The sequence below is a fragment of the Ranitomeya variabilis genome, chromosome 5, assembly GCF_051348905.1.
Source record: "Ranitomeya variabilis isolate aRanVar5 chromosome 5, aRanVar5.hap1, whole genome shotgun sequence".
Classification (NCBI taxonomy): domain Eukaryota; kingdom Metazoa; phylum Chordata; class Amphibia; order Anura; family Dendrobatidae; genus Ranitomeya; species Ranitomeya variabilis.
This window is the reverse complement of record NC_135236.1, coordinates 19,473,171-19,545,259: the sequence shown is the minus strand read 5'-3', so window position 1 is coordinate 19,545,259 and position 72,089 is coordinate 19,473,171. Positions and strand designations below refer to the sequence as shown.

Sequence of the window (72,089 nt, the reverse complement as noted above, 5' to 3'; positions counted from 1 at the left end):
GAAGACCACACCGGGTACTACTCCTTTCAGCTAAGAACAGGAAACTGAGGCTACAATTTGCACAAGCTCATCGAAATTGGACAGTAGAAGATTGGAAAAACGTTGCTTGGTCTGATGAGTCTCGATTTCTGCTGCGACATTCGGATGGTAGGGTCAGAATTTGGCGTAAACAACATGAAATCTTTGGGATGTGGTGGAATGGGAGATTCGCATCAGGGATGTGCAGCCGACAAATCTGCGGCAACTGTGTGATGCCATCATGTCAATATGGACCAAAATCTCTGAGGAATGCTTCCAGCACCTTGTTGAATCTATGCCACGAAGAATTGAGGCAGTTCTGAATGCAAAAGGGGTCCAACCCGTTACTAGCATGGTGTACCTAATAAAGTGGCCAGTGAGTGTATGTGCTAAGTACTTTCTTTTTACTGTAGATTTTCCTATCGCAAATTTAGCATTTCCAATTTTTAAAAATTTAACCAATGTTCTATGGCAGTAATGCAGTTACAATTTTCCAGATGTACCACACTAAACAATTCAGAGCCGCTTTATATTTTCTTTGAACTGTTAAGTTAGCTGACACCTATTCACACTAGTTGGCATGTATTGGTCAGTTTTTTTCTGTTTCCAGCTTAGGAGATCGGTTGATCACTGATTAATAACTCTCATGGTAAAGAAACCTTGTCTCCTGAAGATAGCAAATATTGTTTTTCCTACAGGGGGGTTTAAATAGATAGGCTTTTCACCAAGACTACAGTGAAACCACTGACGAAGACCGCCATACACTGTCAAGCTAGCCTACATTGCCAAGCCCTTCATGACCTTTTCACAGTTGTCGACTACTTTGATGATAACGCCATTCAGAATGCAATCCTTTAGTGCAATTTGGATTGGTAAATAGGGATAAAAGAATCTGTCAAAGCTAAAATTCAGCAGTTGATTTGAATTTAGAAAGAACATTTGCAGGGAAGTTATTTGATGTAAACAAAATTGCTTATTATACTTTGGGATCTCAAATCCTAAATTATAATAATCATAACGCGTAAAAAAAAACATAACACCCTCCTCATTGCTCACCTGTCCTGTCACAGCAGGGTATTTTCTGGGCCCCTAACTCATTCAGCCTCTTTTATCGTCTGGTGCCTGACTTCATGATGTATGCCACTTGAGGCATCACTAGTCCTCGGGCAAAGCACGTCGTGGCTTTCTAACATCAAAAGTATAGTAGTCACTGAAAGTCCCACTGCAGAATAAATAGGCAGATGATGATATTATTATTATTATTTCTTTATATATCACCATTGATTCCATGTTGCTGTACATGACAAAGGGTTACATACAAATTATAGATATCACTTACAGTAAGCAAACTAACAATTAAAGACTTATACAGAGGGGTGACAACCCTGCCCTTGCGGGCTTACATTGTACAGCTTTGGTAGTTATGAGGAGGCAGCAGGGTCAGTGCAGGCTGTAGGCTTTCCTGAAGAGGTGGGTTTTCAGGTTCCGTCTGAAGGATCCAAATGTGGTTGATAGTCAGACGTGTTGGGGCAAAGAATTCCAGAGGATGGGGGATATTCTGGAGAAGTCTTGGAGGCAGTTGGGTGAGGAGTGGATAAGTGTGGAGGGGAGAAGGAGGTCTTGGGAGGACCGGAGATTACTTGAGGGAAGATAACGGGAGATTAGTTCAGAGATATATGGAGGAGACAGGTTATGGATGGCTTTGTAGGTCAGTATTAGTAATTTGTATTTGAATTGGATATGCTGAGGGAATGGGAGCCAGTGAAGAGAATGGCAGAGGGAGGAAGCGGAGGAGTATCGCGGGGAGAGATGAATTAGTTGGGCATCAGAGTTAAGGAAGGACTTGAAAGGTGCAAGGGTGTTAGCAGGGAGGCCACCGAAAAGGCTGTTGCAGTAGTCAAGGTGGGAGAAGATGAGGGCATGCACAAGCATTTTAGTAGATTGACGGTTGAGGAAAGGACGGATTCTGGAGATATTTTTGAGCTGGAGGGGATGGGTGGTGGAAAGAGCTTGGAAGTGCGGTTTGAAGGACAGGACTGAGTCAAAGGTTAAAGTCAAAGCGTGATGTCATTAATTGCGATAGATGGGTCATGTATGGAAGATCTATGAGATGGAGGAAAGATGATGAGTTCAGATTTGTCCACATTGAGTTTGAGGAAGCGAGAGGAGAAGAAGGAGGATATGGCTGATAGACACTCCGGGATTCTGGACAGCAGAGAGGTGATGCCTGGGCCAGAAATGTAGATCTGAGTGTCATCAGCATAAAGGTGGTACTGGAATCCATGGAATTTTATGAGTTGTCCCAGGCCAAGTGTATAGATTGAGAAGATTAGGGGTCCTAGAACAGAGCCTTGGGGGACTCCAACAGAGAGAGGATGGGATGAGGAGGTAGTGTGGGAGTGGATGATGCTGAATGTGTGGTTGGAAAGGTATGAGGAGATCCAGGATAGGGCAAGGTCTTTGATGCCAAAGGAGGAGAGGATCTGTAGTAGGAGGCAGTGGTCAACTGTGTCAAAAGCAGAGGACAGATCTAGAAGGAGGAGTACAGAGTATTGTCCGTTCAGCTTTGGCTGTAAGTAGGTCATTAGTGATTTTGGTCAGGGCTGTCTTAGTTGAGTGATGGAGGTGGAAACCAGATTGTAGATTGTCAAAGAGCAAGTTAGATGAGAGGTGGGAGGAAAGTTCAGCGGGGATGTGCTGCTCCAGGATTTTGAAAGCGAATGGAAGCAGCAATATTGGGCAATAGTTGAACATAGCTGTTGGGTCGAGGGTTTGCTTTTTAAGGATAGGTGTGATTGTGGCATGTTTGAAAGCAGAAGGGAAGGTGCCAGAAGTTAGTGTTAGGTTGAAGAGGTGGGTTAGGGATGGGATAAGTGTGGTGGTGAGGTTGAGGAGGAGGTGGAATGAGATGGGGTCAAGCGCACAGGTGGTGAGGTGTGATTTGGAGAGGAGACAATTAAGCCCCCTTCAGTGATCTTGGAGAGGGAGGTTATGGGGTTTGGGCATTGGTCTGGTATACAAAGGGGTTGTGGTGGTTGAACAATGAAGACTTGCTTTGTCTGGTCGATCTTATTTTTAAAGTGTGTGGCAAAGTCCTCAGCAGATATGAGGGAAGTTGGAGGGGGTAGTGGGGGAGGAGGAGGGAGTTAAAGGTTTTGAATAATTGTTTGGGGCTGTAGGCTAGGGTTGTGAAGTAGGCCTGTTTAGCAGAGGTTAGAGCAGATTTAAATCGAGTGTTGCCTGTTTGAACGCAGGAAAGTCGTCTTGCAAATGTGTTTTCTTCCAATGCCACTCTGCAACCCTGGACAGTTGCCAGAGCTTTTTAGTGGTGCTATTGTGCCAGGGTTGTCTATTGATATGTCACACTCTGCCATGAACAAGAGGGGCGACCGTGTCAATAGCTGATGCAAGAGTGGCATTGTAGAAAGCAGTTGTACTGTCTGTGTCATGGAGTGAGGATATGGATGCCAGTGGTAGGATAGAGTCAGAGAGTGTGTGGGAGTCTAGGTGTGCAAGGTTTCTGCGGGGGTGTGCATGTTGCTGGACATGGTTGAACGGTGAGGAGGACAGGGATGAAAAAATGAGCAGATGGTGGTCGGATAGAGGGAGAGGAGAGGTGGTGAAGATAGATAGAGAGCAGAGACGAGTGAAGATTAGGTCTAGGGTTTGTCCGTCTGTGTGGGTGGCTGCGGAGGACCACTGAGTAAGTATAAAAGATGAAGTAAGGGACAGAAGTTTGGAGGCTGTTGACTGAAGGGTATCAGTGGGGATGTTGAAGTCACCCATGATGATGGTGAGAATGTCAATAGAGAGAAAGCGAAGAAGCCAGGTGGAGAATTGGCCAATAAAGGCAGTGGCTGGGCCCGGAGGTCGGTATATGACTGCCGCTTGGAGATTGGAGGGAGAATAGATGCGGACAGAGTGGACTTCAAAAGAAGGGAGGATAAGGGAGGGTAGAAGTGGGATTGGGTTAAAGGTGTAGTTTGACGAAAGGAGAAGACCCACTCCTTCACCATGTTTGTTGCGGGGGCAAGGGGTGTGGCTGAAGTGGAGGCCACGGTAACACAGAGCAGCAGGGGAGGCGGTGTCAGAGTGTGTTAGCCATGTTTCTGTGAGGCCGAGGAGGGCAAAATTGCGAGAGCTGTTGCTCAAAGGAGAAAAAAATAGACTGGACATTGTAGAGGAATGAATGGTGGTCATTGGCAATTGGCAGGACAAGTAGGTGGCAAGGTAAGTATCATTTTTTTTTAATTCCTGATCTCCTGGACAAGGCAGATTGCAAAAAAGAAGCAGATTCCAGAGAATCCAAATTATTCAAAAAATTCAAGGTAAACTCATCTCTAGTGGCTATCTTAAAGGGAATCTGCCCACTCCAGAAAAATAATTTACCTGCATATATATATTTGTAGCATGTGTGGGCAAAGAAGGCTGTCAATCATTGTGCTGGGATGTGATTGCAATGCACTCACTTCTTGGTGAGCGGTGACAGTAATGACTTCCTGCACTGCCCCATTTACTTTAAACTAGCTGGTGAATGGAGAATCAAATTTATTTTTTTACTAGTTTTACTGCTTCCCCAGTAAGCTGCCTAGATAGAATTTCTCTGCTATTTCCACTACATCTACAAGTAAATAGCATATCAAGAGGTGGCAGTTCTCTTTAAAGAATCTATCGAGGTTGTAATGAGAGCAGACTTAGCACATGGATATCAAAGGCAGAACCATTTAAACGAGTAGTTTAAAAACAAAAAAGATTAAGGTCATGGAGTAAAAAAAAGAGAAAATACTAAACTAAATGAGTCCTCCGTGAAAAATAACTCAACACACTTCCTGTGATTGCAATCCTGAAAATCATATTTTGAATTTCAAGAAAAATTTTGTAGTATGATTGTGCCTTATGATTACGTTCTTGCCTCTAGTTATGTATTACACTCTTTAATTTTAATGTCACCACAGATGTCTCTAATAATACACAAATGGCCGTGTTTGTATTGTCTGGACTGACTGATGATGACAAACTAAAAACTGTCATCTTCATATTATTCATTTTCATCTACCTTGTCACTATATTCTCAAACCTTGCCCTGGTGGCTATTTTTTACAATGCCTCTAACCTCCAGAATCCGATGTACTACTTTCTCAGTTATCTTTCAATGGTGGATATCTTCTATTCATCAACCATAACCCCTAAGATGCTTTCCGACCTTGTGTCTTTTAAGAAGACCATCTCCTTTGAAGGATGTGCTCTCCAGTTTTTCTTCTATGCTGGTCTGGCCTCCATAGATGCCCTTATTCTCTGCACTTTGTCCTATGACCGCTATGTTGCCATCTGCCACCCTCTCCATTATGTCTCCATAATGACTAAGAAGAAATGTCTATGTCTTGTTTTACTTTCCATCTCTGTTGGCTTCTTACAGTCCTCCATACAAACTGGCTGTGTTTTCAGTCTTCAATTCAATGGGTCCTACCAAGTTGACCACTTCTACTGTGATGCTCCTCTAATCCTCAGGTTGTCTTACTCAGAAACATCTACCTGTGACATAGTCACTTTCTTTATAGTCAGTGCTTTGGGAATGGGTATATTGATGACTATTATTCTGTCATACTACTTAGTCATTCGCTCAATTTTATGTATACCATCAGCAGAGGGCAGGAAAAAAGCCTTCAGCACTTGTTCGTCACATCTCATATGTGTTGTGATTTACTGTGGAACCATATTTTTCACCTACCTGCATTCTCCTTCCAGTGTCTTATCCATACAAGACAAGGTTGCTTCTATTTTTTACACAGCAGTGATACCAATGCTGAACCCCTTTATATATAGTCTGAGGAACCAAGATGTGAAAAAGACCATCATATCATCAGTTCAGAAGCTGTTAGCAAAGTGTACAAAAAGTTCTTAAAAAAGAAAATTAATTTGTATCAATGTATAAGGAAGTTTGAAGTCTGTTTGGAAGTGATCACTGTGAAACCCAGAGCAAAAGAACTGCGATCGGCACGACAATGGCTCCAACTTTTGAATTTTTTTTTACAGTTTGGCAGCTTAGGACAAGGAACACATTTATAACATCAAAAATCTGTCAATATCAAATATATAGTACTGGAGTAGATTTATCGATGATGTGTTAGTAGTATTATCTGGTACTGATTAACAGTTTAATGATTTCACAAAATAAATCAATTGTAATAATATAAATATGGAATTTCTAGAACAATTTAGGAATAATCTGGTGGAATACTTACATGTCAGAAATGAAATAAAGGATTCAATTATTATTATAAGTGTTTTTAGAAATGCCTACAGTTGTAAATGCTTTGTGTCATGATTCCCAATGGCAGGGACACGGGCAAAAACGGACTAGCTCTAGGAAGATGGTATCTCAGGTAACTGCGATGCTGAACCTAACACGCAAATAAAAGTAGCCAGGGGGTGTGCCTACGTTTTATCCCTAGACACCTCGCGCCAGCCGGAGATCTAGCTACCCCTAGAAGAGGAATTCACAGACCTGGCTTGCCTCCAGGGAAACCCCAAAAGTTATAGTAGCCCCCCACATATAATAACGGTTAGGTAAGAGGAAAACACAAACACAGTATGAATATAGATTCAGCAAAGTGAGGCCCTCTGACTAGATAGATGAAAATACAAAAGAGGACTTTGCGGTTACCTCAAAACCCTAAACAACCATCCTGAAATTACCTTAACTCCGTTATCAACTCATGACACCGGAGTAGTAATTTCAGATCACTAGAGCTTCCAGCAGCACGAGAAATATAAATGCATGCTGGACAAAACAAACACAAAAAAATGCCTAAGATTCAACTTAGCTGAATTGCAGACTTGGAGCAGGTAGCAAGCAACAGAGATGCTCTGGTAACATTGATTGCCGGCACTAGAATGACTGAGAAGCCAGACTAAATAGGAAACTCCCAATTTCCTGATGAAAACAGGTGCACTGGAAACACAAGACAAAAGTCAACCAGTACCACCAGTAGCCACCAGAGGGAGCCCAAAAACAGAATTCACAACAGTACCCCCCCCTTAAGGAGGGGGCACCGAACCCTCATGAGAACCACCAGGGTGATCTGGATGCGCCCTATGAAAGGCGCGAACCAAATCAGAGGCATGAACATCAGAGGCAGTCACCCAAGAATTATCCTCCTAACCGTATCCCTTCCATTTAACCAGATACTGAAGTCTCCATCTGGAAAAGCGAGAGTCCAAAATCTTCTCCACAACATACTCCAATTCACCCTCCACCAGCACAGGAGCAGGAGGCTCAACAGAAGGAACAACCGGTACCTCGTACCTCCGCAACAACGACCTATGGAAGACATTATGAATGGTGAAAGATGCTGGAAGGTCCAAACGAAAAGATACAGGATTAAGAATCTCCAAAATCTTATAAGGACCTATGAACCGAGGTTTGAACTTAGGAGAAGAGACCTTCATAGGGACAAAACGAGAAGACAACCACACCAAGTCTCCAACACGGAGATGATGACCCACACGACGATGACGATTAGCAAACTGCTGAGTCTTCTCCTGAGACAACTTCAAATTGTCCACCACATGACTCCAAATCCGGTGCAGTCTATCCACCACAGAATCCACTCCAGGACAATCCGAAGATTCCACCTGACCAGATGAAAAACGAGGGTGAAACCCTGAATTGCAAAAGAAAGGAGAAACCAGAGTAGCAGAACTGGCCCGATTATTGAGGGCAAACTCTGCCAACGGCAAAAAGGCGACCCAATCATCCTGATCAGCAGACACAAAACACCTCAAATAAGTCTCCAAGGTCTGATTAGTTCGCTCCGTCTGGCCATTAGTCTGAGGATGGAACGCAGATGAAAAAGACAAATCAATGCCCATCCTGGCACAGAACGCTCGCCAGAACCTAGACACAAATTGAGATCCTCTGTCAGACACGATGTTTTCCGGAATACCATGTAAGCGAACCACATTCTGAAAAAATAAAGGAACCAACTCCGATGAAGAAGGCAATTTGGGCAAGGGTACCAAATGAACCATCTTAGAAAAACGGTCACACACCACCCAAATGACGGACATTTTCTGAGAAACCGGGAGATCCGAGATAAAGTCCATAGAGATGTGCGTCCACGGCCTCTTCGGAATAGGCAAGGACAACAACAATCCACTAGCCGAGAACAGCAAGGCTTGGGCCGAGCACAAACATCACAAGACTGTACAAAGTTACGCACATCCCGAGACAGGGAAGGCCACCAGAAGGACCTGGCCACCAAATCTCTGGTACCAAAAATTCCAGGGTGGCCCGCCAACACAGAAGAATGAACCTCTGAGATGACTCTACTGGTCCACTCATCTGGAACAAACAATCTCCCAGGCGGACAACGATCAGGCCTATCAGTCTGAAACTCCTGCAAAGCACGTCGCAAGTCTGGGGAGACAGCAGACAAAATCACTCCATCCTTAAGGATACCCGTAGGCTCAGAATCACCAGAGGAGTCAGGCTCAAAACTCCTAGAAAGAGCATCTGCCTTCACATTTTTCGAGCCCGGCAAGTATGAAACCACAAAATTAAACCGGGAGAAAAACAATGGCCAGCGCGCCTGTCTAGGATTCAGACGCCTGGCAGACTCAAGGTAAATCAGATTCTTGTGATCAGTCAAGACCACCACCTGATGTCTTGCACCCTCAAGCCAATGACGCCACTCCTCAAATGCCCACTTCATAGCCAAGAGCTCCCAATTACCGACATCATAATTTCGCTCGGCGGGCGAAAACTTTCGAGAGAAGAATGCACATGGTCTCATCACTGAGCAATCGGGACTTTTCTGCGACAAAACCGCCCCTGCTCCAATCTCGGAAGCATCAACCTCAACCTGAAAAGGGAGCGAAACATCAGGCTGGCGCAACACAGGGGCAGAAGAAAAGCGGCGCTTAAGCTCCCGAAAGGCCTCCACAGCCGCAGAGGACCAATTGGCAACATCAGCACCCTTCTTAGTCAAATCAGTCAGAGGTTTAGCAACACTTGAAAACCCAGTTATAAATCGACGATAGAAATTAGCAAAGCCCAAGAACTTCTGAAGACTCTTCAGAGAAGTAGGCTGCGTCCAATCACAAATAGCCCAAACCTTGACAGGATCCATCTCAACAGAAGAAGGGGAAAAAATATACCCCAAAAAGGAGATCTTCTGAACCCCAAAGATACACTTTGAACCCTTTACAAACAGAGAATTGGACCGCAAAACCTGAAAAACCTTCCTAACCTGTTGAACATGCGACTCGCAGTCATCCGAAAAAATCAAAATATCATCCAAATACACAATCATAAATTTATCCAGGTATTTACCGAAAATATCGTGCATAAAAGAATGAAAGACTGAAGGAGCATTAGAAAGACCAAAAGGCATTACCAAATACACAAAATGGCCCTCGGGCGTATTAAATGCAGTTTTCCACTCATCTCCCTGCTTAATCCGCACCAAATTATACGCACCCCGAAGATCAACCTTAGAGAACCACTTTGCCCCTTTAATACGAGAAAATAAATCAGGCAATAGTGGCAAAGGATACTGGTATTTGACTGTAATCTTATTCAACAGGCGATAATCAATACAGGGCCTCAGGGAGCCATCTTTTTTACCCACGAAAAAAAAACCTGCTCCTAAAGGGGATGAGGATGGACAGATATGTCCCTTTTCCAAGGACTCCTTAATATACTCTCGCATAGCCGCATGCTCAGGCACAGATAGATTGAACAAACGACTCTTGGGAAACTTGCTGCCCGGAATCAAGTCTATAGCACAATCGCAATCCCTGTGAGGGGGAAGAGAACTAAGTTTAGGCTCCTCAAAAACATCACAATAATCAGACAAAAATGCCGGAATTTCAGAGGGAGTAGATGAAGCAATGGAAACCAAAGGTACTTCCCCATGAGCCCCCTGACATCCCCAACTTAACACAGACATTGTTTTCCAGTCAAGGACTGGATTATGAGTTTGCAACCATGGCAATCCAAGCACTAAGACATCATGCAAGTTATGCAACACAAGGAAGCGAATCACCTCCCGATGGTCAGGAGTCATACACATAGTCACTTGTGTCCAGAATTGTGGTTTATTCCTGGCCAAAGGTGTGGAATCGATACCCTTCAGAGGGATAGGAACTTCCAAAGGCTCTAGGCTAAACCCACAGCATCTGGCAAAGGACCAATCCATAAGACTCAAGGAAGCGCCAGAATCCACATAGGCATCCACAGTAATAGTTGATAATGAACAAATCAAAGTTACAGACAAAATAAACTTAGACTGCAAGATGCCAATTGCAAAAGACTTATCAACCTTTTTTGTGCGTTTAGAGCATGCTGATATAACATGAGCAGAATCACCACAGTAGAAGCACAACCCATTTTTACGCCTATAATTCTGCCGTTCACTTCTGGACAGAATTCTATCACATTGCATAACCTCCGGTGCCTGCTCAGAAGACACCGCCAAATGGTGCACAGGTTTGCGCTCCCGTAAACGCCGATCAATCTGAATAGCCATAGTCATGGATTCATTCAGACCTGTGGGCGTAGGAAACCCCACCATGACATCTTTAACGGCGTCAGAGAGACCTTCCCTGAAATTCGCCGCCAGGGCGCACTCATTCCACTGAGTAAGCACAGACCATTTTCGAAATTTTTGACAATATATTTCAGCTTCATCATGCCCTTGAGAGAGGGCTATCAAGGCCTTTTCAGCCTGAATCTCCAAATTAGGTTCCTCATAGAGCAACCCCAGTGCCAGAAAAAACGCATCCACATTGAGCAGCGCAGGATCCCCTGGTGCCAATGCAAATGCCCAATTCTGGGGGTCACCCCGCAACAAGGAAATAACAATTTTAACCTGCTGAGCAGGGTCTCCAGCGGAGCGAGATCTCAGAGAAAGATACAATTTACAATTATGATTAAAATTCAAAAAACGAGATCTATCTCCAGCAAAGAACTCAGGTATAGGGATCTTGGGTTCAGACATAGGAGCATGTATAACATAGTCTTGGATATTTTGAACCTTAGAAGCAAGAGTATTAAGATTTGCAGCTAAACTCTGGATATCCATTTCTCAACAGCAGAGAACTGAGCCATTCAGGGGTTAAGAGGAGAGAAAAAAAAAACAGCAGATTGCAATTATGGCTAGACAGAACTTCTGAGTAAAAAAAAAAAGTGTCAGGAACTTCTTTTTTCTCTCCTTCTTTAGCCAATACCGTTAATACATTAGGGCCGGCAATACTATCATGATTCCCAATGGCAGGGACACGGGCAAAAACGGACTAGCTCTAGGAAGATGGTATCTCAGGTAACCGCGATGCTGAACCTAACACGCAAATAAAAGTAGCCAGGGGGTGTGCCTACGTTTTATCCCTAGACACCTCGCGCCAGCCGGAGATCTAGCTACCCCTAGAAGAGGAATTCACAGACCTGGCTTGCCTCCAGGGATACCCCAAAAGTTATAGTAGCCCCGCACATATAATAACGGTTAGGTAAGAGGAAAACACAAACGCAGTATGAATATAGATTCAGCAAAGTGAGGCCCTCTGACTAGATAGATGAAAATACAAAAGAGGACTTTGCGGTTACCTCAAAACCCTAAACAACCATCCTGAAATTACCTTAACTCCGTTATCAACTCATGACACCGGAGTAGTAATTTCAGATCACTAGAGCTTCCAGCAGCACGAGAAATATAAATGCATGCTGGACAAAACAAACACAAAAAAATGCCTAAGATTCAACTTAGCTGAATTGCAGACTTGGAGCAGGTAGCAAGCAACAGAGATGCTCTGGTAACATTGATTGCCGGCAATAGAATGACTGAGAAGCCAGACTAAATAGGAAACTCCCAATTTCCTGATGAAAACAGGTGCACTGGAAACACAAGACAAAAGTCAACCAGTACCACCAGCAGCCACCAGAGGGAGCCCAAAAACAGAATTCACAACAGCTTTGTTACATGTTAACAGTTACCATCCAGAATAAATGAAATTATCCCTAAAGTATGACCAGTAGTGTTGAGCGATACCTTCCGATATGCATTGGTATCGGTATCGCATAGTATCGGCCGATACCGGCAAAATATCGGATCTCGCCGATACCGATACCCGATACCAATGCATTTCAATGGGACGCAAAGTATCGGAATGGTTCCCAGGGTCTGAAGGAGAGGAAAGTCTCCTTCAGGCCCTGGGATCCATATTCATGTGTAAAATAAAGAATTAAAATAAAAAATATGGATATACTCACCTCTCCGGCGGCCCCTGGACCTTACCGATGTAACCGGGAGCCTCCGTTCCTAAAAATGAGCACATGAAGGGCCTTCGATGACGTCGCGGCTTCTGATTGGTCGCGTGACTGCTCATGTGACCGCTCACGTGACCAATCACAAGCCGCGACGTCATCGCAGGTCCTTCAAGCGCTCATGCTTAGGAACGGAGGCTCCCGGTTACAGCGGTAAGGTCCAGGGGCCTCCGGAGAGGTGAGTATATCCATATTTTTATTTTAATTCTTTATTTTACACATGAATATGGTTCTGTTACCGATTCCCAATATCACAAAAGTATCGGAACTCGGTATTGGAATTCCGATACCGCAAGTATTGGCCGATACCCGGTACTTGCGGTATCGGAATGCTCAACACTAATGACCAGTTCTCATGACTGAGAAGGGTTAATAGTCCATAAGGGTTCTTCCTGGAAATACTGGAGCTAGCAAATAGGCTAAGTGAAAGGTTATATGATAATGCAATTATGAAAGAGTTTAAAAGAGCTCAGAATCAAGGTCACAGACACATACTGTATTTATAGGAGGACAAAAAAGAAAGAAAATCTAGAGATTAAAATTGTCTTTTGAATATACTCCACTGGCAGCTCAACTTAAAACTGCAAATTATAAGCATTGATGTCTAATAGAAGCAGATTTCATCCCATTATATCCTTCCATAGATATTCGAGCTTGAAAGATGAATGGGTGAGGGGATGTTATCAGACCCCCAGATACAATTGGTTTAAAAACTTTTCTCCTGTAGGAAATGTTAAATGTGAACATTGTTCATTTTATACTCTGATGTATACAGAGAAGAATATTCAAGGTAGGTCCTATTTTATAAAGAGTAAAACAATTAATTACTTGCAGAACAAATAATATAATTATATACACTCACTGGCCACTTTATTAGGTACACCTGTCCAACTTCTTGTTAACACTTAATTTCTAATCAGCCAATCACATGGCGGCAACTCAGTGCATTTAGGCATGTAGACATGGTCAAGACAATCTCCTGCAGTTCAAACCGAGCATCAGTATGGGGAAGAAAGGTGATTTGAGTGCCTTTGAACGTGGCATGGTTGTTGGTGCCAGAAGGGCTGGTCTGAGTATTTCAGAAACTGCTGATCTACTGGGATTTTCACGCACAACCATCTCTAGGGTTTACAGAGAATGGTCCGAAAAAGAAAAAAAATCCAGTGAGCGGCAGTTCTGTGGGCGGAAATGCCTTGTTGATGCCAGAGGTCAGAGGAGAATGGGCAGACTGGTTCGAGCTGATAGAAAGGCAACAGTGACTCAAATCGCCACCCGTTACAACCAAGGTAGGCCTAAGAGCATCTCTGAACGCACAGTGCGTCGAACTTTGAGGCAGATGGGCTACAGCAGCAGAAGACCACACCGGGTACCACTCCTTTCAGCTAAGAACAGGAAACTGAGGCTACAATTTGCACAAGCTCATCGAAATTGGACAGTAGAAGATTGGAAAAACGTTGCTTGGTCTGATGAGTCTCGATTTCTGCTGCGACATTCGGATGGTAGGGTCAGAATTTGGCATAAACAACATGAAATCTTTGGGATGTGGTGGAACGGGAGATTCGCATCAGGGATGTGCAGCCGACAAATCTGCGGCAACTGTGTGATGCCATCATGTCAATATGGACCAAAATCTCTGAGGAATGCTTCCAGCACCTTGTTGAATCTATGCCGCGAAGAATTGAGGCAGTTCTGAAGGCAAAAGTGGTCCAACCCGTTACTAGCGTGGTGTACCTAATAAAGTGGCCGGTGAGTGTATATAGTTTATATAATTTTTTGTCCCGGTTGATTCTTTTATAGGGAAAAATATGTATTTCTTATTTAAATATATTCATGAATAATTAGGGTATTCACATAATGCCGCATGAACCGGTCAACAGTTACTATGTGATACGCCTTTTAAAGGTGGCAGTTAAGGGTGCTTAAACCACAGGCTGTTTTTTAATGGTGCTGAGGAATAAGGGTATAGTGCCCCCGAGAGTCGTAATTTCTCCGGGTCTCGGATACCGGGGGTAACCGAGACCCCAGAGAACATGATTCGGGTCGGTTTTTACTGACCCCATGTTAGGGCTAGCGGAACGCAACAAGTAATAGAGCGATTGATACAAGATGCGTTCGCAGCCCGGGGTCCATCGTGCAGAGATACCTGCTGCAAAGTAATGGCGGATGGACACTGAGCTCACACGTGGGTTAAACTTCACCCGATGTGAAATTCACCCCCCCTTTATGGCCCCTCTTTTTCAAACTCGCCAGGATAATTTGCATAAGAAGAATAGGTCCACACACAGTACAGGCCAACATGACATCTTCAGGGTAGAAAAAGGCAGGCGGGTGACCAGGAATCTCAGAAAATAAAGTCTCTTGGTGCTCAACAGGGTTAGCTTCCACAATGAGCTGGACCACCTCCTCCAGGTTCATAGGTAACAGGGACTTGAATGCTGCTGTCTTAACATCTTCACCAGCTGGACACATGGAAACTGTAAACCTTCTCATAGGGTTCAACTTTTGCCCGACAGGTAGCAGAGAAATTCTTGGATACTGAACACAGGAAAAGTTATTAGAGATGAGTGTGTAGAACAACACCTCCACTGGGTCAGAGAAAAATTGAGGTGAACAAATTTCTGTTTTGAAATCTTCACCAGCCGGCCACAAGGACGCTGAAAGTATCCACATAGGAAGCATCTTCTGCCCATTATCCAGAAGAAATCGTCCAAAAGGCGGGGATGTTGCTAGGAACGGATTACAGGTATAGTCATTGGAGATGTGTGGAGAGATCGTCACCGCTTCCCCATCTTCAGTGACATCAGCACACCTTGCCTCGATGACTAACTGTTAACTGGTATAGTCCCTGGAGATGTGTGGAGACATTGTCACCGGTACCTCATCTTCAGTGATGTCAGCACACCTTGACTCGACGACTAGCAGACCAGCTGAAGAAGAAGATGACACTGCTAACTGTCTTTGACGCATTGGAAACAGACACTTCTCAAGACTGGGTAGATTCAAATGAAGCACTTTACTGGAACTCTTGACCAGAGCAGGTGGTAGAGTCCTTGGCTCAGAATGACCCATGGGTATAACAGACAGCATATGGAAAACAAACTTCTTCATGTATAAGGCTCCAACTTGGAGCTATAGTTGTCCTTGCAGGACTAGACTAGTCTTTAGCAGGGCTCGGCCATTATCAGACAACGCCCACAGCGAGTTCTGGAGCCATAGAAATGAGACCATACACCGACTCCATATGATAGGCGGCTTAAACACATCAAAGCTCCCAGAAGGCAGAGAAACAGTCATTAAGTTAGATGAAGAGGAAGTACGCTCGCCAGGGACAGCCTCTCCTACTGGCCCAGAGTTTTGGAGTACAGGCTTCACAGGGCAGAGACCATCTGAATGTTCTTTACAACCACAGGGATACCATATTTCAATCTCAGCACCAGATTCAGGCTGCAGTTTTGCCATCCCCCTTTTATTAGACCTATTGGATCTTGCTCGGGTGGCTTTGGCAGGTTGTGGAACAGGAGAGTCTTGGACGGTCATGGTACGGAGCGACGGTTTACCCACAGGTTTCTTTCGTCTGGACCATCTCTCTGAGCTTAGAGGGGAAGACTTTTCAGGAGATGCAGTACTAGGCTTATCGAAGGCTTTACAGAAGGCCACCAGGAAGGCCGGAAGATTTGAGATGATGGGGTCCCCTGCTTCCCAGAGGGGGTCGAGCCACATCAAAGCATCTCCTCTTAGGTAGGTCATTAATTAAGAGTGTATGGATGACCCTGCTTCTAATTTTTGGAATGCTGTGCACTTAGTGCATAGCTTAAATGAGTCTAGGAGGACCATTACATAGGAATTTGAACAGAATGTGTATGTATAATTCTGGCTGTGTCTGTGTCTCTGAGTCTATGCTTTTTGGCACTTCTTGCTTCCTTCATAAATTACACTGACAATTCCAATTTTTTAATGCAAATTAAAATTTTTGTTTATTTAAATTATTACTTTTTCAATAGATTTTAAATTTAGTCATAAATACAAGTCATTATATAGTAAAAAAAGTTTTTGTTAACTTTTGAATGTTTTGTTGTCAGTCCTTAAAGTGGAGTAAAAGTTTGAGACCATTGGTCTCAGCAGCAATCTGGGAGTCAGAGATGCTTGTAGTGGCCTTCCGTATGCTGTTCTCCTTCCATTCATCACTTTTTCCATCCATTTCAACATTTTCACTGCACTCAGAACTCTGTGTAGAGTCTGCCAGAAGAATGCTCAGATTTCCTTTTGACTCCCAATATACTTGTTTCTGGAAGCGAGCATCCAAGCAACAGAAATTGCTTGGTTCAAGCTACGAGTATCCAAGTACTTTAGTGCTCGCTCATTCCTACCACTTTGTCAATAATTGTCTAACAAGTGATTGGTTAGGGGAAGATTTATGACCATTTCTTGTGCATTGAGGCCAGAACTACAGGTGTCAAGCACAAACCGGTGTAGTTGTAGTAAATAGCAGAACATTACCAGTAAAAGACGGTTCTGGATGACTACTTTATTTTGTTACTTTTTGGGATCTTTTTAGCAAGAATTTTTTTTCTACTAGACATTTATTTTATTGATAAGCTGTTCTTATTACCTGTAGTTAATGAAAGTTTGGGGTTAAAAGTCTTTGAAATCTTTGTCAAAAACCCAATATTTGGGCTCTGCTTGGAATTATTATTTGACCTTAACTAACACAAAGATCAACTGAGAGAAGTTAATAAATTAATTTAATATTTTCATTATTTATAATAAAGCACACAGGGCTGTGTCTGGGCCACAATAATCAGCTCTGGGACCTCTGCACAGAATCATCCTCCTGGGGTAGATGAGATAATATAAAGAGCTCAGGATTTATATCTTTGTATATTTAAGTCAGACCATACAGATAACAGAGCACGCACTGGGTCTCCTTTTCCTCAGTCATTTCCTAGATCTTTCTAATATTGTCTCTAAATTTCAATACTTTTTTTTTTGAAAGCCTCATAAAAAAAATGTCAATTGATCATGAAATTGATTTTTATTGACTCTGATTTTTTGCCTCCCGAAAAACTCATTTAAAAAAATGAATTAAACTTGGCTGAAATAAAAGAACATTTGATCGTACATTGCACGTAGCAATAACCTTTATGATGTGTTCATGTCTGTAATTCATGATATAATTCAGGAGATAAATTAAGGAATATAATAAGAAAGAATAAATGAAAAACACTCATGATTATAAAGGTAAGGTTGTAAATGTCATGTTTTATTACAACTGTCCTGAAAAGTCCCAGGTACTTATTGATGTTGCAGTTGGGCTCATATACATTGGTCAATCTATGTGCTAAGTACTTTTTTTTTGTACTGTAAATTTTCGTATAGCAAATTTTGCATTTCCAATTTTTCAAAATTTAACCAATGTTCTATGGCAGTAATGCAGTTCCAATTTTGCAGTTGTACCACTCTAAACAATCCAGAGTGCAGCTTTATATTTTCTTTGAATTTTTAAGTTATCTGACACCTATTCACACTAGGGATGTGTTGGTCAGTCTTTTTCTGTTTCCAGCTTAGTAGATCGGTTGATCACTGAATAATAACTCTCATGGTAAAGAAACCTTGTCTCCTGAAGATAGCAAATATTTTTTTGTCCTACAGGTTGAGGATGGCTTTTTAATGGGGTTAACATTGAAAGGCTTTTCACCAAGACTACAGTGAAACCTCTGATGAAGACCACCACTCACTGTCAAGCTAGGCTACATTCCCAAAATAATAATAACCATAAAGTGTAAAAAAAAATAATACCCTCCTCTTTGCTCACCTGTCCATGTCCTAGCAGGGTATTTTCTGGGCCTCTAATTCATCCATCCTCTTCTATCGTCTGGTGCCTGACTTCATGATGTATGCCACTTCAGGCAATCACTAGTCCTCAGGCAAAGCACGTCGTGGCTTTCTAACATCAAGTGTCTATTAGGCACTGAAAGTCCCAGAGCAGAATAAATAGGCAAAAGAGAACATTGCCCAAAGGAGAAAGAAAGAGACTGGACAGAGTAAAGGAGTGAATGGTGGTTATTTGCAATGGCAGGACAAGTCAGTGGCAAGGTAAGTATATATTTATTAATTTGCGACCTACTGGACAAGGCAGGTTGCAAAAAAAACCAAAATCCAAATTATTTGAAAAATTCATGGTAAACTCATCTCTAGTGGTTATCTTACAGGGAATCTGTCCTCTCTAGACAAAGATTATGCCTGCATACAATATATATTGATAGCATGTGTGGGCAAAGAAGGCTGTCAATCATTGCACTCACTTCTTGGTGAGCGGTGAAAGTAATGACTTCCTGCACTGCCCCAATTACTTTAAACTAGCTGCTGAATGGAGAATGAAATTCTATTGTTCACTTGTAGCTGCTGCCCCAGTAAGCTGCCTAGATAGAATGTATCTGCTATTACCACTATATCTACAGGTTAATAGCATATCAAGAGGTGGCAGTTCTCTTTAAAGGGTCTAACGAGGTCGTCAGGAGAACAGAATCAGCACATTGATCTCAAAGGTAGAACCTTATAAGCAACGAGTAGTTTAAAAACAAAAAAGATAAAAGTCATGGAGGAAAAAAGAGAAAATGCAAAACTAAATGAGCCCTCCATGAAAAATAACCTCAGACACTTCCTGTGATTGCAATCCTGAAAATCATATTTTGAATGTCAAGAAAAATGTTCAAGTTTTAGTATGATTGTGCCTTATGATTAGGTTCTTGCCTCTAGTTATGTATTACACTCTTTAATTTTAATGTCACCACAGATGTCTCTAATAATACACAAATGGCCGTGTTTATATTGTCTGGACTGACTGATGATGACAAACTAAAAACTGTCATCTTCATATTATTCATTTTCATCTACCTTGTCACTATATTCTCAAACCTTGCCCTGGTGGCTATTTTTTACAATGCCTCTAACCTCCAGAATCCGATGTACTACTTTCTCAGTTATCTTTCAATGGTGGACATCTTCTATTCATCAACCATAACCCCTAAGATGCTTTCCGACCTTGTGTCTTTTAAGAAGACCATCTCCTTTGAAGGATGTGCTCTCCAGTTTTTCTTCTATGCTGGTCTGGCCTCCATAGATGCCCTTCTTCTCTGCACTTTGTCCTATGACCGCTATGTTGCCATCTGCCACCCTCTCCATTATGTCTCCATAATGACTAAGAAGAAATGTCTATGTCTTGTTTTACTTTCCATCTCTGTTGGCTTCTTACAGTCCTCCATACAAACTGGCTGTGTTTTCAGTCTTCAATTCAATGGGTCCTACCAAATTGACCACTTCTACTGTGATGCTCCTCTAATCCTCCGGTTGTCTTACTCAGAAACATCTACCTGTGACATAGTCACTTTCTTTATAGTCAGTGCTTTGGGAATGGGTATATTGATGACTATTATTCTGTCATACTACTTAGTCATTCGCTCAATTTTATGTATACCATCAGCAGAGGGCAGGAAAAAAGCCTTCAGCACTTGTTCGTCACATCTCATGTGTGTCGTGATGTACTTTGGAACCATATTTTTCACCTACCTGCATTCTCCTTCCAGTGTCTTATCCATACAAGACAAGGTTGCTTCTATTTTTTACACAGCAGTGATACCAATGCTGAACCCCTTTATATATAGTCTGAGGAACCAAGATGTGAAAAAGACCATCATATCATCAGTTCAGAAGCTGTTAGCAAAGTGTACAAAAAGTTCTTAAAAAAGAAAATTAATTTGTATCAATGTATAAGGAAGTTTGAAGTCTGTTTGGAAGTGATCACTGTGAAACCCAGAGCAAAAGAACTGCGATCGGCACGACAATGGCTCCAACTTTTGAATTTTTTTTTACAGTTTGGCATCTTAGGACAAGGAACACATTTATAACATCAAAAATCTGTCAATATCAAATATATAGTACTGGAGTAGATTTATCGATGATGTGTTAGTAGTATTATTTGGTACTGATTAACAGTTTAATGATTTCACAAAATAAATCAATTGTAATAATATAAATATGGAATTTCTAGAACAATTTAGGAATAATCTGGTGGAATACTTACATGTCAGAAATGAAATAAAGGATTCAATTATTATTATAAGTGTTTTTAGAAATGCCTACAGATGTAAATGCTTTGTTACATGTTAACAGTTACCATCCAGAATAAATGAAATGATCCCTAAAGTATGACCAGTAGTGTTGAGCGATACCTTCCGATATGCATTGGTATCGGTATCGCATAGTATCGGCCAATACCGGCAAAATATCGGATCTCGCCGATACCGATACCCGATACCAATGCATTTCAATGGGACGCAAAGTATCGGAATGGTTCCCAGGGTCTGAAGGAGAGGAAACTCTCCTTCAGGCCCTGGGATCCATATTCATGTGTAAAATAAAGAATTAAAATAAAAAATATGGATATACTCACCTCTCCGGCGGCCCCTGGACCTAACCGATGTAACCGGGAGCCTCCGTTCCTAAAAATGAGCACGTGAAGGGCCTTCGATGACGTCGCGGCTTCTTATTGGTCGCGTGACTGCTCATGTGACCGCTCACGTGACCAATCACAAGCCACGACGTCATCGCAGGTCCTTCAAGCGCTCATTCTTAGGAATGGAGGCTCCCGGTTACAGCGGTAAGGTCCAGGGGCCGCCGGAGAGGTGAGTATATCCATTTTTTTATTTTAATTCTTTATTTTACACATGAATATGGTTCTGTTACCGATTCCCAATATCACAAAAGTATCGGAACTCGGTATTGGAATTCCGATACCGCAAGTATCGGCCGATACCCGGTACTTGCGGTATCGGAATGCTCAACACTAATGACCAGTTCTCATGACTGAGAAGGGTTAATAGTCCATAAGGGTTCTTCCTGGAAATACTGGAGCTAGCAAATAGGCTAAGTGAAAGGTAATATGATAATGCAATTATGAAAGAGTTTAAAAGAGCTCAGAATCAAGATCATAGACACATACTGTATTTATAGGAGGACAAAAAAGAAAGAAAATCTAGAGATTAAAATTGTCTTTTGAATATACTCCACTGGCAGCTCAACTTAAAACTGCAAATTATAAGCATTGATGTCTAATAGAAGCAGATTTCATCCCATTATATCCTTCCATAGATATTCGAGCTTGAAAGATGAATGGGTGAGGGGATGTTATCAGACCCCCAGATACAATTGGTTTAAAAACTTTTCTCCTGTAGGAAATGTTAAATGTGAACATTGTTCATTTTATACTCTGATGTATACAGAGAAGAATATTCAATGTAGGTCCTATTTTATAAAGAGTAAAACAATTAATTACTTGCAGAACAAATAATATAATTATATATATAGTTTACATAATTTTTTGTCCCGGTTGATTCTTTTATAGGGAAAATATGTATTTCTTATTTAAATATATTCATGAATAATTAGGGTATTCACATAATGCCGCATGAACCGGTCAACAGTTAGTATGTGATACGCCTTTGAAAGGTGGCAGTTAAGGGTGCTTAAACCACAGGCTGTTTTTTAATGGTGCTGAGGAATAAGGGTATAGTGCCCCCGAGAGTCGTAATTTCTCCGGGTCTCGGATACCGGGGGTAACCGAGACCCCAGAGAACATGATTTGGGTCGGTTTTTACTGACCCCATGTTAGGGCTAGCGGAACGCAACAAGTAATAGAGCGATTGATACAAGATGCGTTCACAGCCCGGGGTCCATCGTGCAGAGATACCTGCTGCAAAGTAATGGCGGATGGACACTGAGCTCACACGTGGGTTAAACTTCACCCGATGTGAAATTCACCCCCCCTTTACGGCCCCTCTTTTTCAAACTCGCCAGGATAATTTGCATAAGAAGAATAGGTCCACACACAGTCCAGGCCAACATGACATCTTCAGGGTAGAAAAAGGCAGGCGGGTGACCAGGAATCTCAGAAAATAAAGTCTCTTGGTGCTCAACAGGGTTAGCTTCCACAATGAGCTGGACCACCTCCTCCAGGTTCATAGGTAACAGGGACTTGAATGCTGCTGTCTTAACATCTTCACCAGCTGGACACATGGAAACTGTAAACCTTCTCATAGGGTTCAACTTTTGCCCGACAGGTAGCAGAGAAGTTCTTGGATACTGAACACAGGAAAAGTCATTAGAGATGAGTGTGTAGAACAACACCTCCACTGGGTCAGAGAAAAATTGAGGTGAACAAATTTCTGTTTTGAAATCTTCACCAGCCGGCCACAAGGACGCTGAAAGTATCCACATAGGAAGCATCTTCTGCCCATTATCCAGAAAAAATCGTCCAAAAGGCGGGGATGTTGCTTGGAACGGATTACAGGTATAGTCATTGGAGATGTGTGGAGAGATCGTCACCGCTTCCCCATCTTCAGTGACATCAGCACACCTTGCCTCGATGACTAACTGTTAACTGGTATAGTCCCTGGAGATGTGTGGAGACATTGTCACCGGTACCTCATCTTCAGTGATGTCAGCACACCTTGACTCGACGACTAGCAGACCAGCTGAAGAAGAAGATGACACTGCTAACTGTCTTTGACGCATTGGAAACAGACACTTCTCAAGACTGGGTAGATTCAAATGAAGCACTTTACTGGAACTCTTGACCAGAGCAGGTGGTAGAGTCCTTGGCTCAGAATGACCCATGGGTATAACAGACAGCATATGGAAAACAAACTTCTTCATGTATAAGGCTCCAACTTGGAGCTATAGTTGTCCTTGCAGGACTAGACTAGTCTTTAGCAGGGCTCGACCATTATCAGACAACGCCCACAGCGAGTTCTGGAGCCATAGAAATGAGACCATACACCGACTCCATATGATAGGCGGCTTAAACACATCAAAGCAGAGAAGGCAGAGAAACAGTCATTAAGTTAGATGGAGAGGAAGTACGCTCGCCAGGGACAGCCTCTCCTACTGGCCCAGAGTTTTGGAGTACAGGCTTCACAGGGCAGAGACCATCTGAATGTTCTTTACAACCACAGGGATACCATATTTCAATCTCGGCACCAGATTCAGGCTGCAGTTTTGCCATCCCCCTTTTATTAGACCTATTGGATCTTGCTCGGGTGGCTTTGGCAGGTTGTGGAACAGGAGAGTCTTGGACGGTCATGGACGGAGCGACGGTTTACCCACAGGTTTCTTTCGTCTGGACCATCTCTCTGAGCTTAGAGGGGAAAACTTTTCAGGAGATGCAGTCATAGTCTTATCGAAGGCTTTACAGAAGGCCACCAGGAAGGCCGGAAGATTTGAGATGATGGGGTCCCCTGCTTCCCAGAGGGGGTCGAGCCACATCAAAGCATCTCCTCTTAGGTAGGTCATTAATTAAGAGTGTATGGATGACCCTGCTTCTAATTTTTGGAATGCTGTGCACTTAGTGCATAGCTTAAATGAGTCTAGGAGGACCATTACATAGGAATTTGAACAGAATGTGTATGTATAATTCTGGCTGTGTCTGTGTCTCTGAGTCTATGCTTTTTGGCACTTCTTGCTTCCTTCATAAATTACACTGACAATTCCAATTTTTTAATACAAATTAAAATTTTTGTTTATTTAAATTATTACTTTTTCAATAGATTTTAAATTTAGTCATAAATACAAGTCATTATATAGTAAAAAAGTTTTTGTTAACATTTGAATGTTTTGTTGTCAGTCCTTAAAGTGGAGTAAAAGTTTGAGACCATTGGTCTCAGCAGCAATCTGGGAGTCAGAGATGCTTGTAGTGGCCTTCCGTATGCTGTTCTCCTTCCATTCATCACTTTTTCCATCCATTTCAACATTTTCACTGCACTCAGAACTCTGTGTAGAGTCTGCCAGAAGAATGCTCAGATTTCCTTTTGACTCCCAATATACTTGTTTCTGGAAGCGAGCATCCAAGCAACAGAAATTGCTTGGTTCAAGCTACGAGTATCCAAGTACTTTAGTGCTCGCTGATTCCTACCACTTTGTCAATAATTGTCTAACAAGTGATTGGTTAGGGGAAGATTTATGACCATTTCTTGTGCATTGAGGCCAGAACTACAGGTATCAAGCACAAACCGGTGTAGTTGTAGTAAATAGCAGAACATTACCAGTAAAAGATGGTTCTGGATGACTACTTTATTTTGTTACTTTTTGGGATCTTTTTAGCAAGAATTTTTTTTCTACTAGACATTTATTTTATTGATAAGCTGTTCTTATTACCTGTAGTTAATGAAAGTTTGGGGTTAAAAGTCTTTGAAATCTTTGTCAAAAACCCAATATTTGGGCTCTGCTTGGAATTATTATTTGACCTTAACTAACACAAAGATCAACTGAGAGAAGTTAATAAATTAATTTAATATTTTCATTATTTATAATAAAGCACACAGGGCTGTGTCTGGGCCACAATAATCAGCTCTGGGACCTCTGCACAGAATCATCCTCCTGGGGTAGATGAGATAATATAAAGAGCTCAGGATTTATATCTTTGTATATTTAAGTCAGACCATACAGATAACAGAGCACGCACTGGGTCTCCTTTTCCTCAGTCATTTCCTAGATCTTTCTAATATTGTCTCTAAATTTCAATACTTTTTTTTTGAAAGCCTCATAAAAAAATGTCAATTGATCATGAAATTGATTTTTATTGACTCTGATTTTTTGCCTCCCGAAAAACTCATTTAAAAAAATGAATTAAACTTGGCTGAAATAAAAGAACATTTGATCGTACATTGCACGTAGCAATAACCTTTATGATGTGTTCATGTCTGTAATTCGTGATATAATTCAGGAGATAAATTAGGGAATATAATAAGAAAGAATAAATGAAAAACACTCATGATTATAAAGGTAAGGTTGTAAATGTCATGTTTTATTACAACTGTCCTGAAAAGTCCCAGGTACTTATTGATGTTGCAGTTGGGCTCATATACATTGGTCAATCTATGTGCTAAAAACTTTTTTTTTGTACTGTAAATTTTCGTATAGCAAATTTTGCATTTCCAATTTTTCAAAATTTAACCAATGTTCTATGGCAGTAATGCATTTCCAATTTTGCAGTTGTACCACTCTAAACAATCCAGAGTGCAGCTTTATATTTTCTTTGAATTGTTAAGTTATCTGACACCTATTCACACTAGGGATGTGTTGGTCAGTCTTTTTCTGTTTCCAGCTTAGTAGATCGGTTGATCACTGAATAATAACTCTCATGGTAAAGAAACCTTGTCTCCTGAAGATAGCAAATATTTTTTTGTCCTACAGGTTGAGGATGGCTTTTTAATGGGGTTAACATTGAAAGGCTTTTCACCAAGACTACAGTGAAACCTCTGATGAAGACCACCACTCACTGTCAAGCTAGGCTACATTCCCAAAAGAATAATAACCATAAAGTGTAAAAAAAAATAATACCCTCCTCTTTGCTCACCTGTCCATGTCCTAGCAGGGTATTTTCTGGGCCTCTAATTCATCCATCCTCTTCTATCGTCTGGTGCCTGACTTCATGATGTATGCCACTTCAGGCAATCACTAGTCCTCAGGCAAAGCACGTCGTGGCTTTCTAACATCAAGTGTCTATTAGGCACTGAAAGTCCCAGAGCAGAATAAATAGGCAAAAGAGAACATTGCCCAAAGGAGAAAGAAAGAGACTGGACAGAGTAAAGGAGTGAATGGTGGTTATTTGCAATGGCAGGACAAGTCAGTGGCAAGGTAAGTATATATTTATTAATTCGTGACCTACTGGACAAGGCAAATTGCAAAAAAAAACAGATTCCAGAGAATCCAAATTATTTGAAAAATTCATGGTAAACTCATCTCTAGTGGTCCTCTCCAGACAAAGATTATGCCTGCATACAGTATATATTGAGAGCATATGTGGGCAAAGCAGGCTGTCAATCAATGTGCTGAGATGTGATAACAATGCACTCTCTTCTTGGTGAGCGGTGACAGTAATGACTTCCTGCACTGCCCCAATTACTTTAAACTAGCTGCTAAATGGAGAATTACATTTTATTGTTCACTAGTGTTGAGCGATACCTTCCTGGATGGTTCCCAGGGTCTAATGGAGAGGAAACTCTCCTTCAAGCCCTGGGATCAATATTCATGTAAAAAATAAAGAATACAAATAAAAAAAATGGATATACTCACCCCTCCAATGGCCCCTGGCTCTCAGCGGTTCAAGCGTCTGCCTCCGTTCCTAAGAATGCAGTGAGTGAAGGACCTGCGATGACGTCACGGTCACGCGTCGGTCACGCGACCAATCACAAGACAGCGACATCATCACATGTCTTACACTCACTGCATTCATAGGAACGGAGGCTGCCGGTTGAACCGCTGAGAGCCAGGGGCCGTCGGAGGGGTGAGTATATCCATATTTTTTTATTTTTATACTTTATTTTTTACATGAATATGGATCCCAGGGCCTGAAGGAGAGACTCCTCTCCTCCAGACCCTGGGAACCATATGCACCGCACATGCCCAAGATGACTGGGAACTTATATGAACTTCCAATTCCGATTTCCGATATCACAAAAATATCGTAACTCGGTATCGGAATTCCGATACAGCGAATATCGGCCTATACCCGATATTTGCCGTATCGGAATGCTCAAGACTATTGTTCACTTGTAGCTGCTGCCCCAGTAAGCTGCCTAGATAGAATTTATCTGCTATTACCACTATATCTACAGGTTAATAGCATATCAAGAGGTGGCAATTATCTTTAAAGCGTCTAACGAGGTCGTCAGGAGAACAGAATCAGCACACTGATCTCAAAGGTAGAACCTTATAAACAACGAGTAGTTTAAAAACAAAAAAGATAAAAGTCATGGAGGAAAAAAGAGAAAATGCAAAACTAAATGAGCCCTCCATGAAAAGTAACCTCAGACACTTCCTGTGATTGCAATCCTGAAAATCATATTTTGAATGTCAAGAAAAATGTTCAAGTTGTAGTATGATTGTGCCTTATGATTAGGTTCTTGCCTCTAGTTATGTATTACACTCTTTAATTTTAATGTCACCACAGATGTCTCTAATAATACACAAATGGCCGTGTTTATATTGTCTGGACTGACTGATGATGACAAACTAAAAACTGTCCTCTTCATATTATTCGTTTTCATCTACCTTGTCACTATATTCTCAAACCTTGCCCTGGTAGCTATTTTTTACAACGCCACTAATCTCCAGAATCCGATGTACTACTTTCTCAGTTACCTTTCATGGGTGGACATCTTCTATTCATCAACCATAACCCCTAAGATGCTTTCAGACCTTATGTCTTTGAAGAAGACCATCTCTTTTGAAGGTTGTGCTCTCCAGTTCTTCTTCTATGCCGGTTTGGCCACCATAGACGCCTTTCTTCTCTCCACTTTGTCCTATGACCGCTATGTTGCCATCTGCCACCCTCTCCATTATGTCTCCATAATGACTAAGAAGAAATGTCTATGTCTTGTTTTACTTTCCATCTCTTTTGGCTTCTTACAGTCCTCCACACAAACCAGCTGTGTTTTCAGTCTTCAGTTCTATGGGTCCTACCAAATTGACCACTTCTACTGTGATGCTCCTCTAATCCTCCGGTTGTCTTACTCAGAAACATCTACCTGTGACATAGTCACTTTCTTTATAGTCAGTGCTTTGGGAATGGGTATATTGATGACTATTTTTCTGTCATACTTCTTTGTCATTCGCTCAATTTTACGTATACCATCAGCAGAGGGCAGGAAAAAAGCCTTCAGCACTTGTTCGTCACATCTCATGTGTGTCGTGATGTACTTTGGAACCATATTTTTCTCCTACCTGCATTCTCCTTCCAGTGTATTATCCATACAAGACAAGGTTGCTTCTATTTTTTACACAGCAGTGATACCAATGCTGAACCCCTTTATATATAGTCTGAGGAACCAAGATGTGAAAAAGACCATCATATCATCAGTTCAGAAGCTGTTAGCAAAGTGTATAAAATGTTCTTAAAAAAGTAAATTATGTTGTATCAATGTATCAATGTGTAAGGAAGTTTGAAGTCTGTTTAGAAGTGATCACTGTGAAACCCAGAGCACCAGAACTGCGATCGGCATGACAATGGCTCCAACTTTAGAAAATATTTTTTTGAAGTTTGCAGCTTAGGACAAGGAACATTTATGGCATCAAAAATCTGTCAATATCAAATATATAGTACTGGAGTAGATTTATCGATGATGTGTTGGTTGTATTATCTGGTACTGATTAACAGTTTAATGATTTCACAAAATAAATCAATTGTAATAATATAAATATGGAATTTCTAGAAAAATTTAGGAATAATCTGGTGGAATACTTACATGTCAGAAATGAAATAAAGGATTCAATTATTATTATAAGTGTTTTTTTTAAATGCCTACAGATGTAAATGCTTTGTTACATGTTAACAGTTACCATCCAGAATAAGTGAAATGATCCCGAATGTATGACCAGTTCTCATGACTGAGGATGGTTAATAGTCCATAAGGGTTCTTCCTGGAAACATTGGAGCTAGCAAATAGGTTAAGTGAAAGGTTATATGATAATGCAATTATGAAAGAGTTTAAAAGTGCTCAAAATCAAGATCATAGACACATTCTGTATTTATAGGAGGACAAAAAAGAAAGAAAATCTAGAGATTAAAATTGTCTTTTGAATGTAGTTCACTGGCAGCTCAAATTAAGACATCGAAATGTAAGCATTGACGTCTAATAGAAGCAGATTAAGACTACATTTCATCCCATTATACCCTTCCATAGATATACGAGCTTGAAAGATGAATGGGTGAGGGGATGTTATCAGACCCCCAGATAAAATTGGTTTAAAAACTTTTCTCCTGTAGGAAATTGTTCTGATGTATACAGAGAAGAATATTCAAGCTTGGTCCTATTTTATAAAGAGTAAAACAATGAATTACTTGCAGAACAAATTACATAATTATATATATATAGTGTATATAATTTTTTGTCCCTTTTGATTCTTTTATAGGGAAAATATGTACTCCTTATTTAATATATTAATGAATATTTAGGGTATTCACATAATGCCGCATGAACCGGTCAACAGTTAGTATGTGATACGCCTTTTAAAGGTGGCAGTTGAGGGCACCCAAACCACAGCGCTGCTTTTTAACAGTGCTGATGAATAAGGGTATAGCACCCCTGAGAATTCCTCCCGGATTCAGCTACCGGGGGTAACCGAGACCCCAGAGAACATGATTCGGGTGGGTTTTTACCGACCCCGGTGTTGCGATCGACATTATTAACGGTATAGCGGCCATCGCAAAAAAAAAAATCGGTTTTATATTTAATTTCTCTCTCCTCTGATGTAATCACAGAAGAGAGAAATAGGGTCCCCGACCCGCCCCCCAGTGTCTTCATTGTCCCTGCAATTGCCCTGTGAAGTCCCCCGGGTCACCAGCGTGTTCTTCCGGGGAGAATGTTCATTTTTTTCTTTCACATTGCTTTAGTTCTTGTGAAGCCCCTGAAGGATGAATAAACTTCTTGAATGGGGTTTTGTCACCTTGAGGGGTGCAGTTTTTAGAATGGTGTCAATTTGGGGTATTTTCTGTTATACCGACCCCAAAAACTCTCTTTAAATGTGAGGTGGTCCCTAAATAAATGGTTTTATACATTTTGTTGTAACAATGAGAAATCGATGGTCAACTTTTAACCTTTATAACTTTTTTAGAAAAAAAAATGTTTCTAAAATTGCGCTGATGTAAAGTAAACATGTGGGAAATGTTATTTATTAAGTATTTTGTGTGACATACAGTACAGACCAAAAGTTTGGACACACCTTCTCATTTAAAGATTTTTCTGTATTTTCATGACTATGAAAATTGTAAATTCACACTGAAGGCATCAAAACTATGAATTAACACATGTGGAATTATATACCTAACAAAAAAAGTGTGAAACAACTGAAATTATGTCTTATATTCTTGGTTCTTCAAAGTAGCCACCTTTTGCTTTGATGACTGCTTTGCACACTCTTGGTATTCCCTTGATGAGCTTCAAGAGGTAGTCACTGGAAGTGGTCTTCCATCAATCTTAAAGGAGTTGCCAGAGATGCTTAGCATTTGTTGGCCCTTTTGCCTTCACTCTGCGGTCCAGCTCACCCCAAACCATCTCGATTGGGTTCAGGTCTGGTGACTGTGGAGGCCAGGTCATCTGGCATAGCACTCCATCACTCTCCTTCTTGGTGAAATCACCCTTACACAGCCTGGAGGTGTGTTTGGGGTCATTGTCCTGTTGAAAAATAAATGCTGGTCCAACTAAACGCAAATCGTATGAAATAGCATGCTGCTGCAAGATGCTGTGGTAGCCATGCTGGTTCAGTATGCCTTCAATTTTGAATAAATCAACAACAGTGTCACCAGCAAAGCACCCGCACACCATCACACCTCCTCCTCCATGCTTCACAGAGGAAACCAGGCATGTAGAGTCCATCCGTTCACCTTTTCTGCATCACACAAAGACACGGTGGTTGAAACCAAATATCTCAAATTTGGACTCATCAGACCAAAGCACAGATTTCCACTGGTCTAATGTTCATTCCTTGTGTTCTTTAGCCCAAACAAGTCTCTTCTGCTTGTTGCCTGTCCTTAGTAGTGGTTTCCTAGCAGCTATTTTACCATGAAGGCCTGCTGCACAAAGTCTCCTCTTAACAGTTGTAGAGATGTGTCTGCTGCTAGAACTCTGTGTGGCATTGACCTGGTCTCTAATCTGAGCTGCTGTTAACCTGCGATTTCTGAGGCTGGTGACTTGGATAAACGTATTCTCAGAAGCAGAGGTGACTCTTGGTCTTCCTTTCCTGGGGCGGTCCTCATGTGAACCAGTTTCTTTGTAGCGCTTGATGGATTTTGCAACTGCACTTGGGGATACTTTCAAAGTTTTCCCAATTTTTTGGACTGACTGACCTTCATTTCTTAAAGTAAAGATGGCCACTCGTTTTTCTTTACTTATCTGCTTTTTTCTTACCATAATACAAATTCTAACAGTCTATTCAGTAGGACTATCAGGTGTGTATCCACCAGACTTCTGCACCACACAACTGATGGTCCAACCCTTTTTTAAGGCAAGAAATCCCATTTATTAAACCTAAGAGGGCACACTTGTGAAGTGAAAACCATTCCCGGTGACTACCTCTTGAAGCTCATCAAGAGAATGCCAAGAGTGTGCAAAGCAGTCATCAAATCAAAAGGTGGCTACTTTGGAGAACCTAGAATATAAGACATTTTTTCAGCTGTTTCACACTTTTTTGTTAAGTATATAATTCCACATGCGTTAATTCAAAGTTTTGATGCCTTCAGTGTGAATTTACAATTTTCTTAGTCATGAAAATACAGAAAAATCTTTAAATGAGAAGGTATGTACAAACTTTTTGTCTGTACTGTACCTCTCTGATTTAAGGGCACAAACATTTATAGGTTGAAAATTGCAAATGTATTTTATTTATTTATTTCCATTTTTTTCATAAACAAATGCAAGTCATATCAAATAAATTTTACCACATACTTGAAGCACAATATGTCACGAAAAAACTATCTCAGAATTAGTGGAATCCGTTAAAGCATTCCAGAGTTATAACCACATAAATTGATTGGAATTGTAAAATTTGGCCTGGTCATTAACCCCTTTCTGCCATCAGACGTACTATCCCGTACACGTAACCTGGAACTTAATTCCCATGGACGGGATAGAAAGTCATACGCGATCAGCCGCTGTTAGGAGTCGTGTTCCCACCGCTGCACAGGGGAATCTTGAACCATATGACCAAAAAAAAACTACCTGAAAATATCACCTGGGTTGAGGCACAGGAACGGCATCATGAGCATCGCTAAGATCCTTTATATGCACTTTGCACCTTTAATTAACTTGACCTTGCAGAGGGACCTTTTTAAAGAAATTCTCGGGACGTCATCCCCTATATTTGAGCTGGACCTGCAATATACTTATACTATCTTCACCATCCATTATCTTGTTTGGGAGAACATTGCAGAGGACTTATATTGGGCTGGACCTGCAATATCTTCATATTATTCTCACCATCTATTATCCTGTTTTGGAGAAAATTGCAGAGGACCTATATTGGGATCAGCAGAGATTGAACTATTCCCTGATTGATTGGAAAATTACGCTCTGGATTACCTTTAACATCCCTGCTGTACTACTACACCTCTGAATATTTCTCCTATGTTTTGACTGGGTTTTTGCACTTTATATTTGTACCTGCAGTATTTTCGGTCTGGCACATCGGTTTTAATCTTACCCATTGGTGATGCGGTGGTTGTGCGCATGCGCGCCGTGACCCGGGATTCCTGCTATGCATCGGCGCGTCTCTCTGCCCTGCTCGCACGCCTGGGGACTCCATTTTGGCTCCCCGCGCGTGCGCAGTAGCGCGCGACGCTCCGGCACATCTCTAGGACCTGCGGTTCGCGGTGCGCATGCGCCGCTTTTTAACCACTCCTATTGGTCCAAATCGGACATGTGACACATCCTTTGACCTTAAAAGGTCCTTCTAGCAAGTGAACTCACACTCGCTTGATAAAGCGGTCGATTAGTGACGCGAAACGCGCGTCGGGGGGTTCTTTCTCTACAACCATCCTAGGACCCTCCAACCTTCGTTAGTGGTAAGTGGCTGCCAACTTTTTAACTAGTGTCTATCTCCCCATTGTGGTTTTAGATAGGTTCTCCATCCTGGCAGCACACTTATCCCCTTGTGCCTTAGTACTATGCACATGCACTTTACGTATTTATTGATAGGCGCTAAGGGACTAAGGTTGCGGGAGGGTTATGGTTACCCCAGTTTGTCATCTTTGCACAAGTACCACTTTTTATTTATATACAATGTTTAGTCTATGTTATGTGAATCTTTAATAAATTTGAACTTTTTCCTACTTTATGTATACCTAGTATAACTCTTCTTTCTCCAGTTTTAGCACCTTTAATTAACTGTATCTCTTAGAGAATGTGGGATAGGTACTACATAGGGATTATACCCTACATTAAACATTGGCAGTAAGTGCCACTAGCACGATGCACTGTGCACTTTATACTTACATTATTTAGAGAAGTGGGTAATAAACCCATGAGGCTTGAATGCACTATTGGCATGTACTCTTACTGGCTGGTTCTTACCACGGCTCATGTTTGCATGGACATATGAATTGGAGGCATGGGCTTTATTAAGTACTATATGATATATTGAATGTTGTAGCAAACTGCCTCTGCACCAATTTTTGCAAATTATATATTGTGCCTCCTCCGGACTTCTGTGTTTTGTTTTGTTGAGTGCCTTTATATTATATAATAAAATATTTGGTTTTATAAACCTTGTGTTATTGGTGATATTTTCAGGTATTTTTTTTTGGTCATATGCTTGTGATTCTACTTGTAATGCAAAGAATATTGGGTTAGAATTTTCTCCTTTGTTTTTTGGTAAAGAATCTTGAACCATGTCTGCTGTGGTCTCCCATTCTGCATCAGCCGCAGTGGAGCCTGCTCAGTGGAGACGTCGGTCCCAGTGTCTCACTGAATCTGGTACTGTGCAAAGGGTTACTGCTGCTTCTCCCGGCTCTGCTATTGTACCCTAGACTGGTCTGCGGCGAGCAGGCTTTTCTGGGGCTAAGTCCTGCTTTGCACACACTGAGCATGCCCAGGGTAAGATCGCTCAATGCAGATAAAGGGTCACATGCTCAGGTACTGCAGCAACTTCCATTGGTCCTCCAGGAAGGTCATGTAGCTGATCAAGTTCTGTGGAAGTCTTCCATTGGTCCTTCTCGGAAGGTCCTGAAGTTGCTGCAACTATAAAAGGTTCTCATGACCACATGGCCATGCGCTAGTATCAAATATATATGAGTTCAGCGCAGTGTGGTCGTGTGTGTGTGGTCAGGGACCCGGCTGAAATAAGCCCCTAGAATGCTGGCACCTCCGGTGAGGATTTTCTTATGTGTGAATTCAGGGCTGGCTAATACGCATTAGAGTTCCGGCTCCACCGGAGACGAGCTGCGTGTTTGGTTCAGACTGCATGACCACTGTCGGCTCAACTCTGTAGCTGTGTCTCCTGTGAGCTTAACAGGGCACAGCATTCTCTTTTCTACAGGCTCTGTGAAGTAACAGAGTTAGTTTATTCTAATTTACTTCACCGCCTTGCTTAGCAGCAGGTACTTTCCTGCACGGTGGATCCTGGGTTGTGAACGCACCTATCTCACCTAATAAATATATTCGGTGCGTTCCGCCAACCATAACAGTATACTAGCGCCAGGATCTGGCTAAGTAATGGCAGATGAACAGCGATTGCAGGGGTACATCCAGCTGCAGGAGGGTCGGTTGGCATCTCTCGAGCGTGCAACCTCGGTGGTGGATGTTACCGCAATAGCTGTTCATGCTGCTAGCGTGGCTGCAGCAGCTTTACCCACTGCCACCTCTGTTTCGACCTTATCGCACCTCCTATTGCCTGAAAAATACTCTGGGGACAGTAAGTCCTGTAGGGGTTTTGTGAGCCAGTTGGTATACATCTCGAGCTCCTGGCTGCACGTTTTCCCCAGAGCGGGCAAAGGTGGGATTCAAAATCTCTCTCCTGTCGTTCAGAGCTTTGGAGTGGGCTATGCCGCTGTGGTAGCGCAATGATCATGTGGTGCAGAGTGTTCCTCAGTTTCTGGACACTCTGAAACAGGTCTTTGTAGGACCTCAAGTCACCCATGATATGGCACTCCAACTGCTGGCTTTGACTCAGGGTTCAACCGTGGTCAGCCATTTTGCCGTCCACTTCCGGACATTAGCGTCTGAGCTGGAGTGGCCAGATAAAACCCTCCTCCCTGTATTTGGAGGGGCTGGCTGACCATGTGAAGGACGCTTTGGCCACTAGGGAGATTCCCGCCACAATGGAGGAGCTCATGGCTGTATCAACTCGCATAGACCTTTGTTTTCACGAGGGAAGGTTGGAGCAAGCCCAGTGTAGCCAGAGGTTTCGGATGGCTCCCACCTTCGCCAGATCTTTGGAATCTCCGGTCCAGGTGCCCAAGTCACATGAGGCCATAGAGGGGTCACAAGCGGGGTCCAAGTCCCGGTCCGCTCGTGCAATTAAGGTCTGTCATGTTTGCCGGCCGTCAGGACATCTTGCCTCCAAGTGTCTTCAGCGGTCGGGGAAACGTCAGCGCCTAGTGGCAGTTGGTACACTAGAAAAGGCGACGTTTGCCTCTAAGTTGTCCTTCAAGGGGACAATTACCATAGGCCCATCCACTCTTATGGTAGAGCTATGCGTGGACTCTGAGGCGGAGGGTCATTTTGAGTCATCCGCTTTCGCCCAGCGACACGCAATACCCCTGGTGATGCTCGCCAAACCAGTAACCATTCGAGTGGTAAACGGGTCGACACTACCCTCACAGATTACACACCAAACTATTCCTTTCACTCTTTCTGTGTCTCCATCACATCAGGAGATTATCTCTCTATTAGTCCTTCCTGAGGGAGTTGATGAGGTCCTGTTGGGGATACCATGGCTACGCTATCATTCTCCTCATATAGAGTGGTCCACAGGGAGAATTTTGGGATGGAGTAAATCCTGTGAGGGTAGATGTCAGCGGGAGTGCGTTCAGGTTGCTACAACAGAGGTACCCGCAGATCTTTCCTCTCTCCCCAAGCACTATTGGCCCTATGCGGACGTGTTCTCCAAAAGGGCTGTGGAGAGCCTTCCGCCTCACCGCCCCTATGACTGTCCTATCGACCTCTTGCCTGGTGCTGAGCCTCCCCGGGGTCGAGTCTATCCGTTCCCTCTCCCGGAGATGGAGGCAATGTCTCAGTACATCCAAGAGAATCTGGCAAGAGAATTCATTAGGAAGTCAGTGTCACCTGCAGGGGCTGGGTTCTTCTTCGTGCAGAAGAAGAGTGGAGAATTATGTCCATGCATAGACTACAGGGGTCTTAATGCCATCACTGTTAAGAACAAGTACCCACTACCCCTGATATCTGAGCTCTTTGATAGGCTACGGGGAGCAAGGGTATTTACTAAATTAGATCTGTGGGGTGCTTACAACCTGATTCGCATCCGTGAGGGGGACGAATGGAAGACGGCTTTTAAAACCAGGGATGGGCACTATGAATATCTGGTGATGCCCTTCGGGCTCTGTAATGCCCCAGACGTTTTCCAAGACTTTGTGAATGACATCTTCCGGGATATGCTCACCACCTCGGTAATAGTCTTTCTGGATGATATTCTCATCTACTCTCCAGATATTGACTCCCATCAGAGAGATGTTCGCAAAGTTTTTGACCTCTTACGGGCAATCTCACTCTAGGCCAAGTTGGAGAAGTGTGTGTTTGAGCAGGAGTCCTTGCCTTTCCTTGGTTATATCATTTATGTCCAGGGTTTGGCTATGGATCTTACCAAGCTACAGGCTGTGATGGACTGGCAGGAACCTCATTCACTTAAAGCGGTGCAGCACTTTATGGGGTTCATTAATCACTATCGCCAGTTCATTCCACACTTCTCAAATTAGGTAGCTCCCTTGGTTGCCCTCACCAAGAAGGGAGCAAATCCCAAGTTGTGGTCAGAGGATGTCTCCAAGGCCTTTCTCTCAATTAAATCACACTTCGCTAGGGCTCCCATTCTACATCGCCCCGATGTAGAAAAGCCATTAATTATGAAGGTGGATGCCTCATCCGTTGGTGCTGGAGCAGTCCTTTTCCAAAAGGATGATCAAGGTCGGAAGCATCCTTGCTTCTTCTTCTCCAAGACCTTAACACTGCGGAGAGGAATTATTTCATCGGGGACAGGGAGTTGCCAGCCATGAAGTTGGCTTTTTCAGAGTGGAGACACCTCTTGGAGGGGGCTCGCTTTCCCTTCCAGGTAGTCACTGACCACAAGAACTTGGTATATCTACTGTTATGATCCTGGTGGTTAGGATAACGAAACTGACCTGATAAGTAAACCAGAATATAGGACTAGCTCTGGGGATGTGGGAACTTTACTGACCGCAACCCTGATCCTATCAACACACACTAAAGGCAGCCGTGGAGCGTTCCTAAAAACCTAGACGCCTCTTCACAGCCTGAGAAACTAGCTACCCCTAGAGAGAAAGCAAAGCCTCACTTGCCTCAGAGAAAACCCCAAAGTTTAGACAGCCCCCCACAAATAATAACGGTGAGTGAAGGGGAAAACACAAATGTAGAAATGAAAACAGGTTTTAGCAAATGAGGCCCGCTAACACTAAATAGTCAGAAGATAGCAAGGAATCTGTGCGGTCAGTATAAAATGCTATCAAAAATAATCCACGCAGAGAATACAAGAACCCCCACACCGACTCACGATGTGAGGGGCGCAACTCTGCACCCCAGAGCTTCCAGCAAGTGAGAAAATCACATATAAGCAAGCTGGACTGAACTCATCATATAGTGAGAAACATTTTCAAGGAAACAATGAGCAAACATGAACTAGCAAGACTTAGCTTCTCCAGGAGGAGACAGGTCACAAGGGAAGTCCAAGAGAGATCAAACCAGTACTGAATACAACGACAGCAGGCAACAAGTAAAGGTCCAGGTGGAGTTAAATAGGCAGCCAGAATAGCAGAAAACCAGGCAGCTGGAACCCAGCTACAGACCAGCCGTATCACTAAAGGCCACCAGAGGGAGCCCAAGAACAGAACTCACACAGTACCACTCATGACCACAGGAGGGAGCCTGGAAACGGAATTCACAACAATCTACAGAAAGCCCAGTGGCTGAATTCTCACCAGGCTAGATTGTCCCTGTTCTTCTCCTGGTTTCATTTTACTCTCCATTTCCTCTCTGGGGAGAAGAACATTCGTGCCGACGCTCTCTTGCTCCGTAGTGTCATCTGAGGAGGAGGAGCCTCGGCTTATTGTCCCTTCTGGGAGCCTGAGAACTGTGGCTCCGGTTTCGCGAGAGTCCGTGCCCCCGGGCAAAACTTTCGTGCCAGCGAATTTGCGACCGGAGGTTCTCTCTTGGGCTCATTCATCCAGAGTGGGTGGGCATTTTGGGACCAAAAGGACATCTGAGCTTTGGCGAGGACATACTGGTGGCCGCATATGGTGTTATGACCCCAATGGTGAGGGTCTCAGAGGAACGTGGAAGTCTGCAGAATACAAAAATCCAGCTCATAGGGCAGTGGTAACTGGGTTGACCATATATCTACTCCTAACGCCAACACTAGAAGTAGCCGGGGATCATTCCTACGTTGATTCTAGATGACACGCGCCAGCCGGAGAATCTAGCTACCCCTAGTAGAGGAAAACAAAGACCTTTCTTGCCTCCAGAGAAGGGGACCCCAAAGCTGGATAGAAGCCCCCCACAAATAATGACGGTGAGGTAAGAGGAAATGACAAACACAGAAATGAACCAGGTTTAGCACAGAGAGGCCCGCTTACTGATAGCAGAATAAAGAAAGGTAACTTATATGGTCAACAAAAACCCTATCAAAATCCACACTGGAAATTCAAGAACCCCCGAACCGTCTAACGGTCCGGGGGGAGAACACCAGCCCCCTAGAGCTTCCAGCAAAGGTCAGGATATAGATTTGGAACAAGCTGGACAAAAATACAAAACCAAAACAAATAGCAAAAGGCAGACTTAGCTGATATAACTGGAACCAGGATCAGTAGACAAGAGCACAGCAGACTAGCTCTGATAACTACGTTGCCAGGCATAGAACTGAAGGTCCAGGGAGCTTATATAGCAACACCCCTAACTAACGACCCAGGTGCGGATAAAAGGAATGACAGAAAAACCAGAGTAAAAAAACTAGTAACCACTAGAGGGAGCAAAAAGCAAATTCACAACAGTACCCCCCCCTTAGTGAGGGGTCACCGAACCCTCACCACGACCACCAGGGCGATCAGGATGAGCGGCATGAAAGGCACGAACTAAATCGGCCGCATGAACATCAGAGGCGACCACCCAGGAATTATCCTCCTGACCATAGCCCTTCCACTTGACCAGGTACTGAAGCCTCCGCCTGGAGAGGCGAGAATCCAAGATCTTCTCCACCACGTACTCCAACTCGCCCTCAACCAACACCGGAGCAGGAGGCTCAGCAGAAGGAACTACAGGCACAATGTACCGCCGCAACAAGGACCTATGAAATACATTGTGAATAGCAAACGACACAGGAAGATCCAGACGAAAAGATACAGGATTAAGGATTTCCAATATCTTGTAAGGCCCAATAAAACGAGGTTTAAATTTGGGAGAGGAGACCTTCATAGGAACAAAGCGGGAAGAAAGCCACACCAAATCCCCAACGCGTAGTCGGGGACCCACACCGCGGCGGCGGTTGGCAAAGCGCTGAGCCTTCTCCTGTGACAACTTCAAGTTGTCCACCACATGATTCCAGATCTGCTGCAACCTATCCACCACAGAATCCACCCCAGGACAGTCAGAAGGCTCCACATGACCCGAAGAAAAGCGAGGATGGAAACCAGAGTTGCAGAAAAAAGGCGAAACCAAGGTGGCGGAACTAGCCCGATTATTAAGGGCAAACTCAGCCAACGGCAAGAATGTCACCCAATCGTCCTGATCAGCAGAGACAAAACACCTCAAATAAGCCTCCAAAGTCTGATTGGTTCGCTCCGTCTGTCCATTAGTCTGAGGATGGAAAGCAGACGAAAACGACAAATCAATGCCCATCCTACTACAAAAGGATCGCCAGAACCTGGAAACGAACTGGGATCCTCTGTCTGACACAATATTCTCAGGGATGCCGTGCAAACGAACCACGTTCTGGAAAAACACAGGAACCAGATCGGAAGAGGAAGGCAGCTTAGGCAAAGGAACCAAATGGACCATCTTGGAGAAGCGATCACATATCACCCAGATAACGGACATGCCCTGAGATAGCGGAAGATCAGAAATGAAATCCATGGAGATATGTGTCCAAGGTCTCTTCGGGACAGGCAAGGGCAAGAGCAAACCGCTGGCACGAGAACAGCAAGGCTTAGCTCGAGCACAAGTCCCACAGGACTGCACAAATGACCGCACATCCCTTGACAAGGAAGGCCACCAAAAGGACCTGGCCACCAGATCTCTGGTGCCAAAAATTCCCGGGTGACCTGCCAACACCGAGGAATGAACCTCGGAAATGACTCTGCTGGTCCACTTATCCGGGACAAACAGTCTGTCAGGTGGACAAGACTCAGGCCTATCAGCCTGAAATCTCTGCAACACACGTCGTAGATCCGGAGAAATAGCTGACAAGATAACTCCATCTTTAAGAATACCAACAGGATCAGCGACTCCAGGAGCATCAGGCACAAAGCTCCTAGAAAGAGCATCGGCCTTCACATTCTTTGAACCTGGTAAAAACGAGACAACAAAATCAAAGCGGGAGAAAAACAATGACCAGCGGGCCTGTCTCGGATTAAGGCGTTTAGCAGACTCGAGATACATCAGATTTTTGTGATCAGTCAAGACCACCACACGATGCTTAGCACCCTCGAGCCAATGACGCCACTCCTCAAATGCCCATTTCATGGCCAACAACTCCCGATTGCCCACATCATAATTTCGCTCGGCAGGCGAAAATTTCCTAGAGAAAAAGGCACAAGGCTTCATAACAGAGCAACCAGGGCCTCTCTGCGACAAAACGGCCCCTGCCCCAATCTCCGAAGCATCCACCTCAACCTGAAAGGGAAGTGAGACGTCAGGCTGGCACAAAACAGGCGCCGAAGTAAACCGGCGTTTCAACTCCTGGAAAGCCTCCACGGCAGCAGGAGCCCAGTTAGCTACATCGGAGCCCTTCTTGGTCATATCCGTCAAAGGTTTCACAATGCTAGAAAAATTAGCGATAAAACGACGGTAGAAGTTAGCGAAGCCCAAGAACTTCTGAAGACTCTTAACTGACGAGGGCTGAGTCCAATCAAGAATAGCTCGGACCTTGACTGGGTCCATCTCCACAGCAGAAGGGGAAAAAATGAACCCCAAAAAGGGAACCTTCTGTACACCAAAGAGACACTTTGAGCCCTTGACAAACAAAGAATTTTCACGCAAAATTTTAAAGACCAACCTGACCTGCTCCACATGCGAATCCCAATTATCAGAAAAAACCAAAATATCATCCAGATAAACAATCAAAAATTTATCCAGATACTTCCGGAAAATGTCATGCATAAAGGACTGAAAAACTGAAGGCGCATTGGAGAGCCCAAAAGGCATCACCAAGTACTCAAAATGACCTTCGGGCGTATTGAATGCGGTTTTCCATTCATCACCTTGCTTAATGCGCACAAGGTTGTACGCACCACGAAGGTCTATCTTGGTGAACCACTTGGCACCCTTAATCCGGGCAAACAAGTCAGACAACAGCGGTAAAGGATACTGAAATTTGACAGTGATCTTATTTAAAAGCCGATAATCAATACAAGGTCTCAAAGATCCGTCCTTTTTTGCCACAAAAAAGAATCCCGCACCAAGAGGGGAAGAAGACGGACGAATATGTCCTTTTTCCAGAGACTCCTTGATATATGAACGCATAGCGGTATGTTCAGGTACCGACAGATTAAACAGTCTTCCCTTAGGAAATTTACTGCCTGGGATCAAATCTATAGCACAGTCACAGTCCCTATGAGGAGGCAGTGCACTGGACTCAGACTCACTGAAGACATCCTGATAATCAGACAAATACTCCGGAACTTCCGAAGGCGTAGAAGAAGCAATAGACACAGGCAGGGAATCCTCATGAATACCACGACAGCCCCAACTTGAGACTGACATAGCCTTCCAGTCCAGGACTGGATTATGGGTCTGTAACCATGGCAGCCCTAAAACGACCAAATCATGCATTTTATGTAAAACCAGGAAACGTATCACCTCGCGGTGTTCAGGAGTCATGCACATGGTAACCTGAGTCCAATACTGCGGTTTATTTGCTGCCAATGGTGTAGCATCAATACCCCTAAGAGGAATAGGATTTTCTAATGGTTCAAGAGTAAATCCACAGCGCTTAGCAAATGAGAGATCCATGAGACTCAGGGCAGCACCTGAATCTACAAACGCCATGACAGGATAAGATGACAGTGAGCAAATCAAAGTTACAGACAGAATAAATTTAGGTTGCAAATTACCAACGGTGACAGGACTAACAACCTTAGCTATACGTTTAGAGCATGCTGAGATAACATGTGTAGAATCACCACAGTAGTAGCACAAGCCATTCCGGCGTCTATGAATTTTCCGCTCATTTCTAGTCAGGATTCTATCACATTGCATTAAATCAGGTGTCTGTTCAGACAACACCATGAGGGAATTTGCGGTTTTTCTATCACATTGCACCGAATTAGGTGTCTGTTCAGACAACACCATGAGGGAATTTGCGGTTTTGCGCTCCCGCAACCGCCGGTCACTTTGAATAGCCAGTGCCATAGTATCATTCAGACCTGTGGGAATGGGAAAACCCACCATAACATTCTTAATGGCTTCAGAAAGGCCATTTCTAAAATTAGCGGCCAGTGCACACTCGTTCCAATGTGTCAGCACGGACCATTTCCGAAATTTTTGGCAATACACTTCAGCCTCGTCCTGCCCCTGAGACATAGACAGCAAGGCCTTTTCTGCCTGAATCTCAAGATTGGGTTCCTCATAAAGTAAACCGAGCGCCAGAAAAAACGCATCAAGATCAGCCAATGCCGGATCTCCTGGCGCCAGCGAAAAAGCCCAATCCTGAGGGTCGCCCCGTAAGAACGAAATAACAATTTTTACTTGCTGAGCAGAATCTCCTGATGAACAGGGTCTCAGGGACAAAAACAATTTACAATTATTCACGAAATTCCTAAACTTAAACCTGTCTCCGGAAAACAGTTCAGGAATCGGTATTTTAGGTTCTGACCTAGGATTTCTGATAACATAGTCTTGTATGCCCTGCACACGAGTAGCCAGCTGGTCCACACTTGTAATCAAGGTCTGGACATTCATGTCTGCAGCAAGCATAGCCACTCTGAGGTAAAGGGGAAGGAGAAAAAAAAAAAAAACTCAGAATCTTCTTTCTTATAATCCCTCTTCTGCAATGCATTAAACATTTAATACTGGCCTGGCAAACTGTTATGACCCCAATGGCGAGGGTCTCAGAGGAACGTGGAAGTCTGCAGAATACAAAAATCCAGCTCATAGGGCAGTGGTAACTGGGTTGACCATATATCTACTCCTAACGCCAACACTAGAAGTAGCCGGGGATCTGTTGTGAATTTGGATTCTGGGCTCCCCCGGTGGCTACTGGTGGAATTGAACTTGTGTCATCATCTTCCCTGTTCACCTGTTCTCATCAGATCTGGGTGTCGCTATATAACCTGGCTTCTCTGTTAGTTGCTTGCCGGTCAACAATGTTATCAGAAGCCTCTCTGTGCTTGTTCCTGCTCCCAGACATCTACTAGATAAGTTGGACTTTCGTCCTTGTTTGTTTTTGTTTTTTGGTTCCAGTTCACAGCTGCAGTTTCGTTACTGTGTCTGGAAAGCTCTTGTTGATCAGGAATTGCCACTCTGGTATTATGAGTTAATGCCAGAGTCCTAAAGTAATTTCTGGATGGTGTTTTGTTAGGGTTTTCTACTGACCATGAAAGTGTGCTTTCTGTCTTCTGCTATCTAGAAAGCGGACCTCAAATTTGCTAAAACTATTTTCCTGCTGCGTTTGTTATTTCATCTAAAATCACCGCCAATATATGTGGGGGGCCTCTGTCTCCTTTTTGGGCATTTCTCTAGAGGTGAGTCAGGTCTTATATTTCCCTCTGCTAGCATTATTTAGTTCTCCGGCCGGCGCTGGGCATATAGGGATAAAAAGTAGGACATGCTACCTGGCTACTTCTAGTTGTGCGGTAGGTTTAGTTCATGGTCAGTACAGTTACCATCTTCCAAGAGCTTGTTCCTATATAGGCTTATGCTAGTTCTCTGGCCATGGAGATCATGACAGTTTGACCGGCCCACTAAAGGGTTAAAATCCTTGGCTGCGAAAGGAGAGAAATAAGAAGTCTGCTGAGAGTTTTTTTTTTTTTTTTTTGTGCTCTTAATTGGATCACTTGCCAGTCTGTCTATGCTGCAGTCTTTCTTTTTTTTCTCTCTCCTTCTAATCTTTGAATGGCTCTGTGTTCACCTGTCTATAATGGATCTTCAGAGTGTAACTGCAGGTTTGAATAATCTCGCCACGAAAGTACAAAGTTTGCAAGATTTTGTTGTTCATGCTCCGGTATCAGAGCCGAGAATTCCTTTGCCGGAATTCTTCTCAGGGAATAGATCTGGCTTTCAGAATTTTAGAAATAATTGCAAGTTATTTTTGTCCCTGAAATCTCGTTCTGCTGGAGACCCTGCACAGCAGGTTGGGATTGTGATTTCCTTGCTCCGCGGCGACCCTCAAGACTGGGCTTTTTCATTGGCACCAGGGGATCCTGCGTTGCGCAATGTGGATGCGTTTTTTCTGGCCTTGGGGTTGCTCTATGAGGAACCTCATTTGGAACTTCAGGCAGAAAAAACTTTGATGTCCCTATCGCAGGGGCAAGATGAAGCTGAAATTTACTGCCAAAGATTCCGTAAATGGTCTGTGCTTACTCAGTGGAATGAGTGTGCCTTGGCGGCTACTTTCAGAGAGGGTCTCTCTGATGCCATTAAGGATGTTATGGTGGGGTTCCCTGTGCCTGCGGGTCTGAATGAGTCCATGACAATGGCCATTCAGATCGATAGGCGTCTGCGGGAGCGCAAACCAGTGCACCATCTGGCGGTGTCCACTGAGAAGACGCCAGAAAGCATGCAGTGTGATAGAATTCTGTCCAGAAGCGAGCGGCAGAATTTTAGACGGAAAAATGGGTTGTGTTTCTATTGTGGGGATTCTACTCATGTTATATCAGCATGCTCTAAGCGTACTAAAAAGCTTGATAAATCCGTTTCCATTGGCACTTTACAGTCTAAATTTATTTTGTCTGTGACCCTGATTTGCTCTTTGTCATCTATTACCACGGACGCCTATATCGACTCTGGCGCCGCTTTGAGTCTTATGGATTGGTCCTTTGCCAATCGTTGTGGGTATGATTTAGAGCCTTTGGAGACTCTTATTCCTCTGAAGGGGATTGACTCCACCCCATTGGCTAATAATAAACCACAATACTGGACACAAGTAACTATGCGTATTAATCCGGATCACCAGGAGACTATTCGTTTTCTGGTGCTGTATAATCTACATGATGATTTGGTGCTAGGATTGCCATGGCTGCAGTCTCACAACCCAGTCCTTGACTGGAGAGCTATGTCTGTGTTGAGCTGGGGATGTAGGGGGACTCATGGGGACGTACCTTTGGTTTCCATTTCATCATCTATTCCCTCTGAAATCCCTGAGTTCCTGTCTGATTATCGTGACGTCTTTGAAGAACCCAAGCTGGGTTCACTACCTCCGCACCGTGAGTGCGATTGTGCTATAGATTTAATTCCGGGTAGTAAATACCCAAAGGGTCGTTTATTTAATCTGTCTGTGCCTGAACATGCTGCTATGCGAGAATATATAAAGGAGTCCTTGGAAAAGGGACATATTCGTCCATCGTCATCTCCCTTAGGAGCCGGTTTTTTCTTTGTGTCAAAAAAAGACGGCTCTTTGAGACCATGTATTGATTATCGGCTTTTGAATAAAATCACGGTTAAATATCAATACCCATTGCCGTTGCTGACTGATTTGTTTGCTCGCATAAAGGGGGCCAAGTGGTTCTCTAAGATTGATCTCCGTGGGGCGTATAATTTGGTGCGGATCAGGCAGGGGGATGAGTGGAAAACCGCATTTAATACGCCCGAGGGCCACTTTGAGTATTTGGTGATGCCTTTTGGTCTTTCTAATGCCCCTTCAGTCTTCCAGTCCTTTATGCATGATATTTTCCGCGATTTTTTGGATAAATTTATGATAGTGTATCTGGATGATATTCTGATTTTTTCGGATGACTGGGACTCTCATGTCCAGCAAGTTAAGAGGGTTTTTCAGGTTTTGCGGTCTAATTCTCTGTGTGTCAAGGGTTCTAAGTGCGTATTTGGGGTTCAGAGAATTTCCTTTTTGGGATATATTTTTTCTCCCTCTTCCATTGAGATGGATCCTGTCAAGGTTCAAGCTATTTGTGATTGGACGCAGCCCTCTTCTCTTAAAAGTCTTCAGAAATTTTTGGGCTTTGCCAACTTTTATCGTCGATTTATTTCTGGTTTTTCGGATGTCGTTAAGCCATTGACCGATTTGACTAGACAGGGTGCTGATGTTGCTAATTGGTCTCCTGATGCTGTGGAGGCCTTTCAGGAGCTTAAGCGCCGTTTTTCTTCTGCCCCTGTGTTGCGTCAGCCTGATGTGGCTCTTCCTTTTCAGGTTGAGGTCGACGCTTCTGAGATCGGAGCTGGGGCAGTGTTGTCGCAGAAAAGTTCTGACTGCTCCGTGATGAGGCCTTGTGCCTTCTTTTCCCGTAAATTTTCGCCCGCTGAGCGGAATTATGATGTTGGGAATCGGGAGCTTTTGGCCATGAAGTGGGCGTTTGAGGAGTGGCGCCATTGGCTTGAGGGGGCCAGACATCAGGTGGTGGTATTGACTGACCACAAAAATTTGATTTATCTTGAGACCGCCAGGCGCCTGAATCCTAGACAGGCGCGCTGGTCATTATTTTTTTCTCGGTTTAATTTTGTGGTGTCATACCTACCGGGTTCTAAGAATGTTAAGGCGGATGCCCTTTCTTGGAGTTTTGAGCCTGATTCACCCGGCAACTCTGAGCCCACAGGTATCCTTAAGGATGGAGTTATTTTGTCAGCCGTTTCTCCAGACCTGCGGCGGGCCTTGCAGGAGTTTCAGGCGGATAGACCGGATCGTTGTCCGCCTGATAGGCTGTTTGTTCCTGATGATTGGACCAGTAGAGTCATCTCTGAGGTGCATTCTTCTGCATTGGCAGGTCATCCTGGAATTTTTGGTACCAGGGATTTGGTGGCAAGATCCTTCTGGTGGCCTTCCCTGTCACGAGATGTGCGAGGCTTTGTGCAGTCTTGTGACGTTTGTGCTCGGGCCAAGCCTTGTTGTTCTCGGGCTAGTGGATTATTGTTGCCCTTGCCTATTCCTAAGAGGCCTTGGACGCACATCTCGATGGATTTTATTTCAGATCTGCCTGTTTCCCAGAAGATGTCTGTCATCTGGGTGGTGTGTGACCGTTTTTCTAAGATGGTCCATTTGGTTCCCCTGCCCAAATTGCCTTCTTCTTCCGAGTTGGTTCCCCTGTTTTTTCAAAATGTTGTTCGTTTGCATGGTATTCCTGAGAATATCGTTTCTGACAGAGGAACCCAATTTGTGTCTAGATTTTGGCGGGCATTCTGTGCTAGGATGGGCATAGATTTGTCTTTTTCGTCTGCTTTTCACCCTCAGACTAATGGCCAGACCGAGCGGACTAATCAGACCCTGGAGACATATCTGAGGTGTTTTGTGTCTGCTGACCAGGATGATTGGGTTGCTTTTTTGCCATTGGCGGAGTTCGCCCTCAATAATCGGGCCAGCTCTGCCACCTTGGTGTCCCCGTTTTTCTGTAATTCGGGGTTCCATCCTCGATTTTCCTCCGGTCAGGTGGAATCCTCGGATTGTCCTGGAGTGGATGTGGTGGTGGAGAGATTGCATCATATCTGGGGGCAGGTGATGGACAATTTGAAGTTGTCCCAGGAGAAGACTCAGCTTTTTGCCAACCGTCACCGTCGTGTTGGTCCTCGGCTTTGTGTTGGAGATTTGGTGTGGTTGTCTTCTCGTTTTGTCCCTATGAGGGTCTCATCTCCTAAGTTTAAGCCTCGGTTCATCGGTCCGTATAAAATATTGGAGATTCTTAACCCTGTTTCCTTCCGTTTAGACCTCCCTGCATCCTTTTCTATTCATAACGTTTTTCATCGGTCGTTATTGCGCAGGTATGAGGCACCGGTTGTGCCTTCCGTTGAGCCTCCTGCTCCGGTGTTGGTTGAGGGTGAGTTGGAGTACGTTGTGGAGAAAATCCTAGACTCCCGTGTTTCCAGACGGAGACTCCAGTATCTGGTCAAGTGGAAGGGATACGGCCAGGAGGATAATTCTTGGGTCACTGCATCTGATGTTCATGCCTCCGATCTGGTTCGTGCCTTTCATAGGGCCCATCCTGATCGCCCTGGTGGTTCTGGTGAGGGTTCGGTGCCCCCTCCTTGAGGGGGGGGGTACTGTTGTGAATTTGGATTCTGGGCTCCCCCGGTGGCTACTGGTGGAATTGAACTTGTGTCATCATCTTCCCTGTTCACCTGTTCTCATCAGATCTGGGTGTCGCTATATAACCTGGCTTCTCTGTTAGTTGCTTGCCGGTCAACAATGTTATCAGAAGCCTCTCTGTGCTTGTTCCTGCTCCCAGACATCTACTAGATAAGTTGGACTTTCGTCCTTGTTTGTTTTTGTTTTTTGGTTCCAGTTCACAGCTGCAGTTTCGTTACTGTGTCTGGAAAGCTCTTGTTGATCAGGAATTGCCACTCTGGTATTATGAGTTAATGCCAGAGTCCTAAAGTAATTTCTGGATGGTGTTTTGTTAGGGTTTTCTACTGACCATGAAAGTGTGCTTTCTGTCTTCTGCTATCTAGAAAGCGGACCTCAAATTTGCTAAAACTATTTTCCTGCTGCGTTTGTTATTTCATCTAAAATCACCGCCAATATATGTGGGGGGCCTCTGTCTCCTTTTTGGGCATTTCTCTAGAGGTGAGTCAGGTCTTATATTTCCCTCTGCTAGCATTATTTAGTTCTCCGGCCGGCGCTGGGCATATAGGGATAAAAAGTAGGACATGCTACCTGGCTACTTCTAGTTGTGCGGTAGGTTTAGTTCATGGTCAGTACAGTTACCATCTTCCAAGAGCTTGTTCCTATATAGGCTTATGCTAGTTCTCTGGCCATGGAGATCATGACAGGGATCATTCCTACGTTGATTCTAGATGACACGCGCCAGCCGGAGAATCTAGCTACCCCTAGTAGAGGAAAACAAAGACCTTTCTTGCCTCCAGAGAAGGGGACCCCAAAGCTGGATAGAAGCCCCCCACAAATAATGACGGTGAGGTAAGAGGAAATGACAAACACAGAAATGAACCAGGTTTAGCACAGAGAGGCCCGCTTACTGATAGCAGAATAAAGAAAGGTAACTTATATGGTCAACAAAAACCCTATCAAAATCCACACTGGAAATTCAAGAACCCCCGAACCGTCTAACGGTCCGGGGGGAGAACACCAGCCCCCTAGAGCTTCCAGCAAAGGTCAGGATATAGATTTGGAACAAGCTGGACAAAAATACAAAACCAAAACAAATAGCAAAAAGCAAAAGGCAGACTTAGCTGATATAACTGGAACCAGGATCAGTAGACAAGAGCACAGCAGACTAGCTCTGATAACTACGTTGCCAGGCATAGAACTGAAGGTCCAGGGAGCTTATATAGCAACACCCCTAACTAACGACCCAGGTGCGGATAAAAGGAATGACAGAAAAACCAGAGTAAAAAAACTAGTAACCACTAGAGGGAGCAAAAAGCAAATTCACAACAATATGGCCTGTGACATCGGGGACTATATTCGGGGGTGCGTTTCCTGCGCCCAGAATCGGTCTCCTCAGCAACAGTCTGCTGGCTTGCTTTACCCCCTGCCGGTGGCAGACAGGCCCTGGGAGATGTTCGGGATGGACTTCGTGGTGGGCTTACCCAAGTCTCTTAGCTGCACCATTATTTTGGTTGTCACTGATCATTTCTCTAAGATGGTGCACTTGGTGCTGCTTCCATGGTTTCCTTCTGCATGGGCCTTGGCGGCATTGTTCATTAAGCATATTTTCCGATTACATGGAATGCCTGATAAAATTGTCAGAGACTAGGGTCCCCAGTTCACATCTCAGTTTTGGAGAGAGCTCTGCCGTTTATTCAGCATAGAGTTGAATCTCTCCTCTGCATATCATCCCGAGACAAATGGGTTGGTAAAGAGGACCAACCAGACTCTGGTGACATACTTGCGACATTTTGTCTCTGCTAGGCAGGATGACTGGGCATCTTTGCTGCCATAGGTGGAATTTGGGCTTGAACAACGCCGTAGCCGATTCCACTGGGCAGACTCCTTTTCTCCTTAATTACGGCCAGCATCTGCATGTCCCTGTGCCCATGCCCGTGTCTTCCACCGATTCTTGGGTGGCAGACTTGGCGGTGGAGGCATTTGACATTTGGGACTGCGCACAGGATGCAATCCGGGCCTCCAAGGAGAGAATGAGGGTTTCTGCTGATACACACTGGCGCTGTGAGTTGAGTCCACTAAGTTTGCGCCCCGTACATTGACCCATTCAAGGTTCTGGAACAGGGCAACCCTGTGGTCTACCATTTGGCCATTCCTCAGCGCCTTGGTATCACCGACACTTTCCAAGTCTCTCTCTTAAAGCCCGTCTATTTGTCCCGGTTTTCCGAGTCATCTGCCAGGACATCCGGTTCATCCACGGATGAGTTTGAGGTGAATGCTATCATGGGGTGCAAGGTGGTACGTGGCAAAAAATTTTATCTGGTGGACTGGAAGGGTCACGGCTCAGAGGACAGAACCTGGGAACCTGTGGAGCACATTCGGGCTCCGCTGCTCATTGCAGCTTTTGAGCATAACGAGGCTCAAGGAGGGGGGCCCTAGGAGGGGGGGTAATGTTAGGAGTCGAGTTCCCACCATGTGCCAAGTCTGCTGCGGTCTCCCATTCTGCATCAGCCGCAGTGGAGCCTGCTCAGCGGAGACATTGGTCCCAGCATCTCACTGAATCTGGTACTGTGCAAAGGGTTACCGCTGCCTCTCCAGGCTCTGCTATTGTACCCTGCACTGGTCTGCGGTGAGCAGGCTTTTCTGGGACTAAGTCCTGCTTTGCACACACTGAGCATGCCCAGGGTAAGATCTCTCAATGGAGATCAAGGGTCACATGCTCAGGTACTGCAGCAACTTCCATTGGTCCTCCAGGAAGGTCATGTACCTGATCAAGTTCTGTGGAAGTCTTCCATTGGTCCTTCTCGGAAGGTCCTGAAGTTGCTGCAGCTATAAAAGGTTCTCATGACCACACGGCCATGCGCTAGTATCAAATATATACGAGCTCAGCGCCAGTGTGGTCGTGTGTGTGTGGTCAGGGACCCGGCTGAAATAAGCTCATAGAATGCTGGCACCTCCAGTGAGTAGTTTTTGTGTCTATGCAGTTAGGGACCCAGTTGAAATACGCCCCTAGAATGCTGGCACCTCCGGTGAGGAGTTTCTTATGTGTGAATTCGGGGCTGGCTAATACGCATTAGAATTCTGGCTCCACCGAAGTGGAGCTGCATGTTTGGTTCAGACTGCATGACCACTGTCGGCTCAACTCTGTAGCTGTGTCTCCTGTGAGCTTAATTAGGCACAGCGTTCTCTTTTCTATGGGCTCTGTGAAGTAACAGAGTTCATTTATTCTAATTTACTTCACTGCCTTGCTTAGCAGCAGGTACTTTCCTGCACGGTGGATCCCGGGTTGCGAACTCACTTATCTCACCTAATAAATATATTCAGTGCGTTCCGCCAACCCTAATAGCCACCCTCAAGGGTGGAGCGCAGCCGATCACGGCCGGGTATTAGCTTATTATCACAGCTGACACCTGACAATATTTTCCAGGAGCAGTCTCGGACCGCTCCCGGCACATTAACCCCTGGAACACTGTGATCAAACAAGATCTCAGCACTCCGGTGGCATAGTTAAGCATCATCACCCCCTTAGTAAGGGAAAAATAATAAAATAAAAAATGTTTTTATTTCTGTTTTCCTATTAGGGTTAGGGCTAAAGTTAGGGTTGGGGCTAAAGTTAGGTTTAGAGTTGGGGCTAAAGTTAGGGTTAGGGCTAAATTTAGGTTTAGGGTAGGGTCTAAAGTTAGGGTTAGGGCTAAAGTTAGGGTTGGGGATAAAGTTAGGGTTACGGATGGGGCTAAAGTTAGGGTTAGGGTTGGGTCTAGAGATGGGGTTAAGGTTTGGATTACGTTTACGGTTGGTATTAGGGCTGGGATTAGTGTTAGGGGTGTGTCAGGGTTAGGGGTATGGTTAGGGTTATGTTTAGGGTTCAGATAGGGGTTAGGGGTGTGTTGGAATTAGGGGTGTGTTGGGGTTAGGGGTGTGGTTAGGGTTGGAATTAGGATCAGTGGCATGTTTGGGTTAGGGATGTTATTATGGCTAGGGTTGGGATTAGGGTTAGGGGTGTGTTCAGGTTAGGGTTGTAGTTAGAATTGGGGGATTTCCACTGTTTTGGCACATCATGGTCTCTCCAAACACGACATGGCATCCAATCTCAATTCCAGCCAATTCTGTGTTGAAAAAGTAAAACAGTGCTCCTTCTTTTCTGAGCACAAAGAGTGGTTCACCCTCAAATATTGGGTATCAGCGTACCTTTTGGGGTCCAATTTCTCCTGTTACCCTTGGGATAATAAAAATTTGTAGGCAATAATATCATTTTTGTGAAAAAATATGATTTTTTATTTTTACGGCTATACATTATAAATTTATGTGAAGCACTTGGGGGTTCAAAGTGCTCACTGTACTACTAGATAAGTTCCTTATGGAGTTTACTTTCCAAAATAGGGTCACTTGTGGGTGGTTTCCACTGTTTAGGCACATCAGGGGCTCTCCAAACGTGACATGGCATCCAATCTCAATTCAAGTTAATTTTGCATTGAAATTCAAATGGCGCTCCTTTCCTTCTGAGCTCTGCCATGCGCCCAAACAGTGGTTACCCCCACATGTGGGGTATCAGCATACTCAGGACAAATTGAACAACTTTTGGGGTCTAGTGTCTCCTGTTACCCTTGGGAAAAAAAAAAATGGGGGTGAATAAGATAAACTCCTGTGAAGCACTTTGGGGATCAAAGTGCTCACCACTAATCTAAATAAGTTCCTGTTACCCTTGATAAAATAAAACAAATTGGATCTGAAATAATTTTTTGTGAAAAAAAGTTAAATGTTATATTTTTTTTAAACATTCCAAAAATTCCTGTGAAGCACCTGAATGGTTAATAAACTTCTTGAATGTGGTTTTGAGCACCTTGAGGGGTGAACTTTTTAGAATGTTGTCACTTTTGGGTATTTTCTATCATATAGACCCCTCAAAGTGAATTTAAATGTGATGTGTTCCCTAAAAAAAATGGTGTTGTAAAAATGAGAAATCGCTGGTTCCTTATAACTTCCTAACAAACAAAAATGTTGTTTCCAAAATTGTGCTGATGTAAAGTAGACATGTGGAAATGTTACTTATTAAAGGGAACCTATCACCTGAATTTGGCGGGACCAGTTTTGGGTCATATGGGCGGGGTTTTCGGGTGTTTGATTCACCCATTCCTTACCCGCTGGCTGCATGCTGGCTGCAATATTGGATTGAAGTTCATTCTCTGTCCTCCATAGTACACGCCAGCGCAAGGCAATATTACCTTGCGCTGGCGTGTACTCCGGAGGACAGAGAATGAACTTCAATCCAATATTGCAGCCAGCATGCAGCCAGCGGGTAAGGAAAGGGTGAATCAAACACCCGAAAACCCCGCCCATATGACCCAAAACTGGTCCCGCCAAATTCAGGTGATAGGTTCCCTTTAAGTATTTTGTGTGACATATCTCTGTGATTTAAGGGCATGAAAGTTCAAATTTAGAAAATTTTGAAATTTTCAACATTTTCGCCAGATTTCCATTTTTTTCACAAATAAATGCAAGTAATATCGAGGAAATTTTTCCACTAACATGAATTACAACATATCATGAGAAAACTATGTCAGAATCATCAGGATCCATGCAAGCGTTCCAGAGCTATAATCTCATAAAGGGACAGTGGTCAGAATTGTAAAAATTGGCCCAGTCATTAACATGCAAACCACCCTTGGGGGTTAAGGGGTTAAGTATCAAATTGGCTTTGTCACCAATTAATCCAATTGTACTAGGTTGTGCAATCCAGAAAAGTGTAGAAGCTCACTAGAAATCTTGGAGACAGTAGTTTGAAGTTTAGATTATTGATGACTTAGGGCATTTGTAGGGTGATAGATTTGAGTGAGGAGATGTAGGGTGGTACAGAACTGTGGAAAGCTTTATAGTTGTGAGGGATATGTACAGTATTCAGTTGTGTGAAAAAGTGTTTGCCCCTTTCTGATTTTCTTTTCTTTTGCATGTTTGTCACACTTAAATGTTAGACAAATATAATACAAGTAAAAATCACTTTTTAAATTAAGAATCTTTATTATAAAGAGAAAAATAAATCCAAGCCTACAGGGCTCTGTGTGAAAAAGTGGTTGCCCACTGAACCTAATAACTGGTTCTCCAGGTACTGATGCAGCAAAACAGCCCCAGACCATCACTGTACTATTATATTTTACTGTTCGTATGATGTTCCTTTTCTGAAATTATGTGTTACTTCTACGCCACATGTAATAGAACAGTTACCTTTCAAAAAAGTTCAACTTTTGTCTTATCAGTCCACAGTGTATTCTCCCAAAAGTCTTGGAGAACATCAAGATGTTTTCTTGCAAAACTGAGACAAGGCTTTGCTCTTACTGCTCAGCAGTGGTTTTTGCCTTAGAACGCTGCCATGCAGGCCATTATTGCCTAGTCTCTTTCTTATGGTGGAGTCAAGAACATTGACTTTAACTGAGGCAAGGGAGGCCTGCAGTTCTTTGGACGTTGTTCAGGGGTCTTTTGTGACCTCTTGGATCAGTTGTTGCTGTGCTTCTGGGTTAATTTTGTTCTGCTGGCCATTCCTGGGAACGTTTACCACTGTTTCATGTCTTCACTATTTGTGGATAATGGCTCTCACTGTAGTCTGCCGAAGTCCCAAAAATTTAGAAATGGCTTTATAACCTTTTCCAGACTTGTAGATCACAATTGCTTTGCTTCTGATTTGTTACAGAATTTCTTTTGATCGCAACATCATGTGTAGCTTTTGAGCATCTTTTGTTCTACTTCACTTTGTTAGTTAGGTCCTATTTAAGTGATATCTTGATTGAGAACAGGTGTGGCAGTAATGAGGCCTGGGTGTGGCTAGCGAATTTGAACTCCACATCCCAATGATGTGATAAACCAGATAATTTATGTTTTAAGGGTGTGGCAGTCATTTTTTCACTCAGGGCCCTGTAAGTTTGGATTTTGTTTTCCTTTAATAATAAAGACCTTTATTTAAAAAGTGCATTTTTTGTTTACTTGTGTTATCTTGCATCTTCTCGCCCGACTACTTGCACCAGTGACCCCATTCCGGCACATCTCCTCTAGTGCCTTTCCTCTGCTGTCACCACTAATCTAACAAACATATTCAACCTCTCTCTCTCTTCTGATATCTTTCCTTCCTCATTTAAGCATGCTATCATACATCCATTACTTAAAAAATCACCCCTCAACCAAAACTGTGCCACTAACTATAGACCTGTCCCTAATCTCCCCTTCATCTCTAAACTCCTGGAATGCCTGGTCCACTCCCATCTTATCTGCTATCTCTAAGATAACTCTCTTCACTACCCCTATAATCTGGTTTCCACTCTTTACACTCTACCAAAACTGCTCCTACTAAACTCTCTAGTATATCTACTAACAGCTAAATCTAATGGTCACTGCTCCCTTATAATTCTCTTGGATCTTTCTGCAGCATTCAACACTGGATCATCAGCTCCTTCCTCCTCACTATGCTCCGTTCCATCGGCCTCAAGGACACCGTTCTCTCCTGGTTCTCCTTCTATCTCTCTGACCGCTCCTTCACTGTATATTTTGCTGGCTTCTCCTCCTCTCATCTTCCCCTTAATCTTGGGGTTCCAGGCCCCCTACTCTTCTCTTTGTATACAGCCCCAATTATATACTTCTCTTGCTATCATGCCTGCCTTTTTAGAAAACACCAGTAATTGTCGTTCCGCTGTCTCTAAAATCATGTCCTCACTCTATCTGAATTTGAACCTGTCAAAAACAGAACTCCTTGTGTTTCCTCCCTCTAATAATATACCTATGCCCAACATTGCCATCTCCGTGTGTGGTTCCACCATTAATCCCCAGCAACATGCACGCTGTCTTGGGGTATACTTAAAGGGAACCTGTCACCCCGTTTTTTGAGGATGAGCTAAAAATAGCGTTAAATAGGGGCAGAGCTGGGCGTTACATTAGTATCTTTGTGTGCCTTTATTACCTACCTATGCTGCCGAAATACCTTTGTAAAGTCGCCGTTTTCTGCTGTCACTCACGCTGGTCTGGTCCTATGGGCGTGGTGACAGTGCTGTTTCTCCCCCAGAATCCTGCTCATCATTACTTTGGTGGCGTAGTGGTGTGCCCATGTCCAAAGAGAATATCCACTGCCCAGGAGATGAAAAACAGCGCGATCTGCGCTATTCAGCCGTTTACCGGTGGGTAGATGGAGCGCTCTGCTGCCCGGGGCTTCAGGAAAATGGCCGCGGGATTCCGCACGTGCGCAGATGGAGATCGCGGCGGCCATTTTCCTGAAGCCCCGGGCAGCAGAGCGCTCCATCTGCGCACGCGCGGCCACAGGAAAGATGGCCGCGCCCACCGGCAAATGGCTGAATAGCACAGATTGCACTGTTTTTCATCTCCTGGGCAGTGGAGAGTGCCAGCAGAAAACGGCGACTTTACAAAGGTATTTCGGCAGCATAAGTGGGTAATAAAGGCATACAAAGACACTATTGTTACGCCCAGCTCTGCCCCTATTTAATGCTATTTTTAGCTCATCTTCAAAAAAATGGGGTGACAGGTTCCCTTTAATTCTGAGCTTTCATTCACCCCCCACATCCGATCACTGGCTCGCTCTTCTTATCTGCACCTCAAAAACATTTCTAGAATTCAACCCTTTTTTACTTTCGCCTCTACAAAAACTCTTACTGTTTCTCTTATTCATTCTCGTCTGGACTAGGATCATATTCCTCACCAATCGTTACATCGATGCCTCTACCTTTTGCTAGTCATTACACTGGCTACTAGTGTTGAGCATTCCGATACCGCAAGTTTCGGGTATCGGCCGATACTTGGCGGTATCGGAATTCCGATACCGAGATCCGATACTTTTGTTGTATTGGGAATCAGTATTCGGATCGATATAATGTGTAAAATAAAGAATTAAAATAAAAAATATTGATATACTCACCTCTCCGACGCAGCCTGCACCTTACCGAGGGAACCGGCAGCCTTCTTTGCTTAAAATGCTCGCGTTTACTGCCTTCCGTGACGTCACGGCTTGTGAGTGGTCGCGTGCCGCCCATGTGACCGCGACGTGACCAATCACAACAAGCCGTGACATAATTTCAGGTCCTGAATGCCTAATTCTAGGCATTCAGGATTTGAAAATTACGTCACGGCTTGTGATTGGTCGCGTGCCGCCCATGTGACCGCGACGCGACCAATCACAACAAGCCGTGACGTAATTTCAGGTCCTGAATGCCTAATCTAAGCATTCAGGACCTGAAAATTACGTCACGGCTTGTTGTGATTGGTCGCGTCGTGGTCACATGGGCGGCACGTGACCAATCACAAGCCGTGACGTCACGGAAGGCAGTAAACGCGCGCATTTTAAGCAAAGAAGGCTGCCGGTTCCCTCGGTAAAGTCCAGGGCGCGTCGGAGAGGTGAGTATATCAATATTTTTTATTTTAATTCTTTATTTTACACATTCATATGGATCCCAGGGCCTGAAGGAGAGTTTCCTCTCCTTCAGACCCTGGGAACCATCAGGGATACCGTCCGATACTTGATTCCCATTGACTTGTATTGGTATCGGGTATCCTTATCGGATTAGATCTGATACTTTGCCGGTATCGGCCGATACTTTCCGATACCGATACTTTCAAGTATCGGACAGTATCGCTTAACACTACTGGCTACCAGTGTTGAGCAATACCGTCCGATATTTGAAAGTATCGGTATCGGAAAGTATCGGCCGATACCGGCAAAGTATCGGATCCAATCCGATACCGATACCCGATACCAATACAAGTCAATGGGACTCAAGTATCGGACGGTATCCCTTATGGTTCCCAGGGTCTGAAGGAGAGGAAACTCTCCTTCAGGCCCTGGGATCCATATTAATGTGTAAAATAAAGAATTAAAATAAAAAATATTGCTATACTCACCTCCCTCTCAGACGCAGCCTGGACCTCACCGAGGGGATCGGCAGCGTTGTTTGCTTAAAATGCGCGCTTTTCCTTCCTTCCGTGACGTCACGGCTTCTGATTGGTCGCGTGCCGTCCATGTGGCCGCGACGCGACCAATCACAGCAAGCCGTGACGTAATTTTCAGGTCCTTCTAGGCATTCAGTATTTTAAAATTACGTTCCGGCTTTGTGATTGGTCGCGTCGCGGTCACATGGGCGACACGACCAATCACAAGCCGTGACGTCACGGGAGGCAGGAGACGCGCGCATTTTAAAATGCGCGCGTGTCCAGCCTCCCGTGACGTCACGGCTTGTGATTGGTCGTGTCGCCCATGTGACCGCGACGCGACCAATCACAAAGCCGGAACGTAATTTTAAAATACTGAATGCCTAGAAGGACCTGAAAAATAACGTCACGGCTTGCTGTGATTGGTTGCGTCGCGGCCACATGGGCGGCACGCGACCAATCAGAAACCGTGACGTCACGGAAGGAAGGAAAAGTGCGCATTTTAAGCAAACAACGCTGCCGGTTCCCTCGGTGAGGTCCAGGCTGCGTCGGAGAGGTGAGTATAGCAATATTTTTTATTTTAATTCTTTATTTTACACATTAATGTTGTTTCGATACCGATACCCGATACCACAAAAGTATCGGATCTCGGTATCGGAATTCCGATACAGCAAATATCGGCCGATACCCGATACTTGCGGTATCGGAATGCTCAACACTACTGGCTACCCATCCACTCCAGAATCCAGAACAAACTTATTACCCTCACCCACAAAGCACTCCATGGCAAGGCACCACCCTACATCTCCTCCCTGGTCTCAGTCTACCACCCTACCTGTGCCCTCCGTTCAGCTAATTACCTGAGGTTAGCATCCTCCATAATTAGAACCTCTCACTCCCATCTCCAAGTCTTTTCACGTTCTACTCCAATTCTTTGGAATGCACTACCCAGGTGCATTCGATTAATCCATACAGTTTTAAGCATGCCTTAAAAATATACTAATTCAGACTGGCCCACCATCTCAACACATTAACCTAACTATCCCTGTGTTGCCCATTCAAAATTTTTACCATAACCAGGTTCCTCACATCATGTTCTCACATGCTTTATGCAGTTAATAGCACTCTGTGTCTGTATTGTTACATACTTAGGCTGACAACTGGTTCATGCAGCTTTACATGAACACCCGATCCTTAGGGTACCGTCACACTCTGCAACTTTCCAACGATCACGACCAGCGATACGACCTGGCCGTGATCGTTGGAAAGTCGTTTTGTGGTCGCTGGGGAGCTGTCACACAGACCGCTCTCCAGCGACCAACGATCCCGAGGTCCCGGGTAACCAGGGTAAACATCGGGTTACTAAGCGCAGGGCCGCGCTTAGTAACCTGATGTTTACCGTGGTTACCAGCGTAAAAGTAAAAACAAACAAACCGTACATACTCACATTCCGGTGTCCTTCAGGTCCCTCGCCGTCTGCTTCCCGCTCTGACTGAGTGCCGCCGTAAAGTGAAAGCAGATCACAGCGGTGCAGCGGTGACGTCACCGCTGTGCTCTGCTCCAGCTGGCAGACAGTCAGAGCGGGAAGCAGACGGCGAGGGACCTGAAGGACACCGAAATGTGAGTATGTACGTTTTTTTTTTCTTTACTTTTACGCTGGTAACCACGCTAAACATCGGGTTACAAAGCGTGGCCCTGCGCTTAGTAACCCGATGTTTACCCTGGTTACAAGCGAACGCATCGCTGGATCGCTGTCACACACAACGATCCAGCGATGACAGCGGGAGATCCAGCGACGAAAGAAAGTTCCAAACGATCTGCTACGACGTACGATTCTCAGCAGGGTCCCTGATCGCTGCTGCGTGTCAGACACAGCGATATCGTATGGATATCGCTGGAACGTCACAGATCGTACCGTCGTAGCGACAAAAGTGCCACTGTGAGACGGTACCCTTACATTATGGCTGGTCCAAACAATGAAAGCAATTGTTACCATCCACCTTTTGTGTCTCCTCTGTTCTTCATAGATTATAAGCTTGTGAGCAGGGCCCTCATTCCTCTTGGTATCTGTTTTGATCTATGTGTTTATTGTTTTGCTGTAATGTCTATTGTCTGTACAAGTTGATAGGGCTGGCGGAATGCACCGAATAATATAAAGGGAGATATGAGGTACGTTCACAGCCTGGGGTCCACCGTGTAGTGATGGAACCTGCTGCTAAGTAATGGCAGAACAAGATGGCAGATGAACGCTTGCTCACAAGTGGGTTAGACTTCTCCCAGTGTGAATGGAAGCGATTCCTGTTGCTTCACAGAGTCGCAAAAGGAACACTGTGCTCTGTTAGCAGTCGCAGGGTGCAGCTGGTAGACCCTAGTGGGATCCCTATGATTCACTCCCACTACGCTTGTGATTGATCTTGCTCTGATCCTCGGTGGCTTTTGAGCCTGCACCTGAGGATACCTTGAGTCAGATGCTGAGTCCAAGCAGGAGTTCCCACCCTACACTGACCAGTGGTAAAAATGCGGCTGTGCAGCATAGATATGGCGCTGACAGTTTGTTCCCCTCACCCTAATTCCCAAACAACAACCAAAGGGATGGGGATCATTAAGGAGCTTCCACCAGTCTCAAACACACAGCACTCACACACCTAGTCAGTTTGTAATAGCGCATGGACGAGCAAGTGACCATTAGAACATTTTATAGCTGTAGCCTTCAGGGACCTTCCTGGTGGTCCAATCAGAGCTGCTGCAGGACTTGAGCAAGTGACCTCTAACCTCCAATGAGAGATCGTCCCATGGGCATGCTCAGTAGATGAAAAGCAGGACTTAGTCCCTGGAACCTCTTATCGCCACTGATCAATGCTGGTTACAAAGACTGAACTTGGGATGGCAGCTCCAACCAGATGCACAGTATCAGCTTAAGTCAGTCGCTGGGACCGACGCCTCTGCTGAGCAGACTCCACTGTGGCCGGGGAAGAATTGGAGACCGCAAAGGACATGGTTCAAGATTCCCCCTGTGCAGCGGCTGGAACTCGACACCTAACACAAGTCCCCATTAAAATGTAAAGTGCTGTGAATTATCTTGGTGCTATAGAAATAAAATTTACTATAATCTTTGTCAAATATTTAATTTTGTTTGGTGATCTGAAAAATGTAACTGTATATTGGACTCTACCAACCAACATCTGAAAATGAGTGCACACAAAGGTCTCATAAAAGCTAACAGTTTATTAAATATACTTAAAAAAAGATTGTACCCCTTCACACCGCAGCCCTTTTTCTTGCTTTCGTTTTTTGCTCCCCTTCTTCCTAGAGCCATAACTATTTTATTTTTAAATCAATATGGCCATTTGAGGGCTTGTTTTCTGCGGGACGATTTGTACTTTTGAATAGTTTTGGTTTTACCATGTCGTGAACTAGAAAATGGGAAAAATATTCCAAGTGTGGTGAAATTGCAAAAAAACTGCAATCCCACATTTTTTTTTCTGGCTTTTCTGGGTTCACTAAATGCTAAAACTGACCTGCCATTATGATTTTCAAGGTCATTTTGAGTTCATAGACACCAAACATGTCTAGGTTATTTTTTATCCAAGTGGTGAAAAAAATTCTAAACTTTGCTTAAAAAAAAAAAAAGTGGGAAAATTCCAAGACCCGTAGCGTCTCCATTTTTCGGGATCTTGGGTCGGGTGCGGGCTTATTTTTTGCTTGCCGAGCTGATGTTTTTAATGATACCACATCACTGCAGATATGTTCTTTTGATCGCCCGTTATTGCATTTTAATGCAATTTTGCGGCGACCAAAAAGCGTAATTCTATTGCTTTTAACTTTTTCTTGCTGCGCCATTTAGCGATCAGGTTAATACTTTTTTTATTGATATATTGGGCGATTCTGAATGTGGTGATACCAAGTCTGTGAAGGTTTGATTTTTGTTTATGTTTTATTTTGAACGGGGCGAAAGATGGGTGAATTAAACTTTTATATTTTTTTTACTTTTTTCATATTTTTTAAAACTTTTTTTTACTTTTGCCATGCTTCAATAGCCTCCATGGGAAGCTAGAAGCTGGCATAGCCTAATCGGCTCTGCTACATGGCAGCGATGCTCAGATCACTCCTATGTAGCAAAATTACTGCATTGCTATGAGCGCCGTCCACAGGGTGGGGCTCATAGCAATCTGGCATCAGCAACCATAGATGTCTTCAGGAGACCTCTGGTTGTTATGAAAATGCACCGATGACCACCGATTACGTGGCTTGTTAAATGCCACTGTCAGCGTTTGACAGCGGCATTTAACTAGTTAATAGCAGGGAGTGGATCGCGATTCCACCCACCACTATTGCAGGCACATGTCAGCTGTTCAAGGTGTAATTGTAACTGAGGCTGAGGGAGATACAACAGCAGTAGTGCTAGGCATGAATATTATGCATCATGTGTTTCTGGAAATGCTCGCTTCCTTGCATACTTCACTCTGCTTCTTCCCCTTGTAGGAAAGCTGTTCAATGGACTATCAAAGTGATCTGAGCCCTACAGAAGTTTGCCAACCGTAAAGGTGAGATCTGCCATGCGCACATCACCGAAGCACCACAAGTTGCCCTTTTTGACAACGGTGAGACTTTAGTCTGGTGTCTATTCCGACTATGAATTAACAATGAAGACTATGAAGCGTTTCTCGACTCCATCCCAATCGAAGGACAGGCCCTGGTAAAAGCTGCCAGAAGTATTGTCACTGTCTCAAACAGTAGAATTCCTGTACGGCTAATCAACCTGAGTGATGCACCCATCAATCTATGCAAGTTTAATTCAGTTGCTCAACTGTACAGACTTGATCCCAAAGACATTCTAGATGATGAGACACTGGCTCATCAAAAGTCGATGAAAGCTGCCCCCAAAGGCTCTAATACACCCACTAACTTTTGGAGGAATGAACTTAATGTCGGAGATGCTAACAATCCCATCGAACACATCCATGGTGTCACCAAAGTTGCTAAACGACACAGCCAAACTTTCAGCAAGCACCCACTTGACTTTGGCAGGATTTCCCTGGTACAATACAAGATTAAAACGCGTGATTATCCTCCTAACAAGGAAAGATGCCATCCAGTGTCTGCTGCTAACTATCAGCAAGTAAAGACATTGTTAAAAGATATGAAAGATTCTAAAGTCATTCGAGAAAGTTAAAGTCCGTGGGCTTCACCTATTGTCCTGGTGAAGAAGAAGGATGGTAACATCAGGTTTTGTGTCGACTACAGAAAGCTGGACAATGTTATGCACAAAGACTCCTATCCTCTTCCCCGTATTGAAGAATCCAGACCATCACGGCTCTTGACATAGCTGCATATTTCTCTACTCTTGACTCGACCAGCGGCTATTGGCAGGTACCCATGGCTCCTGAAGATAGAGAAGACAGCCTTTAACTCCTCGATGGGACTCTATGAGCTCGACGGTATGCCGCTTGGGTTATGCCCTGCCCCAGCTACATTTCAGCGACTCATGGAGAAATGTCTTGGGCACCTCAACTTAAAAACCATTTTGTTATATCTCAATGATGTGAACATGTATTCTCACACTTATCAAGAGCACTTATGCCACCATGCAGAGGTATTCCAGGTACTCATTGAACATGGCCTGAAACTAAAACCATCAAAGTGCCATCTGCTCAAGCCAAAGGTCAAATACCTGGGTCATGTTGTAAGTGCCGAATGTATCCAGCCTGATCCTGAAAATATCTCAGCTGTGAGCAAAAGAGATACCCCAAGAACCGTGAAAGAAATCAAAAATTTCCTACATTTTGCGGGCTACTACCGCCACTTTATCCCTCATTTTGTGCAAATAGCAGAACCCCTTACAGAACTGCTACGATGTTGCCCTAGAAAACGCTACAACAGAAGACTTCCAATTGATTGGTCTGAGCGACAAGAAACTGCCTTTCAGATGATGAAAAGCTCACTCACAGCTCACAGATGCCAGCTATCAAAGCCTCAGGGTGGTGCTATCACAAGTCAAGAATGGCAAAGAGAGAGTCATTACCTTTGCCAGCCGAAGCTTGAGAGGTAACGAAAGAAGCGAAAACAATTACAGCTCATTCAAGTTAGAGCTGCTAGATCTGGTGTTGGCCATCACCGAAAAGTTCAAAGACTACATCACGGCTACCCCTTCACCATTTAAACGGATAATAATCCTCTCGCTCACCTTAATACTGCACTGCTAGGTGCCGTGGAACAGAGATGGGCTTCAAGATTGGAGACTTTCTGTTTTGACATTAAGTATCCCAGTGGCAAGATCAACATCAATGCAGATGTTTTATCTCGTTTGTCCATAGGAGAAGAGCTTCATAATGAAGATCTGTAGGAAGATGTTGAGATGCCACCCTTCTATCAAAGATTTGCTACACGGAATGCCATTGATGCCAAACAAACTAATGAAGTCTTTCAACCGAAACCTGACTTATCCCAAGATCCATCGAGATGGCAAACTCTTCAAAATGAGTCTTGTGTCCTAGGAGAGATCTATGAATACCTGACTAATGGTAGAATACCTGCATGACACAGACAATGTCCTGATGTTGAGCCAAATCATCTACGGAGACAGCACAAAAGACTCTTCATTCAGAAGGGCTTTATCCTGTGCAATTCCTTGGACCCTGTCTCAGGTGAAAGATTACATCAGATTCTAATTCCACGCCAAGAGCAGAGTTCTTGATGCCTACCACGACCAGCCTGGGCACTTTGGCATACATGAAACTGAGGCCACTATACGACAATGCTTCTATTGGATTGGGATGCATTCAGACATAGAAAATTGGTGTAGTGCCGGTTCAGCTTGCAACTTTACCAAAGCTGGTAAGAAAGATGCCAGAGCTCCTCTTCAATCCATTCTCAAAAACCAAATGAACTAGTTGCTCTTGATCACATGAAGCTAGCTCCAACTTTTACGGGCTACACGTATGCCCTCAACATGGTGTATCACTGTACTAAATCAGTTGCCTCTCTACCAGTGAAAGACCTTACAGCTGAAACTACAGCAGTCACCTTCTACCATGAATATGTGAGAAATTACGGTTGCCCTGAAGTAGTCCTCACAGACCGTGGACCTGCCTTTGAGTCCCATCTATTTCAAGAACTCTGCCAATTCCATGGGTGCAAAAAGCTAAGAACCACCGCCTATCATCCACAAGGGATTGGCCTTTGTGAGACAGTCAACCAAACCTTCATCAATATGCTGCGAACAGCATCTGTTACCAAACAAACTGAAAGGCCTCATCTACTTGATGCATTAGTGGAAACCTTCAACAATACTGTCCACTGTTCTACAGGCTACCCTCCATATTACTTGATTTTTAAGAGACAAGATCAACTCTCATAAGATCGTCTTTTTGGAATCCAGGTGCCTGATGTGATCAGTCACCTATCTAAAACTGATTGGGTCTCAGAGCATCAGGAAAGGATACACGAAACCCAGCAGATTGTCGATCAATGCATGGGTGAAGCTCACCGTCGACAGGAAGAGAGCAACAATCAAAGAGCTAATGTCTCCCCACTTCAAATTGAAGACAAAGTATGGCTAAAAAATTACAACTATCATATATCCTGAGTCAGATGTATATGAAGTGAAGAAACCCAGAATGGCCCCACAGACGGTGCACAGAAACTGCATTAAGTCATGTACCAAAGGAAAGCTTCTGGTGATGTCCTCACCTCCTCCACAAGTCATGCCGGTCTACAAACCAATTCCTGCCTTGGAGCCACCACCCAGACAACCCATGGCAGAAGAGTCTCCTTTCAACTATCAATTTATTCTCTCATGCTATCAATATGTCCCCATCTTGATTCCTGCTCCAGTTGCTGCTCCTCTGCCAATTCCACCTGAACCAGCAGACTGTTTCATTCCAGCTCAAGAGGAAAATTAAGTGTTGAAGCGTTCAGAGAGAAGCACAAAGGGAAAAATTCCAGCCCGCTACAGAGACTAAAAAGCCATATCCTTTTTCATGTGTACATTTAGTTAGCTAGTCAGCTTAGCAATGTGTACGCCTCTGTACTTGGGTAGTACCATACACCTTGCTTATTATTTGCATTATTTTCATATGCTGTCATGGACTTATTATGAACTGCCACTAATATGCCTTTCCAGAGCCTTTCATATGGTTGATAGCATATTGCGGAAAGAAACTCTATTCCACACTGGCACTACCACCTTCCTGTTTTGCCGCTGTTTATTGCATACTGTTCTCCCATACAGTATATCTGAATATGCTTGCCTTGGTGTTACTTTATATTACCTATATATTTCCTTCTTTAGTAGTCCTCCACTCGCACAGTCACCGAGGATGGCTTATCTTCAGAGGGGAAATTTTTTTAGTGACCCGTCCAGAGTGTAGCCTTCTCTTTAAGTAACCATGGACTGTGAGTAGCTTCTGTACACTACAGCTCACTCTCTAGCTGATCCTTTACAATTATTGTCTTCATTTGTGAGCTGTAATTATCCATTTCTTGTCACCTCAATTTTAGATTCAATGGATTTCTCACGCGTGTTTCAGTTCAAGGTGTTCCTCAGTAGTATTTCTCATTTGTTGTGTTCTGGCACCATCTAATGGTGAAAGTGTGCAATGGCTTATAATTATTGTGTTTTTAAGGATTTGAGAAGTGAATTCAGTGTCCTATTGCCAGCTCCAAGTCACATGGTCAATAAGAGGACCTGTTTTCCAGGCAAGTCTAGAATTCCATTTAGTCTTAGCCACACCTTCAGAGAGAGCAGAACACACATGGAGGCTGTTTTCATTACAAGGTATTAGGGTGGGCAGAATGCACTAAATAAGATATAATAATATAGTGTGTTTGCCACCCAGGGTCCACCGTACAGAGATGGTAACCTGCCGCTAACAAGACAATGGCAAAATTAGCAGTGAGCGAAACAGACTTGCACTGAGTTAAGGTCGCTCAGTGGAGTAGCACGTGGCTCTGCCAATCGCACACACCAAAGGAAATGCACTGCAGCAGAGCTGTGTTATTGGCACACAGCAGCAGAGTGTATAGACGCTAACGCGAACCCTGTTGACTTCACAGGAGTTCGCTTACTCTGAGGCAAGAGAACCGGTAGTGGACTCCAAACACACAAAACTCCTCACAGGAGGGGCCAGTATTTAATAGGCTCTAGTGCCTGCCCCAAATACACATACTCAAGCTCCTCTCCGGTTAAGCTGGAATTCTACAGGCACTGAGCCTGCCCTTTCACATGCAAAAGTATCAACCCTACCAAAAGTTCCACATGCACACAAACAGAAATGATCTTAGCGCGCCGATGGACACACCAAAGATCCTTTTATAGATTCTACAAATCAAACAGGACCTTGCTCACTGGCCAAACCAAAGCCAGACCAGGACCTGAGCATGTGACAGGTGACCACCACTGAGAAATTCACCCGCAAGCATTCTCAGTAGAGCAAATCCTGGACTTAGTCTCTGGAGTGACTGCACGCTGCTGAAAATAGCCAGTTACTATAGCTGAGACTGGAGAGTCATCATTAATCAAGCGTACAGCCCGGCTCTGAGTTCCACATGCACACCAACAGAAATGATCTTAGTGCTCCAACGGGCTCACCAAAGATCCTTTTTCTAGATCTTGCGAATCAAACAGGACCTTGCTCACTGGCCAAACCAGAGCCAGACCACGACCTGAGCATGTGACTGGCGACCACCACTGAGAAGTAGACCCGCAAGCATGCTCAGTAGAGCAAATCCTGGACTTAGTCTCAGGAGTTACTGCACGCTGCTGAGAATAGCCAGTTACTATAGCTGAGACTGGAAAGGCAGCAGTAATCAAGCGCACTGCCCGGCTCTGAGCAAGATGCTGAGATCAACCTCTCTGCTCAGCAGCATTCACTGTCTTTGAGAGTGAATGGGGGACTGCAGGAGAAGACAAGGCTTGGGATCCCTGTGCAGAGGAAGAATATCAGCACCTAACACAAGGTCACCTGTATGCCTAAGAGCCTGGGTTTCCTCCCTAACCTGTACAGACTTCATTCTAAAGTCTTTCTGTCCGGATTAAATGCAAGTTTCTTCATTCACCGTTAAGTACTTGTGCATGTGCCATGACTCACTGTGCAAATAACCCCAGAATACAGGTCTGTAACCTCTAATTGCTGCATCTACCTCCTTCCATAAACTACCAAGAGATGCTGCCCTGTGCTTTTAAATCTCTGGACCCCAATCTCTTCTCAGCATCGAAGTGTGAACTGTATTTGCCGTGGACTACCCATGAGAGACTGTTCCTTATTTGTTCGAAGTTATATTTAATGTTCCCGCTGAAGTAAAAGCAACTGTTATCCCCAAGACTTGGGTGTCATAATTCCTTCTGCTGTGGACACCGTGTGGGGGTGGATAGCAGGGAAAGCTCAGCCTGGTCATTACAGAAGACTGTCCTAAATTCATCCACAGTGATGTAAAACTCATCAGCATTATTCCTGCTAAGAGTGGCACAAGCAGGTAATAGGTTTGGAAGGAACAGAGCTTTTTCATGTTGGTGACATAGATCTTCTTGATTAATTCTATATATTCCATAAATGGAAAAAAAAACATGTAAAAATGTCATTGTGTGTTTACTTATGTGGTCTTTATCTTGTAATATTGGTTGGATAATCTGAAACATTTAAATGTGGAAAATAAGCAAAAATAACCATAGAAGTATTTTATTTTACTGGATATTAGGGGAGAAAATAAATAGTTCATGTATTTGCTTTATAGCAAAGAAAATCTCATTAACGCATTTTAAAGGTTGACAGGGAGATTTCAACAGTCCAAATGACCACTCCATAGTCACCCAGGCACACGGGGTGATCTTCTGTCTGACATTTATACAACACATTGCTTTAGTCTTTCTTGAACAATGGTAGAAGTCAGAGGGGTATATTACAATCTTAGATGACCGATATAGGAGCATCAACATTTCTGCTGTCATATAAGACCCAACATTGGACATAAATGTAAGGCCAGTGGGTGAAATTGTGAATAACCAAGGCTGACTTAGGAACAGGTGAATGGCACGTAGTATGTCTATTACCTGTCTGACCAAAAGTAGAAATCACACAGACTAAAGAACCTGAATGCTTAGACTTGTGGGTACGGTATGCTATCCTTACATGACCCTACAATGCTGATTCTCTCCTCATCCTAAAATCTGATAGACCTGTGAATCTGGAGCCAGGGTGATGGCAGGTGTAACGGATATGATGGTTCCCTTTGTTATCCTCTACATCTGGGTTTAGCAAATCCATAGAAGCAACATTATGGCGGAACATGATAGCGCAGACACATGGTGTAACTGATACTTGGAGTGCAGGTGTTAACAGCAGATCCTGGGAACTCATCCAAATACGTTATATCAAAGGTGGATGATAAAAGAGTTTTCACATATGGTGGTGGGCTCACACTCCTACACAAGACGTTATGGTGAAGATTTTATTTTGTCAGGGGACACGTGCAGGTTTCAGGAAGCATCTGGTAGGTCTTTCATTTTTACAGTGTTCACCGTACGGGACAAATAATGATAACGTTTTATAGTAAAGGTGAGTATGATTAAGATAAGGCATAATTAATATTGATTTTTATTTTCACATTTGATTATTATTGCACAAGAACATCAGTTTTTAAAGTATTTTTTTTCTGGCAGACAAATTCTTAGAACCACAACTCTGTCATTTTTCTATATTCAGAGCTTTGTGAATTTTTTTGTTATTGTTCGATAATGAACTGCAGTTTTTGTTGGTGACATTTTAGAATATACAGAATATGAGTGTTAGGGTTGGCGGAACGCACTAAATAAAATATGATAATAAAGCATGTTTGCCACCTGGGGTCCACCGTGCAGAGATGGCAAACCGCAGATAAGAGGACAATGGTGAAATAAGCAGCGAGCGTAACTGACTCGCACTGAGTTAAACGTCACTCAGCGGAAAAGCACGAGGCTGCACACAGCGATGGAAAATAAACTCTGCAACAGAGCTGTGTTTATCGGCACACAGCCGCAGGGTGAATAGGGCGCTAAACGCGAACCCTGTTAGCTTCACAGGTGTACGCAAAATCCACCGGGACAAGGGAAACCAGTAGTGGACTCCAACACAGTGCGAGCACTCACAGAACTCCTCCCCGAAGGAGCCAGAATTCTAAAGGCACTAGGCCTGACCTGAACATACTGTATACAACCGAGTCCACAGTACCTTTAGGTTCCTCACACAGACAGAACACAAATGATCTTAGCGCACCAACGGGAGTGCAGAAGATCATTTTATAGGTTTTGCCAATCAGACAGGACCTTGCTCACCGGCCAATCCGGAGCCGGACCAGGACCTGAGCATTTGACAGGTGACCGGCAAAGAGAAGTCATCCCATGAGCATGCTCAGTAGAGTGAAACCTGGACTTAGTCTCAGGAGGGATCGCTCACTGCTGTCTATTATTAGTTTCCATAGCTGAACCTGGAGAGGCAGCAGTAACCACTGAGTCGGAACAAGACTTTGAGACTGACGTTCCCGCCGACCGTCATCTTACTGCTGCTGATCTGAGCGTAGGGAGAGGTTGCTGCCGCTTCTTCAGAAGCAGGGATAGTGATAGGCAGGGTACATAAAGCCCCAAACCGCTTGTGCTGTAGCGATTTCCACTGTCCAACACCACCTTTTGTTTGCAGGGACAGTGGAAGCTACTTTTTTTTTTCCTCAGCGCTGTAGCTCATTGGGCTGCCCTAGAAGGCTCCCTGATAGCTGCGTTGCTGTGTGTGTACGACGCTGTGCAAACCAACTGCTTTTTTCAAAGCACAAATCCTGTTGTTCCTTCCTTTCTGCACAGCTATCTTGTTTGTTTGTCCACACTTTTTTTTTTTGTGCAGCTGTCCACTCCTTGTTATTGCTGCCTGCCATAACTGGCTGGGATTACTGCAGGGAGATAGTAATTGTAGGACAGTTTCTTTTTTCTTTTTTTTTTTTTTTAATTCTCCCTGAAAACAAAAAAAAAATGTGGGAGATTAAGATTGGCATTTCTGCTACAGTGCCACTCCTGTGTGTGCCATCTGTCTCAAATAATTGGGGCACAGAAAACCTAGTGTGTCATACTGTTAGATTTTTTTTTTAAAATTCTCCCTGAAAAAAAAAAATTGTGGGAGATTAAGATTGGCATTTCTGCTACAGTGCCACTCCTGTGTGTACCATCTGTCTCAAATAATTGGGGCTACTAGTTTGGTTGGGCCTACTAACGTTGTGTGCCGCTCCCTGGTGTTGTCCTCCACTGTATAAAGCTGAGCTTCAACCTTCAGGCTCTCATTAAGTAGTTGTTTTTAAAAATTGGTGGTTGGGGCCTACTAATGGTGTGTGCCGCTCCTGGGTGTTCTCCTCCTCCTGGGTGTTCTCCTCCTCCTGGGTGTTCTCCTCCAGGTTTCCTTGTCTGAGCTTCAACCTTCAGGCTCTCATTAAGTAGTTGTTTTTAAAAATTGGTGGTTGGGGCCTACTAACGGTGTCTGCCGCTCCTGGGTGTTCTCCTCCTCCTGGGTGTTCTCCTCCTCCTGGGTGTTCTCCTCCAGGTTTCCTTGTCTGAGCTTCAACCTTCAGGCTCTCATTAAGTAGTTGTTTTTAAAAATTGGTGGTTGGGGCCTACTAACGGTGTGTGCCGCTCCTGGCTGTTCTCCTCCTCCTGGCTGTTCTC

At 43.9% G+C, this 72,089-nt stretch overlaps 3 protein-coding genes across 3 annotated transcripts in view; all 3 read left to right on the top strand.

The window, feature by feature from the left end:
- LOC143774681 (olfactory receptor 5B21-like) overlaps window positions 1-5,920 on the top strand; it is a 10,015-nt gene extending 4,095 nt beyond the window's left edge. Inside the window, exon 4 of the mRNA XM_077262433.1 lies at window positions 4,974-5,920. Coding sequence (XP_077118548.1) covers window positions 4,974-5,920 — 947 coding nt within the window. The remainder of the gene's footprint in view (window positions 1-4,973) is intronic.
- A 12,473-nt stretch (window positions 5,921-18,393) lies between these two features.
- LOC143774680 (olfactory receptor 5B21-like) lies at window positions 18,394-20,080 on the top strand. Its single transcript, XM_077262432.1, has 2 exons — window positions 18,394-18,433; window positions 19,134-20,080. The coding sequence occupies exons 1-2, from the start codon at window positions 18,394-18,396 to the stop codon at window positions 20,078-20,080; spliced, it is 987 nt and encodes a 328-aa protein (XP_077118547.1).
- A 5,909-nt stretch (window positions 20,081-25,989) lies between these two features.
- On the top strand, window positions 25,990-63,587 carry LOC143774679 (olfactory receptor 5B21-like). Its single transcript, XM_077262430.1, has 3 exons — window positions 25,990-26,029; window positions 27,345-28,274; window positions 63,064-63,587. Exons 1-3 carry the CDS (start codon window positions 25,990-25,992, stop codon window positions 63,585-63,587), a joined length of 1,494 nt encoding a protein of 497 aa, XP_077118545.1.
- The last annotated feature ends 8,502 nt before the right edge of the window (window positions 63,588-72,089 follow it).

What these genes read in the sequence shown, in the direction of transcription:
- LOC143774680 (XM_077262432.1), top strand. Translation starts at nt 18,394, where the DNA reads ATGGTGGTTATTTGCAATGGCAGGACAAGTCAGTGGCAAG. An exon ending in CAGGACAAGTCAGTGGCAAG is followed by an intron (nt 18,434 to 19,133) that starts GTAAGTATATAT and finishes ATGTCACCACAG; the next exon opens with ATGTCTCTAATAATACACAA.
- LOC143774679 (XM_077262430.1), top strand. Translation starts at nt 25,990, where the DNA reads ATGGTGGTTATTTGCAATGGCAGGACAAGTCAGTGGCAAG. An exon ending in CAGGACAAGTCAGTGGCAAG is followed by an intron (nt 26,030 to 27,344) that starts GTAAGTATATAT and finishes ATGTCACCACAG; the next exon opens with ATGTCTCTAATAATACACAA. An exon ending in TCAGAAGCTGTTAGCAAAGT is followed by an intron (nt 28,275 to 63,063) that starts GTATAAAATGTT and finishes TTAACAATGAAG; the next exon opens with ACTATGAAGCGTTTCTCGAC.